Here is a 72089-nt window from a genome sequence, read left to right on the forward strand (position 1 = left end):
AGGTTCCCTAGAAACAGAAGTTTTCTCTTGTCTATTTCAGATTCCAAGGGGGTCCATCCAATTAGGGCATTACAAATATCAGTCCGTGTGCTTCAAAGGGAGACCTTGTGCAATTTTTAATGCAGCTCTCTGGGCACGCTCTACAGATAACAGTTCAGCTTTGCTTAAGCCACACCACAATTCACATCCATACAGGGCTCTTGGTACACAGACGCTCTTTAAGATGTTGGAACTCACCAGAGGGTTCAGTCCTCTTACGTGGACTCCTGTTCTTAACAACGCCATTGTGGTAGACCTCATCTTTGAGCAGGCATCTAATGTCCGTTCCCAGGAGCTGTATTCCGAGTCAAGTAAAATTCCAACATGTTTAATTTCTCTTGTAGTAGTGATTTCTTGACCATACAATGTTATATTGATGTTAGCGGCACTTGATGGGCCAAAGGTCAATAATTTGCTCTTTGACGGAGAAAATGTAAACCTCCATTGCCCACTGTATGTTTCACAAATAGACACCATTTCTTGAAGATGTGCTGGCACTGGAGAGATCAAAGTGATATCGTCAGCTTGGGTGGGAGCAGTAATGCTGACGTCCAGTACAACAGATCCCTTCTTACTCCTAACTAAGTTTCGCAAGAGCTCATCTATATACAGTAGGTATAGTTTTGCAGATAAAATGCTCCCTTGTCGAACACCTCTGTGAAGTTGAAACCAGTATGACTTCTCGTTGTTTGCTAAAACGCAACTTCTCATATCCGTGTAAATATGATCAAAAATTGTCCAGAGCGGATGTGGCACTTCCATATAGTAGAGTTTCAGGAGAAGGCCAGGCTGGTAGACAGTGTCGAAGGCCTTAGAGCTATCAAGGAATGCTACATGAACTACATCAGAACGCTCTGAGTAATGGTAAGCTGTTTCTTGTACCAGAAATGATGTGTGGATTGATGACATTCCTTTTTGGAAACCAAACTGTTGATTGCATGGGAAGGAGTCAGAATCTGTGATCTGTGGAAGTCTTTTAGATAGCACAAGTTCAAACACTTTAAATATAACTGGAAGGAGTGTCACGCCTCTATAAGAGTCTGGAGACATTTTAGATTTATCTCCGCCTTTAAATATGGGTACTATAACCCCATTCTTCCAATCTCTTGGGATATATCCTGATTGTAATATGAGATTGAATAGTAAAGCAAGACATCTTGATAAATATTTTCCCCCATACTTCAAGTGTTCATAGGTGATTTTGTCTGCACCTGCTGCCTTGTTGTTTTTAAGTGAGAGGCACAAGCGAAATACCTCCTCCTGTGAAGTAAATAGAAGTTCAGCCTTGTTACCTTCTGCTTGGATTGTTTGACGTATTTTCTCAACTTCTTTGTCAATGCCCCCTTTGAATTCATCATTATAATGTGGTTCAGATTTGTCCATAAATACATCTTTGAGATGGTCTGCAAGGGCATTGCATATCTGTCTGGGGTGTCGGACCTGTTTGTTTTTAATATTCAAACATGAGATCTGTTGTTTCCTTTTTCCTCGTCGTAGCAGGGCCCAGAAGAGCTTCTGGTCAACGTCACTTATCTCGTCGAGCTTGTTAAACTCTTCAGCCTCAAACTTCTGGGCAGCAGTCTTGAGTGCGTTTCTAAAGGAGTCTTTCGTTTCCTTATATTGTTTGAACTCTTCATGATCCATTCCCCTTGGACGTCCATTCTTAATCAATATATCTCTGCGCATCATCATAGCATGGTGATGTTCTCTCACTGCACCTTTCCAATATGGCTTTAAGTGCTTAGAGAATTTGGATTGTGGAATAAATTGATCTGATGATGTGATAATACAGCGAACTATATTGGCGTAAAATGTTTCAACAGTTTCTGAACTACACCCCTGCTTTGGAAGAGAGACTGACCACAGCAGGTTGGAGACGCTAGTGGTGTAATCCTTTAGGGTGCCATCCCTTATGACCTTTTCCCAGGACGGCTTGGAGAAGTGAGGTTGACTGTCTTCTTCTTCAATGATGCTGTTAATCAAGGAGCATATTACTGGGTGATGATCAGAGATATTATAGGGATTATCTCCCTTCACTTGCACAAATGTCGTCAGTTCAGATAACTCCTCAGGAATCAGAATATAATCAATTGCCGACTGTGGTCCACCATCATAAGCTTGGAATGTAAAGATTGGACCTCTGCAATCATTCCGCATATTGACAGGTACTAGACTATGTTGTTTGATAAAATCGGTGAGGGCTTTACCTCTCTGGTCAAGTTTCTTGCAATATCTTGGTCCACATAGTCCTGCATTGAAGTCACCAAGGAGGATAACTTGTCCCCTGAGAGCGTATGCTTCATAAATGTCCTGCAGTTGTTGGAGATAGTGCCGGAACACTTCTAGTGATCTGTTTGAGGGAGGTAAGTATACCGAGAACAAGTAAGTAAAGCTAGTATCTTGGTTGATGAGCTCTATCCCTGTTATCCGACCACTATCACAGTCCAGTGTCAGTTCAGATATATACTTATGGAGCCTTTTATGGCACAGTATGGCAGTGCCTCCACTTGAGCACGCACTGTAAGTGTGGTGTTGCTGCTCTGGAGCTGGGCTAGCAATATTAAAGTAGTTTTCATTAAGGACATCCATAAAAGACAAGTTGTACTGTCTAAGTTGGTGATCTGCAATGGCACATATGTCAATACAATGCTCAGATAAACACTTGTTGAGGTAAGGCACGCTCGACATGATTCCCCTTGCGTTCCAGCACATCATATTAAGTCTATTGCTTCTGTTCATAAGTTTGATGTTCATGTGTTCCTTCTCTGGTGTGGATCTTTTGCCAGAATTGTTCTCTAGAGAGCCATGGCTTGACGATAATGTCCACCGGCCAAAATGAAGAGTCTTCAAGTCTTTCTTTATCTCGCATCAGGACATTTACTTGTGCTGATGCAAATCTTCTCTCTGGGCGGTTGAAGAATCTCAAAAAGGTTATAGTAACTTGTCTTTGGTCCAAATATTGTTTCAAAGAGTCCACTGTATTGGATTTGTTAATGCCACCTATATAGAAGCGTGATGTCCTTACCCTTGGAGGAGCAGCACATAATTCCTGTGGAACATCACGTGTTGCTGCACATTGGTCTCTGCCTACGATGGTTTTGATGAGCGATGATGTCTCCTTTGTCTCTGTTAATAAAGGTCCAGCTTGTGCAGGTAGGGACGGGACAGGTCCAGTTGGCGTCTTGGTTCTGCCTGGTATTGATTGTAGGCGCTCACTGTATGTTGGGATATGTGCAGGTCCTGAGACTACCACAGGTATGAACGACGGTTGAGTCACAGGCTGTGTCTGTATATTGTTGCATTCTTGATTGTTCATTCCAGATGTGGGTGACACAGGTGGCTGTGCTGTGGTTTCAATCAGAGTGACGTCGCCTGTCTTCTTCGCAGCAATATCCTGGTTAGATTGTACGGCTTTGTCAACCCATTCCTTTTTAGTCATATACTTATAGTTTGAAGTTTGCTTCAACTGCTTTTCAAGGGCCACGAGTTTCTTCTTAAACTCGTCCATACTGTGTTTTGTTGATCTGTGAGACTTGTCGACTTCAGATAAATCGTTCTCCAGTGAGTTCATTCCATTTGTCAGCAAGGTAACTTTGGACTTTAAGTTGGCAATACCTAGACTTCTGTCGTCGGAGAACCGCGTTATTTCCAAACTTTTCTCTTCAAGTTTCATGTTTGCATCACTCACTGTCTTTCGCAGATCAGTTAATCGCTTGTCAATTTTTGTGTTTGCGTGTGATAGTTTTTCCATACACTTCTTACAGTCAGATATATCTAAGACAATTCTCTCTTGTAATGTAGCGCATTTCTCTCTATCTGCCTTAAGCGATGAGACTTCAATTTGAACTGATTGTAATTGTGATATGCATTCCTGTACTTCTGACCGTCTATCTGTATTTTCCTTGCGCATGCGCTCTATGGCCTTCACGGTGTTTTGTCTTAATTTCTCCATATGTTCTCGCGTTTTCTCAATTTCGTTCTTTGCATAATCACGATCACTTGCCAATTGTGTGTTGTCTTTTTGTAGTTGTGTAACGTTCCTGTTAAGGCAATCAATTTCCTGAATGAACTCGCCTCTCAAGTCAGCCAGGTCACGCTCGAACTTAGCCATTGTCTCTTTAATTGGTCCCACTGTCTCTGATTGCTGGGCTTCTCCAACACTCTCTCGTACACCTTTCTTCTTGTGTCCAGATAAAACTTCAAATAAATCGTCATTGTAATTTCCAAGGTAGCCTCTGAATAATACAAAGTTATCTCTTGCTAGTTTTCTCGACAAAGTTTCTCCAAATCTCGATCTTCTATCCATTCTTCTCTTCAAGGAGCCTGTGGGGTGAGGAAAATCTTCACGCTGTTTACACATATTCAGTAAGACATGGCGCAGAGCATCTAACTCAATGGTGCTATTGTTCGCCCTTTCTACCAGCTTTGACACAAAATCGTCTTTTGGAACCGAGGACAGGTCTGACATGAGATAATCAATAAGTTCTGAATATCCTCTCTGGTTGTGCAACTCCGGTGTGACAACATATTCACACTCACCACTAATGACTGTCCCGTCGCCCGAGAGGGGAATCCCAACATTGTAAGTTTCTTCAAAAACGTGTGCGTCAAAAGTTTGCAACGAATTATCAAGCACTTCTCTGTCATATAACTGACCTTTAAGCACACTTTGTGAACTTCCTTCATCCATATCGCCATTCAACACACGATTTGAATCAGAGAGCAGCGAGCTTAGGTCTGCACCCGACGCCATTTTTTTTTTTCAATTCACACGTACCACGTATACATTCGTGGCACAATCATAACCGGTTAGCTATTATTCTTACTATACTTCACTCATAAACACCTCTCGTCTCTTCTATGACTAGACTAGGTAGGTAAAATCAGCGAGCGGGAATTAGCTATTTGACAATCACTGAAAGATATCACATCACCGTTGAACATGAAGCTCTACTTAAACGTCTTGGACAAAATCCCTTGTTTCTATTTTGTGAATCAGTTATTCGTATGCATAAAGAAACAAATCACACCCCCCCCAAAAAAACCCATTATAGACGCAACATATATTTCTACATGACGTCATTTTGTAGACTAAATCAAGAGCATTGTGCCGGTGAAGATCCGGGTTAGACTGTCTTCAGCAACCCATGCTTGCCATAAGAGGCGACTATGCTTATTGTAAGAGGAGACTAACGGGATCATGTCGTCAGGCTCGATGACAATTTCGTAGATCGATGCTCATGATATCAATCACTGTATTGCCTGGTCCGGATTCGATTATTTACAGACCGCCATCGTATGGCTCGAATATCAAAAACAAACAAACAAACAAGCATTGGATGTAGTATTTTCATCATATCTTACATTAAAACTATAGCTTCTGATTGGTTACGGAGCGGGCAATTATTTTATATATAACTATATAACATAGACCGCTGAGAAATCAATCGGAGCAAATGTAAGGTGACTTGCTTACCTCTCATAAGTATTGTCGAGTCTCTGAAATGAACCGATGTTTATCCAAATGCATTGAGAAAAGGAAAGTAACTTGGTTTGTTTGTGTCGCCTGCCACGATGTTTTGCTAACTGAGTGTAACTGCGGACTCATATTTCGGACTAGAACATTAGAACTCGTCAACCGCTACCTCGGGGCATATGGTGTGATGTACCCTGACATATGGTGTGATGTACCCTGGCATATGGTGTGATGTACCCTGGCATATGGTGTGATTGACCTGACATATGGTGTGATGTACCCTGACATATGGTGTGATGTATCCTTGCATATGGTGTGATGTACCCTGGCATATGGTTGTGTGCTGGTCATCATCTGCTGGGTAGACGATTGTTTTTTGTGTGGTTCTTTTAAGATATTTTAAGAGGTTCGCAGCCATATGTTTCTTTGGTTTTCATATTTCGATACATCTTCTGCAACATGTGGAAGTGTGGTGTTGTTCTCTGTGTTGTGATGTTCATGTTGGTGATGTTGGAGACGGATGCTCAAAGGCCAAGACGGAGGATGAAGCCATAAAAAGCCGGAAACTGACAATGCGGGTATGTACAAATAAAACTGAACAACTACTTTAAAGGATGAGTTTGGCTAAAAAGTAAAAGCAGAATGTTTCTCGGGCCACTGTGCTCCACTTCTAATCCTGCGCACCGGCAAATTTCATTGCCCGTAAAAAACGTATTTCAAAATCCCTGCGTCATTTGAAGCATATATGTGTTATCCATAGAATGGCATGCTTGACAAATGACATCGATTGACAATAAAAACACCGATTTCAATGTTTGCCCAGCTGTGTTTGTTTATAGTCTTGGTGGAAAAACACACACACAAAAACTTTTGTTTTCAATAACAAAAATTAAAAGTACGTCCTCCTCTCTTTTGAGAAAGAAATGAAAGTGAAACATTGATATTTTTATGCCGTCTTATTTTTAGGAGACAAACATGCTGTGATCTCACTGAGTGCTAGGTTACCTATATCACAGAAAATTTGAAACCGTGCTTGTGACAGAAGTACTTTTCTATAATATTTGCTTCTGTGGTGAATCAAATCACAACTTTCAATCAGAAGTAGATATTGTGGTTTGATACCCGTAATTTTCATTCGATACTAAACTGAATATAGTTTAAAATAAACACGCAAGGTTTGCTTACATTTTAGCATAAAAAAGTGAGAAAATAAAGCAAAATAACGCTTTCGTGATTGCGAAAGTGATGATAAAATTGGTTAATTAGAAGTTTTAATAAATTGAATTACTGGGTTTACTGAAACCATAAATTTTACTATTTTACTTTACTGTGTTCAATTAGAGGCAATAAAACCCTCTAGCGCATATACATGTACCCTGTAAGCATTATTCTGCTGTGACGTCATAATGCTCTTCAGACAAGGATGACCAAGCCTTGTGACGCAGTAGATATGAAATCACAGGAAGAACCTGAGTAGCGCCAAATGTAAAGCTTTTAGCAACGATTTCTTGTGCCAATGGAGTGATTTATCACATCTGTTTACTGAATTGTCTACTACACTCCATTAATCGTTGTTCGTCTCGTTTTCTGTCTAAAATTTAAACAACAATAGCTTATAAAATTCGAGGACCCACAATAAAGACATTAAAGTCGGGTTTGTAAAAAAAGTTGAATTCAAAATAATTCGGATGAAATTCCAATGATTAAAAAATATCCTTGATTGTGACAGAGGTTTTCCTTTTTCCTAGATCGTAGTAAATATGAGATACATATAAAGTATATTAACCACTTATAAAAACCACTTATAAAAACAGTGAAACTCTGTAACTTTTCTTGTCAGATTTCCGTACAAATTCAGTATATATATTCACAAAATACATTTCATGAAAATAAACAAACTAAAGACAAATATGACTGAAAACAGTTTGTCCAACAACGAGGACGACTGTGACGAAGAGTATCACGAGAGTCATGAAGAAAGTGACGGAAAGGTCATGATAGCCACGAAGGTCAAGGTCAGCGTACACATCACGGGAACAAAAGATGTAGGGGAGAAAACACTGCCAGCACCTTGAATCGGGGTGGAATTCTATGTTATTATCTTTTCACACTTAGCAGTTTTGTTCCGGTTTATGAGTTTGGCCATTTTGAAGCATCTAAAATGAATGTATCGAAGAGGGGCCAGGATATCCAAGAGTTAAATCAGTGTTACTACTACTACTACTACTACTACTACTACTACTACTACTACTACTACTACTACTACTTTGGCACAAACACAGTATCTTAAGCGACATGATAGAGTGGCGCGATCCTTTTTTTTACCGCCTTCGCCATGTTTGTGGTTTTCACACAGAGGTCCATCCACGGTACGACCCAACATATGAAGAGCGGCCTGGTGGAATTTGATAAATACAAAATTCTTTGGAATAGGCCTGATCTTGTCCTTTTTTAGAAATCCAATGAATGCATTTATATCATTGAATGTTCTGTCCCTTGTGACACTAATGTGATTGACAAGATTCAGAAAAAACATGACAAATATGCAATCCTCGCTTTCGAAATGTCACACTTGCATCCAAGTACCAAGTTGCCCGACTCCCCATTGTTCTCGGTCTCAGGTTTGGTACCTCCCCATTGCAATCTGTTGACTGATATTGGGAGAGTACCCGGGTTTGCTGTCAGGAATACAATAAGACAATCTGGGTAATGCAGAAGGTTGCAGGATTCGACTTGGCAACGCTACCTGGGAGAAGTCTCATTCGCTGTCTGGGCTGCGTGTAGAGGGGGCAAGGGCCCTGAGCTGATGATGAGCCTAACCAGCCTGACTGTGCCAGGATCACCCCAACTGCTGCATTTATGTATTTTAATCTGTAAAATCTACTACTACTACTACTACTACTACTACTACTACTACTACTACTACTACTACTGCTGCTGCTGCTGCTGCTGCTGCTGCTGCTGCTACTAATACTACTGCTACTACCTTGTTCTGTGTTTGTATTACTCCTAGTTCTGTTTGTATAACTCCTAGTTCTGTGTTTCTATAACTCCTCAATGCGGGGTTAAACTTCATTCACTCAGTAAGACACTGTTGCGCAGATTCAGATTCAGAGGACGTTTTTACTAAACAATACTAGCTTCCATTTTTTTATTAGAAGTTGTGAAAAGGAAAACAAAACGAGTCGGTTGCTGTTATTTTTTAACGCACACAGCCACGTGTGAGAAATAGCGAATCTTTTTCTGGTTCAACCTTTCACAAAATGTATAGTCAATTGTAACAGTATGTGTACGAATATGTAAAACGTTTTTGGAACTTGATGGTATAACAAGTTTAACGACATTTCCTTATCTGTCTAGAATGGATTGTTGCCATGCTGTCGACCACTGTTTTTTCTTCTACAGGTTCACGAGCCACTAGAGATACTGATTCATCTGCATGGAATCTTCGTGCGAAGTATCTTCCGCGAAAAGACCCTGTATCTCCATGCATTCCAGGTGCACGAATTTGGTGACAGCAACAACTGCATAGCAGTCGGCGGCTACTTCAACCCCGACGGTGTTGATCACGGGGGTCCCTATCAAGAAATAAGGTAGGTGACCGTCCTCCGTTCCCAGTGTGCCATCCTTGTAAAAAGAAACTGAAAAAGTAACTTGTCTGAATCCGTGTCACATTGAACCGATTCCGTGTCATTGTATTCCGATTCCGTGCCATTGTGTTCCGATTCCGTGTCACAGTGCACCGATTCCGTGTCATTGTATTCCGATTCCGTGTCACAGTGCCCCGATTCCGTGTCATTGTATTCCGATTCCGTGTCATTGTATTCCGATTCCGTGTCATTGTATTCCGATTCCGTGTCGCAGTGCCCCGATTCCGTGCCATTGTGTTCCGATTCCGTGTCACAGTGCACTGATTCCGTGTCATTGTATTCCGATTCCGTGTCATTGTGTTCTGATTCCGTGTCACCGTGCCCCGATTCCGTGTCATTGTGTTCCGATTCAGCGGCACAGTACCCCGATTCCGTGTCATTGTATTCCGATTCCGTGTCACAGTGCCCCGATTCCGTGTCATTGTGTTCCGATTCCGTGTCACAGTGCCCCGATTCCGTGTCATTATGTTCCGATTCCGTGTCACAGTGCCCCGATTCCGTGTCATTGTGTTCCGATTCAGTATCACAGTGCCCAGATTCAGTATCACAGTGCCCCTTGTCACAGTGCCCCGATTCCGTGTCACAGTGCCCCTTGTCACAGTGCCCCGATTCTCTGTCACAGTGCCCCGATTCAGTATCACAGTGCCCCTTGTCACAGTGCCCCGATTCCGTGTCACAGTGCCCCTTGACACAGTGCCCAGATTCAGTATCACAGTGCCCCTTGTCACAGTGCCCCGATTCAGTATCACAGTGCCCCTTGTCACAGTACCCCGATTCAGTATCACAGTGCCCCTTGTCACAGTGCCCCGATTCAGTATCACAGTGCCCCTTGTCACAGTACCCCGATTCAGTATCACAGTGCCCCTTGTCACAGTGCCCCTTGTCACAGTGCCCAGATTCAGTATCACAGTGCCCCTTGTCACAGTGCCCCGATTCAGTATCACAGTGCCCCTTGTCACAGTACCCCGATTCAGTATCACAGTGCCCCTAGTCACAGTGCCCCGATTCTCTGTCACAGTGCCCCTTGTCACAGTGCCCCGATTCTCTGTCACAGTGCCCCGATTCAGTATCACAGTGCCCCGATTCCGTGTCACAGTGCCCCTTGTCACAGTGCCCCGATTCAGTATCACAGTGCCCCTTGTCACAGTGCCCCGATTCAGTATCACAGTGCCCCGATTCCGTGTCACAGTGCCCCTTGTCACATAGCACCGATTCTCTGTCACAGTGTCCTGACTTATTCACATTTTCTACAATTTTAACAAACGTGTTTGGACGAAGTGTTTTGCATTGATATTGTTTGAATTTCATTTTTAAAGTGGTAAAGTGTCTTTTGGCCGTAAGTTTACTATTATTATGCTTCAAACGATATACGGCAACTAAAGACAGCATAACTAATATTATTAACGGGTCCGCGGGCTAGTATTGAATAATGCAGACAGCATTCACTCTCATTTCTATTGAACACTTGTCCAGACGGTGCACGGGCGGCCCACTTGTCTAAGACGCAGCAATTCAATGTACAGTGTTGCGTCCCTGTGCGTGCAGGCACGTATGATGGTTGGTTCGAATCCCAAATTCGCCCTGATTGTCAGCAACATAATCGTGCATGTGGGTTTTAACAAGTGGAAAAATCTGAAACTTACACCACTTCGGGCTTTCCTCCAAGGTAAAGCTGACACGCTGTGATACACCTTAAATAATGTTCAAAGCGGCGTTAAAGCAACTTCTGGTATCAACGACAGGTTTGTCTGGTCCAGACTCGATTATTTGACATCCGTGAATAGCTAGATTATTGAAGATTTGCAACGTCAACTGACTCACTCACTCATTCACTTCTATTGGAGGGGGCACGGGTGGCCCAGTCGTCTAAGGCGCCGCGATTCGCTGTGCAGAGTTGCGTCCCTTGGGCACGCCAGAAACCTATGATTGTGGGTTCGAATCCCGGTTCGACTCGATTATGTTTCTAGATTTATCAGCACCATACCCGTGCTCGTTGGTTTCACCGAAGTGATAAACGTCCGAGATTTGCATCACTTCGGGCTTTCCTCCCATATTAAGCTGGAATAATGTTAAATGCGGCGTTAAACCCAACTCACTCACTCACTTCTATTGGATGCTTCTACAGACATGCCGGTGATTGAGGAAACATTTCTTGTGACGACGCAGGGGAAGTACACATGAACATGACAGATAAGTACTGCGACCTCCACGGACCCCGCTCCATCATCGGCAGAGGCCTTGTGGTAGGTATAGCTCTCCAGTGCATAAAATACCTTTCCTAGAGGCAGCGTTGGTCCCCGTGCCCGTGCCTTACTTCGCGTAAGAAACACGCGAGGTTCTGGTGGCCACAACATGTGACCTGTTAGACAGCATCATCGTGTCGCGATGGCCTGGAGCGTTGCCCATGCTATCTTCCATTGGTTTACTTTCTTCAGACTTTGGTAGTAACAGCACTTTGTGGCACAGACGTAAGATATCTGATGATGGTGCTTAATGATTTTGATGTATAATAGTACTAATACCATATGATAAATGAAGAAGGTCAAAGGTACCATTCGGGGCAATGGGGAAGCCAAGTGGTTGAACTCGATTGGGAAACCCTGCTTCCACATGACCCCTTACAATGCATTGGGGTAGAGTCATCTAGACGTTTTGGTACGGTTGAAAAATGGAACACATAACGATATCGCAGTTACAGCGTTACCACTCAAACTTTGAATTTGGAAAACTTGGAAAACTTTTGTACGAAGTTATCCGATGCCACACGGCGTTCATCCAGTGCGGTTATAAGCATGCATGCAGAGAAGCACGTCTGTTCAGATTATATTCTATTTAAAGGCCTCGAGACCCAGAATACACTGAATGCAATTATTTTTTCATATCATACATGGTGCAAATTTCAGTTAAACGGACACATGTCATTTCAGTTCCCATCAAAATGATGCATCATTGCAATTAAAAGGCTTGATGAATATACATTTGGAAAACGGACCGAACAAACCTTTTCAACGTTCATCGTGGACTAACCTATTGATATGACACTCATGCAATGTAACTACAGCGGCGACTCGTGTTTAAGCGTGGAACATTGAAGGTCATGCTCACTGTACCTTTGGGCAGATATATTTGCAAGTTATGTGCTTTTCTATCAAATACGATTGGTCAAAAGACATTTGTCAACCAACCTGAGGGTATATCTGTTGCGATCCGGCTGCCTCTGCATGTTAGCAATATTTACCATTATGGTGAAGAAATAAAGCATGGAATTGGTTATGGTTATGTGTGTGTGTGTGTGCGTGTGTGTGTGTGTGTGTGTGTGTGTGTGTGTGTGTGTGTGTGTGCGCTTGTACTAGCGCGGACTAATGCCGATTTGATAGTGCGATACCACTGAGATACCATGCCACAATGGCACACGAATACTCACACATACACAGTATACTGAATCCGAGCTGATCAGTCCTTGTTTTAGCCCCTTAATGCACTAGGCACTAGGCATGGTAACAATAAATACCATATTTTAACGTCGTTTGCCCGGGGATCGAACCCCAGACCTTCCGCTCTCTAGGTGGACGCTCTACCACTAGACCACGGAGGCGGTTCACCAGCAATTAGACCATGATATTACCATGATATATATATATATATATATATATATATAGATACAGAGAGCGAGAGAGAGAGAGAGAGAGAGAGAGAGAGAGAGAGAGAGAGAGAGAGAGAGATAGAGAGAGAGAGCCGACGATAGAGAACACTTATCTACTGACGTGTGGGAGAAAGAACGGCTCCTTGTTGAAATCAGGAGACTGTTCCGTTTCGCGGTGGCAGTGTGATGGTTTGGGGTGGGATATGTGTCCGACAGAGGACACACCTGCAGCTGCTTACATCGACATCGTGTCCCGTCTCGTCGTGTTACCGTTCTTGCAGCGCAACCGCGGGATCTTGTTTCAACGGGACACTGTGCTGTGTGGGATATGTAGTGGCGACACATGATGGTCAATAGTGTGTTTATCAGAGTTTAAAACACGTCATTTGATTATAATGAACATTATGACCTGTATTGCCTTAAAAGGTTTATGTAAGGTCTGGGTTGAAAATAATACTAGAATTTGTTGTCGGTGAATTAGCTTAGGACGTACAACTTAAAATAACCAAGAGAAGCATCTATTAGTGGCCTGTCTGTATTCGGTGTATCTCATCAGTGACATTTCACCACCCATGATAATTGCGACTTAAAAAGTAGTTCCAGTAGCACTAAAATAATTTGAGGTCACTTAATTTTTTTATCATACATATGATAATATACAAACTTAACTTAAAGCATCTTTCTATTTTTGGAAAATAATAACTCAACTCCAAAACACTAAAGAAAGATGCTGATATCAAACTTCAATTTAAAGATGCATGTGCTTTTAAACTCGATGAATTGTTATTAAGCTGAGTTGGTGTTGGGAGCTTAAACGGCAGAAAAAAGCGGATATTAGAAGACGGAAAAATATATTCTTCGATATGAAGCATACTGCGAGGACATTTCTGGAAATTCGTTCATTTTTATCAAAGAGATTATATATACATTCAGCTGGGCGAGTTGTTGGCTATAAAAGGACATTAAAAAAAAAAATCTGCACGGGACGGTAACGATAAACACACACAATTATACAGATGACCATATCAGGTCAAAACAACAAGCGCAGTACATTACGAACAATGGCAAGACCATTTTATCATTTCTAATTGGCTGTAATCAATAGGGGCTTTATCTTAACAGCTGATAACAAGTATATAGGCATGATATATTAGTTACAGTCACCAGACTCGGTGGTGGACGTTTGCTGACACGGGGTGTTTTGTTCTTCATTTGACCTGACCATAAAGCCTAGCTAGTCAGTGTCATAGGACAGTGTGGTGTGCTGACCAACGCTTCTGGCACATAAACAACAGCTTGGAGACATTCTTGATCGAGCTTTGGGTTTTGATTTTGGAAAATATTGTCTTGTGCAATATGTGGAAGTTGTTTGTTATTCTCAGTGTAGTGGTGTTCCTAGGGGTGATGATGGAGACTGATGCAAAGAAAACAAAAAGAAGGAAGTTCCAGAAACCGGAATCTGGTGGTGCAGGTATGTACAAATGAAACTGAACAAGCATATTTAGGATTGGTCATGACGGGGAGGTACACGTGCTGTTTGTTTCAATGTAGAGCTAGATAACTCTGGTCTGTCATGTTTTACACACATTATATCATTGTTGGGAAACGTTAAATCTCTGTTCTTACCTCGAAGACTCTAAATTGATCCCACAGTGGGTTATTTCCATTCAACCACGACAAAATGAGAAAATAATGTGTTATAACGGAATTGATGAGTAAATTGCATCGATTGAGGCATATGAATTTAGGGATCAATGATGATCGGTTTTATTCAGCATAGTTTCGCTTTCATATTCTCAAACCATGATGGGGGCGGTCGGGTAGCCTAGTTGTTAAAGCGTTTGCTCGTCACGCCGAAGACCCGGGTTCGATTCCCCACATGGGTACAATGTGTGAAGCCCATTTCTGGTGTCCCCCGCCGCGATATTGCTGGAATATTGCTAAAAGCGGCGTAAAAACATACTCACTCACTCAAACCATTATGACATCTTTTTACCACAATACTTATCTTTGGTTTATGTGGGGCAATACAATTCCCCAGCGCGGATAACCTGTAAGCATTTTTCAAATGATACACCCCAGAGAACAATACGCTCCCCTTGCAAAATTTTGTTCAAAAGTACGCTTAACTGTTACAAGAAAACTTTGATGCGAGGCATCAACACGGCGGCAAACTCTTTGTTCAAATTAAATTTACAATAAAATAATTTCCCCAAATGTTTAATCAAACAGGCATTTTAAATACAATATGAACAATATGTTTTTTTATTATTTCACTGTTTTACATCTTACGCCATGTTTTGACTACTAAGCGATTACTTCCCTCATATATATGTACCAAATTTGATTAACAATGGCTTTCAGCGGTAAATGATCGCAGTGTAGCCTATTCAGGCTGCAACCAGTTCAAGCCGCATTTCGCTTGTGATGAACCGGCGCGTAGGCACTGTCTCCCTCTTTACCGTGTAAAATATGTGCAGGCGTTTTGAACAATAGAATCAGGAACAGGCTTGAGAAGAACAAAATATTGTCTCAGGAACAAAATGGTTGAAACAGAAACTGTATCGACTATTTGTATACTTTATAAAATGATAGGAAATCTGCTGGACTATCAACCTATTTGTGTTTTATAGACAGAAAGAAAGTATTTGACATTGTAGACCGCAATTGTCTATTGTATAAACTTGTCTGTTGGAGTACAAGGGAAGATGTTGAAAGCTGTTCAAGTCCTATATCAAGATGTGAGATGTGCAGTACGCGTGAATGACTATATCACAGATTATTTTAATGTTTCCAAGGGTGTTAAGCAAGGTTGCAAATTGTCACCAACTCTATTTTCTATATATAAATGATTTAGCCACAGAGATAACGAACCTCAGATGGGGTGTACCATTGGATAACGAAATGTTATCCATTTTGTTATACGCTGAGGATATTGCGTTGTTAGCTCCAAATGACACATATCTCCAAAATATGTTAGATATTGCAAGTACTTGGTGTTTAAAATGGCGTATTAGCATTAATGATGACAAAACCCAAATTGTCCATTTTCGAAAGAAATCTGTTGTAAGATTTTGTTATCAGTTTTCGTGTGGCAATACTCACATTTCTTATGACAGCGCTTACCGTTATCTAGGATTGTGTTTAAACGAATACATGTACTTAGACATGCACAAGACCGTGATCTATGCTGGTGGAATGTCGTATGATGTTTTTACGAAGTTGTATAAATCGCTGGTTGAACCAGTTTTGTTTTATGGTGCCAGTATATGGGGCTTACATAGTGTTAAAGAAGTTGCGGTTGTGCAAAATAAGGCTGCCAGGATGCTTCTTGGTTTAAATATACATGCTCCTGTTCTTGCAAGTAGAGGGGGTATGGGCTGGTGCTCAGTTTGGGTTACTCAGAATGTTTCAGATATCTTTTCAGCCTTAAATCTATGCAGCAAGAGCGCCTGCCTAATATTATTCACCGATGGTCAGGATGTTTTACCACATCTTGGTATAGTAAAATAATGAACCTTTTGAACGAGTATAATTGTTTTCACTTACTGGAAATCACTTTGGAATGATACGGGTAATGTGAATGGAAATAAGTTACGTACCTGCAGGAAATATAAGTGTACACCTTCTGTTGATTTCTATGTTAAAAATATTTTGTATAGAGACCACCGCCGTATTTTAGCCAAGTTAAGATGTGGAATTTTACCTTTGTTTGTGGAGAAAGGCAGATATTCCAAGCCTCTTATATCGCTATCGGAGAGGTTTTATAAATATTGGAATTGTGATTTGGTGGAAGACGAATCATTATGTCATATTTTACTACAATGCAGTTTTTATGAAGATTTACGGCATGATTTATATTGTGCAGCTGAAGAAAACAACCGAAATTTAATGTGATATGCGAAGAAGAGAAATTTATTTACTCAATGAATTCAAACGTTTTACAAAATTTCTTGCCGCACCGATTTTTAAAATGTTTAAGAGACGACAGTCGTCACCATGATTATAAAATTACCTCTCTCTCTACCTATCCTTTCTTTTTCTTCGTTGTTGAATCGAGGAGTTTGTTATTGTTTCGCGTGAGACTTCTGATTCGTAGCTAAATTTCCCACCTCTCACATTATATATATATAATTATTATGAATATACTTTGTTTATATTGTGTATAGTGTCTCATAAGCCAATGTCTGGCTGGACGCACTCCATGCACCTTTTATCTTATGTGCATCGATTTTATATTGTACATGTTGTGCGTGTGACACTTTTACAAACATTTTACTACTACTACTACTACTACTACTACTACTACTACTACTATTCATTGACCACGACTGCCGTGGAATGACGTCATAAGTTTCTTCAGGCAAAAATGTCAATCATTGTGACGCAGTAGATATGACGTAACAGTTCGTGATTGAGCAAAGCCAAACAGAAAATTGTATTCCTGCGATCTCTTTGAAATCAATTCTTTTACTCCGATACGACAACTCTCTGCGCAACATCTGGCGACACCTCTATAGAAGGATGGCCTATCTGAATGAATATGCGTGGGTATTTCAGTCAATTAGTTGTCATTTCTGTACCACCTTGATTCGACAATTTTAATCCCAACAAAAGATCAAATATGCCCTCGATATGCTAGTACACCATGATATGGCGCTCAGAAACGAGAGGGTGTGTAAAATATAATTGAAAATATGCATTTGTAATTTTAGCAGCACTTCAGTCACTAAAGAAGAACATCTCCAGTCTGTGGACAGAAATGCACAAGAAACTGGAATCACGTGTAATGGTCCACGTGCACGGAATGGGGGATGACCATGCAGAAACGCATGCAGGTCAGGATGGGACGCACGTGCATATACATATGCATATGGACGACCATCATGGTGGTCATGACGACCATTACGAGGACGACTGTGACGAGGAGTATCACCATGGTAGCCACGAAAGTCATGAAGAAAGCGACGAAAGTCATGCTCATAACGACAGCCACGAAGGTCATGATCACCATGGTAGCCACGAAGGTCATGGTCATCGTGACCATCACAGGGGATGTCGGGGAAGAAAACGAAACGGTAAGTTTTTATCATTTTGAATGGTTCATCTATAGCCATCCTACTAAACGTCATCAGGTCTCGACAATGTAATACGTTAGAGTGTACCTTTTGACATCCTAACAATATGTTATGGTTTGGGGGTCGCCTCCGTGTTCTAGTGGCAGAGCATCCACACGGAGGGCGGAAGGTCTTGGGTTCGATTCCAGGCCGCATAATAGGACTTTAAAAGATGGTACTTGTTGTTACCCTGTCTGGTGCTCGGCTAAAAGGGTCTAAAACAAGGACTGGTCGGCTCGGAGTCACTATACTGTGTCTGAGTGGGGTATTCATGTTAAACTGCAGCATGTTATCTCAATGGGCTAGCAATATAAATCGGCATCAGACTAGTACAAGCAGCCACACACACATGTAATCATGCATGTCGCTATATAAGTGCAATAATCTTGGACGCGACGTTAAACACCATTTCACCTCACCTAAGCTTTGGGTTCATGGTATATTAGTTTTAAATCAATGATGCTTAAAACGTTCGTAAAATCCACAATAACTCACACGCTGGCCGACGATCGGACATAGGAAAAGAGACCTCTGAGGTGACGCGAACCGTCAGTCAACCGGGACATTCGTTACCACTCGCCTCGTTCCGTTACCTGCCGGAATATCACGAGTTGGTGTGAATGTGAACCGGGATTATATTTGACCCGTTGACATCAGAGTGACGTGATGTAAACATCCGAACTTGCAGCCGACAGCCATTAACAATTTTTTGAGACGAAAATGCCGCATAAAAAAACTATTCTGGAAGTGGTAATTGATAATGAATAGCAATATATCACTACATTGCATGGTGTAAGTATGTGACAAAAGCAGCCGTTTGCATAAAAAAGAGATCACACAAGTACAGGTACCCACAGTCATTTTGTCGGAACTATATTTTCAAAACATTGTTGTTTTATACCACTTGAAATATATTTTGATCATATTTAGGATAAAAAAACCTTTTAAATAAGTAACCATCATTTTATAAAACAGATGAAAATTGAACACAGTTTACATGCAACAAAAGTGCATTCTCACTTGTTTAGGCGGAGGCCTGTTTTCTGTTTGGGGACAAGTTGCCATTTCGCAGCCGAGTCTTCCTTGCTGTTCTTTTCGGGGCGAGATGGCCGATTGAACAACTAACCGTTGACAGTTATGACTGATATCTTCATTAACATATTTATCTGTAGGAAGTCCCGCACGTGTGTCTTATGACGCCTTTGTATTTCAGCCTATATATATGGTCGATGTAACATGGCTATGGGCAATGAACCTTCTAAATCCGGGCCACGCAACAATATTACTGGCGCAGTCTACTTAAGGCAAAAGGTAAGTTAACTTTATTATTCGGAGTAATACAGACACTTCATGGTCGTAGACAATTGTTACGTCAGAAGTAATACTATTGCTCTATTATGGCAGCCTGTGAAATAAAGTGAGCTATTTTTACTATTTTGTAAGTAAGCGCATAAGTGAATATTGTTAAACGCCGCATCATCAATATTCGAGGCATTCGTGGCGATTTCTTTTCCACGTGTGATAAATTTTGACTTAGTCGTGTTTACCGGTTCATAACGTTTATGAAAATGCATTTTAAATGGGCGTAGTTGTAGGTAAATGATTTGACATTAAAGGTGTAAAAACATTTATTAATTTGCACTCTTGGTGGGACTTGTAAAGGCCTGTACTAAAATCAGCATCGGTCTCTGTCGGATCGTTACTGTGGGAGTGAGTGAGTTGGACTTATCGCCGCTTCAGACTGTATACCAATTATATCACGTCGTGTCAGCTAAATGTGGGACGAAATCCCAAAGTGATGCAGGCCTCAGACGTTTACTGCATTGATGAAGACCGTAGCTGTATGAAGGATACGAGTTATCTATCACATAGCAGTAGATTGTAAAAGCGGCGTAGTACTTACGTAGCTACTTTTCGCATCTACAGTATCTCGACCATGTCGCGTGCTTGTCGTACGAACCAGTTGGTTATAGTTTGTTTTTGTTGTTTAGCGCACTTAACAATATTCTAGCTCTATGACAGTATCTGTAAATAATCCTGCTTGACCAGACAATCCAGTGATTGACATCATAAGCATCGATCCACGCATTAGGGGTAGGATGACATGCATCAACCAAGTCAGCGAGCCTGACCACCCGATCCCCTTAGTTGCCTCTTACGACAACATAGTCGCCTTTTACGCTAAGCATGATTGCTGAAGACCTATTCTAACCCGAATATTCATGGCTAAGTTGGTTACAGTGCGTGTCGTCTATATGTCGTCAGCGTGGATCGTTGTCATGCTGTCAACCACTGGTTTGGCTGTCACAAATAGAAAAATGAAAAAGTCGTATTACTGAAAAACTTTTCAATGCGGCGTTAAACTTCATCAAATCGATAACACTCTGAAGCACAAGGTAAAGGACGTTTCATACATATAACAATCCAAGTTGTGAACCGGAAAACACGATCGTCTCTGTTACTATTTTAAGAACGTGTTAGAAATCGATCGTGTTTTCTGGTTTAGAACTTTTGACAAAACGCATTTTCACCCATACTACTTTTAGGTAAATGGTTTGGGCCCTGGGTGTTATAAGTATGTTTCTTGTGTCCATATAATGTGTTTATCAGTCTAGCTTATATTGTTGCAATGCTTGTTTGTTTTCTCCTGCAGGTTCGCGGGCCACTGGAGATACTGCTTGAACTGCGGGGATTCTACGTACCAAGCGGCCATTCTGACCATTCTGTTCATATGCATGGATTCCACGTGCATGAATTTGGCGACTTTAGCGCCGGCTGTACGTCATCCGGCGGCCACTACAACCCCGACGGTGGCGATCACGGGGGTCACGATTCAGAAAAAAGGTAGGTGGCCGTTCTGCAGAATCTGCAGATGAGGGTGACCCTAGGTTTGGAACTTTAGGGCATATACAATAACGAACACACCATTTTCAAGAATGTTCATGCAGGAATGTGCCTAAGTTAGCTTTGTGTTAGGGCAATGTTTTGTGAAAGCGATCTTGTTTAAATTCGAATTCATTATTCACCTCCTGTGGTCACAGAACAACCGAACTATTAATAATTTTGTTATACGGATCCGCCCATTCAGTATTTCACAGATGTGGAGTGAAAATGAAACGTTATGTATCAAGGAAGCTTCGAGTATGGATCGAAAACGAGAAATACTCAAATATATACTGAACCGCAAAAGAAACGTCACCCCAAGTAACATTGCATGAAAAGTTGTCATTTAAATATCTAGGTAATTTTTGTCAAAGTTTCTAAAATTTAACATTACCTTGTCCGGAGAAATGAAATTTGATGATAAAAAACAAAGCAGATGACAATAAAACCGATCGCCCAAACCCGATGCACATGAGTTCCGTGCATATTTAAAAGCACATGTGTTCCCAACTCTTGCCCTATAAAAATCCACCCAGATCGGATAACATTCATTCGTTATTGAATTGCCATCACATGCCAAGATTGACAAGAACTCAGCGACACCAAGCCCTTGGGCGATTGCAAGCTGGACAAACCGTCCGGCAAGTAGCCAACGCATTTCATGTCACATAAGGACCATATACAGGCTCCAGCAACGGTACCAGACCACCAGCATTACAGATGACCGACTACGTAGTGGAAGACCAAGGGTCACCACCGTCAGGATCGTCAGATTGTGCGAAAGCATCTTCAAGATCGCTTTGTTACGCCTGCGGAAACTGCTCGACAGACCATGGGGACACACCAGCGACACATAAGTGCGGACACCGTGCGTCGACGATTGACGAGCAGACACCTCCACTGTCACAGGGCGCAACGAGGACCAATTCCGACACCACGTCGTCGCCGGGACCGTCTTCAGTGGGCAACACAGCACCAGCATTGGCGCCACCAGCCGTGGAGAAGAGTCCTCTTCTCAGACGATAGCCGTTACTGTATCTCAACAGCAGATGGCAGAGGGAGAGTCTGGCGACGCCGTGGGAAACGTTATTCGGATGCTTGTGTTGTTGAGAGAGACTCCTGGGGTGGTCCGAGCATGATGGTGTGGGGTGGAATGGGCCTTGCACAGGGGGTCGGCCCTGTGGTTTTCCAGAACATCGGTCCAGGGAGAGGCAATGTTGTCACAGCAGCCTGGTATATTGATCAAGTCTTGAGACCACACGCCATACCTCATTTGGCACGTCGCCGCAACCATGAGTTTCAGCATGATAACGCCCGTACCCACACTGCGAGAGCAACAAGAGACTTCCTCCAACAGAATGGCATCAGAACCATGCAGTGGCCTGCCCTCAGTGCCGATTTAAATGCCATTGAGCACCTGCGGGACGAGATTCAAAGACGGCTGAATGACGTCCGACCAGGGCCGACAACTGCAGCTGAACTGCATCAGGCGTATCTCAGAGTGTGGGCTCAAGTGCCTATGGCCTTCATCAACCGCCTCATTCATTCCATGTATCGACGTTGCATGGCAGTCATCAATGCACATGGCGGACATACGAGATACTGACTTGTGATGCCATTTTCTCAGAGATTAGTGGTGTGTTTCACTTTAAGAACATTTGACACTTTCATTTCAACCATGAAGATCAGTTTTGCCAAGTTTCATCTTTTTAATATGTCTCAGAGTATGTTTTCCCATATATCTTTCCATGGGGACGTTTCTTTTGCGGTTCAGTATATTCTTGGAATTAAGTTCAGCACCATCCCTTCTTTGTTTTCAACATTTGCGACCAACCATGAGATAAAGGACCTTGATGGGGAAAAATCACATCTTATTATATTTTAAAGCTACAGTATCTTAGGAACACAAAAACAGATTTTTTACGACAGGTTTGCCTCTTAGTCAGGCTCGATTATTTGACACCCGTGATTAACTAGATTATTGGAAATTGACCTTACCATATGTTAACTCAATCACTCACTCATTCACTTCTATTGGATGCTTTTACAGACATGCCGGTGATTGGGGAAACATTTCTTGTAATGACGCAGGGGAGGTACACATGAACATGACAGATAAGTACTGCGACCTCTACGGACCCCACTCCATCATCGGCAGAGGCCTTGTGGTAGGTATAGCTCTCTGGTTAGAATATCATTGAATAATAATCAATAGGTGTAATTCCTAGGTAGAAATATCGCCAGTACCCTATCCTCAGTGTAAAAAATCTAAAGTGAAGATCGGGTGATGGACTGCATCATCGTTTCCCGAAAGCGTGGGTCGTTGCTCATGCTATCCTCCATTGGTTTACATGTCCCAGATTTGAGCTTGATCACTTTTATCTGTATAATATTGATGTAGAGGGAGTAAAACATTATTGCCTCACCCACGCCTTAAATTATGATTCGTGAAATTGTGCATGTTTAAACTTATCTCACTTTTCATGCATAGAGTGAGTGAGTATGGTTTTACGCCGCTTTTAGCAATATTCCAGCAATATTGTGGGGACACCACAAGTGGGGTTCACACATTGTACCCATGTCGGGAATCGAACCCGGGTCTTCGGCGTGACGAACGAACGCTTTAACCACTAGGCTTCCTGACCGCCCCTTCATGCATAAAAACACATCATACGTGCCCCATGTTTATATTTTTGCTCGGAGTCGCGAGTGGCCCAGTCGTCTAAGGTTCTACAATTCGCTCTGCATAGTGGCGTCCCTTAGGCTGCCAGAATCTAATGATCGGGGTTCGAATTCCGCCTTGGTGATGGTTCTTGTTTTGTTATCAAAGTGGTAACGTTCCATTTGAAGCTGAAACCTCGTGATATGACTTATTTTAATTATATACAGTAATCTACGGTTATAACGAACTTAAAGTGGCTGCTTGTTTTAGTTCGTTATAACCGTAGTTCGTTATAAGCATATATACAGCATAACTACAGCAAATAGTCGGGACCAAAAACGTAAGTTCGTTATATCCGTCAGTTCGTTATAAGTGTGTTCGATATAACCGAAGTTTACTGTAATTAAATTTCAACTGATTCACCTGTCTCTCAGATCCATGAGACCGCAGACCACCTTGGGCGAGCACCAATGGGCACCAAAAAGATGAGCGGACAGACTGGATATGGAAACGCATGCTGTACAATCGCGAGGACTGGCACGCTGGACTGGGAAATGCTGCTTAAACATAAGCACTAGGAGTAGAAGACCAAGGTCCACGTTTGACAGGCCTTGGACCTAGAATAACATCCCTGAAGACATATTTGCAGCGTCTGTAGTCGTGTGTCGATGCTAATGGTAGATGTGCCAGACGGTCATTTTCGTTTATTAACTTGTAACCCTAATTCTGTTCTATACCATCTATTGAATAAATAGCTTGCTTTCCAAACATTTCCAAACTTTGCAAATAAGCCTTTTCAAAACTAAAATACCATATTTCAAAACCTTGGAATGACGATATTACCAAGTATTGAATTGTTTGGAAAGTTATTGAATTGTCTGAAGGGTTGTGGAAAGGCTTGAAGAGGCGAGCTATTTCTTGGACACAGAGCGTAAAGGTTTTCAGACCTGTAAGCTATTTCTGGACAGTTTTTCCACCTTCCCTCTAAGCTTGGAAATGTTGCTTTTCTTCCAGGGGCTTGTGAATGTATGCCTGTTTACCTTATATATACTAGTAATTAGCATGACCAACTGCGATGACCTCTGTCAAATTCCCTTCTTCCCGAGGCAAGGGAGTTAACTGACAATAAAAGTCCAGTTGCAACATGGAAACTGTTCAGTTAACGCCCTTGCCTCGGGAAGATGTCAAATTCCTTGGCTGGTGTTACATTACATTTATTACCAGAAGTACACTCGTGAATAGTTACAATGAACACACGAGGTGTTAGATCTATGGAAGAGCTCTCGATTCTTGTTTCCAGTGTATTTCGTGAAGGTTACGGCCTAGGTCAGCGACATTCTTTATTTCGCTTTCTATATAGTGTGCGCTTGTATGAAATCTATGAAATAAAATTGTTTTGAAGAGCCTAAGATATGTTTACCTATCAGACAACTCTCAAGACCTACAAATGTATGTGGCAGGAGGAGGAGTCACCCCACAGATGACTTACCGTGTCGGCTAACAGAGGGTATCAACCTCTTTGGTCATGTGCACAAGCTTTTGTTTGTTGTTTAACACCGCACTCAACAATATTCAAGCTATATGATGGTGGTTTCTAAATAATCGAGTCTGGACCAGACAATCCAGTGATTGATATCATGAGCATCGATCCACGCAATTGGGATACGATGACATGCCTCTTGTGACAAGCATGTTGCTTTTTACGACAAACATGGGTTGCTGAAGACCTATTCTACCCCGGTTTTTCACGGGTCATGTGCACAAGGTGTCCGTCCACGGATGTGAAAGACATATTGGATGATTTGTGGCTTAATGCTGCATTGAGACAATATTTACAACTGTTGGTATCAACCATGAGAAGGAATATGGTGCTCTCAAACCAAGGGTAATAATAGGGACCAATCTGGGATTCGAACTCACCGCCTTGGAAGGTAAGGGGCATAGCTAAATGAATTGTGGCGTTTTAGGTACCCATAGTTAGTCGCATTCTGTTTTTGTAAAGTGGTTTCCATTCAAACAGTTGACATTGGACGTAAACAAGAACAGGACTATATATTTCTGTGGTACCCCGTACCCACATATATATTACAGGTATTGAAATGCCCTGGGATAGAATAGCTCCCCAACAACCTATGCTGGTCGTATGAGGCGACTAAATGGATCGGAAGGTCAGGTGACTTGGTTGATTGTGCGTCATTGTACCTTGACGTCATGGATCGCTGCTCATAATATCAATCACTAGTTTATCTGATTCAGACTCGATTATTTATAGACCTGCGTCACATAGCTGGAATGTTGCCTAGAGTGGCATGAAACAAAATTTAAAAAATAAATATTAAAGAAACTCTAGAAAAAGCCTTCAAAAGCATTACGTATCTCTCAGAAACATAACATGCATCCTATATATATGACATATAAGTGAAGATTAAATCTCTCTATTCTCATGTATTCTCGCATCAGGTCGAACTATGCCACGAGCATTGTGAATAATTGATCCAGTGAAGATTCAGGGTTAGAACTTGTCTTCAGCAACCCATGCTTGTTGCAAGGGGTGACACGTAGGGTTGAGGTGTAATTGGGTTTAGCGTCGCGTCCAAGATTAGTGCGCTTATATAGCGACGTGAATGCTTGTGTGTGTATGTGTGGTTGCTTGTACTTGTCCGGACTAATGCTAGTGCTAGCTCACTACCATGCCGCAGTTTTACATGAATACCCCGCTCAGACACAGTATACTGACTCCGATCCGACCAGTCCTTGTTTTAGCCCTTTAATGCCGTGCGCCAGACAGGGTAACAACCAGTACCATCTTTTAACATCTTTTTGTACGACGAACCCGGGGATCGAACCACGGACCTTCCGCTCTCGGGGCGGACACTCTACCACAAGACCACGGAGCAAGGGGTGACAAACGGGATCGGATGGTCAGGCTTGCTTGGTTGATGCATGTCATCGTATCCCAATTGCGTTGATTGATGCACATGATGTCAATCACTGGATTGTCTGGTCCAGACTCGATTATTTACAGACCGCCGCCATATAGCTGGGATATTGCGCTGTGTGCAACAACCAAACAAAAATTGTGAATATTTGCTGGTCCAACTGATAATTACATTCAGAAGTAAGCCAATGGGGCTTATTCTTGAGCTGTTGATAAATGAAACAGGCTCAACGAAAATCTCGGTAACAGTTGAGAGCATCTTCCCGAAGCAAGGGAATTAATTGAGTTGAAAATTGACTTTTACAGTCAGTTAACTCCCTTGCCCCGGGAATATGCCTTAAGAGAATGGTATTCACTAATATTCCAGCAATATCACGGCGGGGGACACCAGACACTTGAGTCTCAGGTTCAACGTCAGTAAAGGCCAGGCTCTTTCAAGGGAGCGTGTCCTTTGTTGATCCACTTCACTTAACGTTTATTTTAATTGATAAAAAAATGTTTTCCTATTGAAACAATAAATCTAATTATCTTCAAATGGTAAGACACATACATTGTATACAATTACTGCAATTATTTTGGAACTACATATTATTTTAAATAAACAATGCCTGGACAGCCATTGATCGAAACCCAACAAATCATTTGCATTACCTCGCACCATCTAACCTTTAACCCCAACTTAAGAAATGGTAATATTCAACGTTATTTACCAGCTTAATAAAATGAAATTGAATTGCTCAAATAAAAAATACATAAAAGAATAAAAATAACTTGTGTTGCCATTAAACGATATAGTAAAGGATATGGGACTTTGATCGTGGTATCACTGGCGTGTCTGATCCAGACTAGATTCCTTCCGGGCCACCTTGTGCCGAGAATATTGCTGACTGCGGCGTTAAACAACATTCACTCATTGTGATTCGTTCATGGTCCAGTTCACAAAAAAGGTCACATGACATTTTTGGATTGAAACTTGGAGTATATAATTATATATTAGAACGAGTAACCAAGCTGTTGTACACTATCTGACTTTATCTACAATTGGTTGACGTTAAAACTCACAACTGGAAACCTCGAAGAATACCAATATCATATCGATTTAGTAAAGATAACGTGTCCTGTCGATGACGTGTAACAATATCCTGCTTACTCCCACTACACGCGTCTAGGGTCTGTTACAGGAGCAACATCTCCAGTTAATGGAATTGACTGGTTTTTGACACTTCCGTTTATTGTGTTCACAAGACCAACATTTGTCTCGAACTCTTTGATAGTGTTCGGCAGCAAATGGGTTGATCTGAACTGGTCTCTTCGATTTTGTGGAATATGTTTACAAAGATAAACTTCACTGACGTGTTGCGACCGTGGGTTCGAATCCCAGATTCGCCCTGTAACCATTGTAACTTTCCGTGGATTGTCACTGTTAGCCTTTTTGTCCGAGTTTCGCTACGATTATGATCCTCGGATCCTCCTTGCTTTCATCAGAATGGTCATCATCTGCGTCCTGCCACATGTCAGACATTCCTCCTGCTGCCCAAATAATCGGGTGTGGACCAGACAATGCAGTGATTGACGTCATGAGCGTCTACGCAATTGGGATAAGATGACATGCATCAACCAAGTCATCGAGCCTGAGCACCCGATCTCGTTAGTCGCCTCTTCACGCCTGGCAATACGTTGACTCAAGAAGAAGGGGAAATATATTCAGGTAGAATACTGTAAAGACCATTCTCGCGTTCTCGCATTCTCTCGCGATCTCAATCTTTGGAAATAAGCTAAATATGACAAAAATGCGAGAATGCAAGATTACGGAAAGGCACGGTTTGGCCCAAATCCTGCATTCGCGAACTGGTTATAAGGGGTAACGATCGACGTCACTTCGCGCTTTCCTTCCACATGTAGCTGACATGCCGGGATTAACAGGAGAGCTGTTCTGGCGTTAAACACAACTCACTCACTCACTAACTGCAGCACTAAACTACAACCATGTGATTAAAAGAGAATCTGTCCAACAGCAGCGTTAACACTACTCACTCATCACACAGTAACAGATTTCTTATATGAAATGGGATGAAAGTGAAAGACATATTCTGTTCAACATAACTTTAAGCAATATGTCTCCAACATTGTCTTTTTGATTAATACCCGCGCAACAAATTCTTCCTCAAACGCGATATATCAAATATGTTATGAACATCAATCATAATTACTTTAAAACCCAATTCCTTGTGGACGGTAATATGCTGTCTTCATTCGGATCTCTTACACGTGACGTCACGTCGTTTTATTATTGGCCTAGTTACATACACACCTCTCGCCTCCTGTCACTGATGAGATGGAGTATGGTTCTCATTGTCGCGGATTTTGACAAATATAGCTTTATCCGACAATCTTTACCTGATGAAGGTTGTGTAACTGATAATTATAAGTGACTTATGGTGCCCATGCATTGTCACATCAGCGTGGGTGGTAATAGCAACATACCTATTAGAATAAACATACCTCAGATATTGTTGTGCTACATCGATAATCGTTGCATAACTGGTTAATTTGCTCGTCAAATTTTGTTAGGCGGTTATATAATTGGTTGGAAATATGGTTTTGTATCTTTGACGGAAACGACGTTTGTGTTGCGGGTATGTCAAGGTGTATTTGTCTGTGGTCAAATTAGCCGTGACAATCTTTCCAGTGAGTGAGTGAGTTGGGTTTAACGCCGCTTTTAACAGAAATACTGCTGGAACATTGCGGCGTAAAACAACAAACACTCATTGAAGATGACATATGTCAGAAATCTGACAATGGTTTCTGTGGTTTCATGGAATCGATTCCATCGTTTCAAAGGAAATTACGTATTTGACCTTGACCTTTCAGAAAGTTCGTACGTCGGATGGCGGAAATTACATCGTATCCCAATCGATGCTAACGATGTCAAGCACTGGTGTGTCTGGTCTGGCCCTTAGTCGGGCTAAAAGCCTTTGATCGAGGATTATGTGGACTTATTTACAAACCGCTTTCACATAGTTGGAATTGTTGAGTGTGCTTCGTTAAACAACAAACCAAACACAAACAAACATATATAAAAATAAAATCCAATCCTTCTGTGTCATTTCTGACGTTACCGGTACACAGGGGCGGTTGGGTAGCAAAGTGGATAAAGCGTTCGCTAGTCACGCCGAAGACCCGGATTCAAATCCCCACATGGGTACAATGTGTGAAGCCCATTTCTGGTGTCAAACGCCGTAATATGCTGGAATAGTGCTAAAAGCGGCGTAACACCATACTCGCTCATTCCCTCCCGGCTCACGTGGATCTTAAGAACAGACATAATTATTTATCCGCGTTATACCTTGATGCCTGTCTCTATTACAGGCTGGGCCAGGTGAGTCCTTTCACGTCTTGTTTGGGAAATATTAAACGTCAACGCCAGAGAATAGTCGGCTTCGATTATCTGCCGAAACGGATTCCACTGGGAGTGAAATAGTAGTGAAAGTTATATGAATGGATCACTGTAAGTCAGTGATGACACCAAGTGGTCGCGAAAGGGGTACCGGTAGCACCCTCCACTCACACCATTTGCATTAAAAAGTAAGTGTTTGTTTGTTGCCTAAAGCCACACAGCGGTACCCCTGCCATAAGTGAGTGAGTGAGTGAGTGAGTATGGTTTTACGCCGCTTTTAGCAATATTCCAGCAATATCACGGCGGGGGACACAAGAAATGGGCTTCACACATGGTACCCATGCCGGGAATCGAACCCGGGTCTTCGGCGTGACGAGCGAACGCTTTAACCACTAGGCTACCCGACCGCCCCTCCCTGCCATAAGACCGCAGTCTGTGAACCATGCCTACCAAAACCGGATAGGTCTTGCACTCGTCCTGCATCCTACCCACAACCGGTGAATAACAGATTGGAACTTCTGGAGCCGTCTTGCAACTAAGTTGTTTTGCAAGCAGCGAAAGACTGATTCAACCTTTTATAGCCATGTGTATTGATTCACGGAAATCAAGAAAAGTGTGTTTTGTCGCATTGGGTGAACAATGTTAATACTTTGCATATCGGAAACAAATATATTCATATGTTCCCGTTTTAAGTGAACAATTGACTTGCCTTTGCATGTGTTTGTGACGAGTGCAACCGATGAAATACTATTTTCGACATCGCACATTTCGTCTTGTCGGGAATGAACTGAACTGTTTGAACTGCACGTACAGAAAGTGCCGGGCAAAAGAAGGTAATTAAGTTTGTAATCATTTACTGTTTTAGTCAAATCCATTTTTCAAGTGTATACTTTCTTTGGCCCTGTTTATATATCAATCCTCTTTTCTAAATCGTCTTCGTCTCCTGAATCGAAAGTAAGGATTTTCTGTAAATCATTCATATAACTTTCACCATTATTTTGTATTTTAGCCCAATGGAATCTGTTTCGGCGAAAAATTGAGACTTGTTTTTCTCTGGCGTTGACTTTTAAAATTAGTATATAACATTCAACGAACAAAAAACATTATTTTGGGAACAACATTGATATGGTAGGAATGCTTGGATTTGAGGCCACACAAATCAATTTCTTGTGCCACCGGTGAGGCAGGATACGATTACTTTTTCGTGAACACCTGGTGTCATCACTATTTTATAATGAGTCATAAACACATGCTCTTAATTATGATATTGCTTATGGTTATGAAAAGGGTTTTGTCGCTGTTATATTTTACACTTGAATATTTTTTTAAAATCTATTAGTATAAAGAAAAACAAAACAAACTTGCAATGAGCATCGTTTTAATATATCTGGCGATATGATATGATATTCTGTTTGTATTTTGGAAAAATTAAAGTAAGGTACAGACAATTACATGCTTTCATTTTCATTTCATTTCTTATCAATATGCACCGGAAGTCTAGCCACGAACATGTACGTAACGTTCGTCCAATAAATAATTGCTAAATACCATAAGGTTTCACCCGTCTTTGCCTATTGGTAGAATACTGGAATGTTCACAAATACCACATCGTATTCTGGCTCTTGACGTCAATAAATTAGCTGCTTCTTTAAAACTATATACACCATTGCAGAAAATACATACCACGATTGTCACGAATCTGTAACGACGGGTATGTTTGTAAGTAATGTTCCATAAGGAATACATATCTCACGCTGATCAGCCACTTTCAAACTCAGGGAGAGAGTGAGGTTTTTTTTACGCCGCATGAAACAGTATTCCAGTTATATCACGGCGTGTCAGCTTAAGGTATGAGGAAAACCCGAAGTGATGCAGGTCATGCCGTTTACCACTTCGGTGAAACCCACGAGCACAGGTATGATGCTGACAAACCTAGAAACATAATCAGGGCGAACCGGGATTCGAACCCACGATCATAGGTTCCTGGCGTGCCTCAGGGAGGCAACTGTACACAGCGGTCCCCCGTGCACAATTCAAATTTACAATGTTTCATAGCATAACTCCGAAAATGACAAACAAGATAACCTTGGTTAATATTTGTGTATAAACAATCTTGAACATAATAATATAATCTAAATATGTATAATTTCCTTGGTCATCAAATATTACATTATCCCCTTGTTAGCATGACGCGATTTTCTAATGAGCCCAGTTGATTTTTGAACAGGAACCAAAAATATATACAAAATTATCATTTGTATAACCGTCTATATCCCCTGAAAAAAAACATACTTCAGGAAGAGGAGAAAAACATACTTCAAGTAGAGGGTAAGTTTATATTGATCAAATTTACTTTTTTAATACATATTGTTTATTTTATACTGCTCCATTTGATGACGAATGTCCTAATCAGAATAAACCGACGTTTCGTGAATAATGTTTATTTGAAAGCGAATCATCGGTTATTGTGAGGAATACATGGTGAGCTGGCAAAAGGCATATACCTCATACCTTAGATATCGTAGCATAAAGAAAACCAAATAAAGCTATCTATGAGATCTTATACAAATCATTTCAAAGATTTTAACGTCTTTAAAATTGTCGTAGAAACAGTTGTATCCTTCGCATATATACTGAACAAAACGTTAGGGATCCTAAATCTTTTTGAGGATATGTTCATGAAATTGTATGATCAGTCTTCACTACTGAAATCCACCAAAATAATTCATGATCCCTAACAGTTTTTGTTCTGTATATATCACAAAGATAACGAACATATTACATGAATATATCGCCCATGCATTATCAGCTTTGAAGCATTGTCAGGTACAGTTCCAACTCAGTCATATCCGATCATCGTACATGGGTATGCATTTCTATGTTTTTTAATATCATACGATAACAAAACCAGTTAACACAAAGTATAGTTTTATACTTATAGACGTGTTGAACTTTAGCAAACATGTATTATGCTCATGTCACTTAAAAATAATTAAAAATTGAAAAATATAACGGCATTGCCAAATTAAACTCTCCCATCTGGCACTGAACTCAAGTATTCTGTCAAGTGATTTCCACGACAGTCCTACGTTTATATAATTTATATATATTTCGTTTGTAAAAATATTTTAACTCTGTGATGTTATTTTGCTGTAATGTGACTTTGTGTCCCATAGATGCCAACGAATCATTTGTAGAATATCCCAAACTCAAGCCGTTCTGAATTCTTCACGGAGACTTTCTTCAGTATCTATGGTGTGGTCTCCATGGACGGTGACACCGATGGCATTGGTGTCTTTCACCCACTGTTTTCTTCCATGACATTCTGGATCCAGTCGTGGTAGGCATTGATACGCGTGAAGACGCTGGGGTAACCGCTGACGTCAGTTCTGCGTCCCCCAGGAGACGACCCCGGTCAGGTAGAACTTGCCATGGTACCGACAGGACAGAGGACCGCCAGAATCACCCTGTGAAACGGACATAATTCTAAACTGATATCGCCCTCGCATAAATCGATATGATTTGAGCATATGTTTTATTCCCTTTCAAATGACCTTTGAGACTAAAAGAAACGGATTATCCTTCGGCATAATCGTGCTGCCAACATTCACAGCGTTTGTTGATGTTTGCGATCATTCTCAATGGCTTAACGAAAAGAGTAGCATAAGCTGTTAAAAAAAGACATTTTATCCTTTAATCATTAAAGTGATTCATGTTTGCTTCATCACTTTGACTTCTATAAATATATTTTTCTTTTCATAGGATTCATACACTCCGGCGAAGTGGTTTAACAAGGACACAAAGGGCAGAGAAATAATTCTCTATTTTGGAAAGTAAAGGCGTTTGAAACGAACGGTTGCAACACAAATGACATGAATGGATGGAGAAGCGGTTAAGGTGAGAAGCAGTAGTCTTGTAAGTGTCACAGAGAAACGCTGCAGCTCATTTCCAGATCCAGCGACATGGTCTAAACGGCCCCAAAAGATCATCTATCAGGAACAGTTTCATGTTGAAATACTGAAAACTGCTACCAACGAGTACGCGACACGATCAATAAACGGCTCTCTTTCATTGAGAGCCGCTTTAAGGTCATCATTCATTTACTAAGCCTACGGGGCAGTTTTAACGCTTCCTTCAAAATACAGTTAGAAATATTTCTAAGATCTCAGGGTATTTTTTCATCCCATTGAATAATTGAGTTATATACTTCAATCACATGTTCTTCATGACAACAACCGAGATATTTACCACTCAGAGAGAGAGAGAGAGAGAAGAGAGAGAGAGAGAGAGAGAGAGAGAGAGAGAGAGAGAGAGAGAGAGAGAGAGAGAGATAGGGAAGGAGAGGGAATGTTGATTGCTGAGACCCCTAAGCGGCAAGTATTTGGGAATACGTGGTTGGGTGCAGATCCTACCCTTAACACTGGCGAGAGAGAGAGAGAGAGAGAGAGAGAGAGAGAGAGAGAGAGAGAGAGAGAGAGAGAGAGAGAGAGAGAGAGAGAGAGAGAGAGAGAGCCGACGATAGAGAACACTTATCTACTGACGTGTGGGAGAAAGAACGGCTCCTTGTTGAAATCAGGAGTCTGTTCCGTTTCGCGGTGGCAGTGTGATGGTTTGGGGTGGGATATGTGTCCGACAGAGGACACACCTGCAGCTGCTTACATCGACATCGTGTCCCGTCTCGTCGTGTTACCGTTCTTGCAGCGCAACCGCGGGATCTTGTTTCAACGGGACACTGTGCTGTGTGGGATATGTAGTGGCGACACATGATGGTCAATAGTGTGTTTTTCAGAGTTTAAAACACGTCATTTGATTATAATGAACATTATGACCTGTATTGCCTTAAAAGGTTTATGTAAGGTCTGGGTTGAAAATAATACTAGAATTTGTTGTCGGTGAATTAGCTTAGGACGTACAACTTAAAATAACCAAGAGAAGCATCTATTAGTAGCCTGTCTGTATTCGGTGTATCTCATCAGTGACATTTCACCACCCATGATAATTGCGACTTAAAAAGTAGTTCCGCGTTTGAAAAATCTTAAAAAATAAAAAGCACTAAAATAATTTGAGGTCACTTAATTTTTTTATCATATATATGATAATATACAATCTTAACTTAAAAAAGATATTCTTGAAAGCTACGAGATCGCTGTTGGAAGCTAAGGAATACACGCTGGTCAAGTAACCAAAATGGCGCTTTGCGAAACGACCAGTCTCGATTGACGTGTTAAATGAGAAATTTACAGTTTATAACGAAACATTTTCAAGAGAATAACAAACGGTAAGAAGCGATATTAACTCCAAATATAACCATCAGTTTGCCCTGTCAGTGTGAAACTAACGTAAAAAGGAAGTCAACAGTTTGTGTACATTATGATATGGTCGCATGTTCAATTGTCACTTATCTAAACAATGATTACCATGTTGCTAATCTACCGTGCTAACTATCTGAATTTAGAGATTACAGCGCAGTTTTGAAAGACATGAGTATGGAGAAATGACTAAGATTACATAACAGTTTTCTCGGAGAACTTGTTATCATAGAGTAATATTTACTTGCCTCTCCGGACATGTAGTCTAAACGATTAGCAAATAACGCTAATCAAGTAAGACTTGGGAATGAAGACAGGCGGATATCAACACTGACTGATATAGACTTAGGACGGAAGATGCATGTAGTCTTAACGCTTAACACTTAGCGCGTATTAACATAAAACCTGGGAATTAATGCAGGCGTATATATATCAACTTCGACTGAGATATACTTTTAGTTCACAAATTATTAAGTAATATTCACAAAATAGGTTATTTAGCACTATCATCTAAAGCCAAAATTATTAAAATAAATAGAATAAAATGATGAGGTATTTTGGAACGATGATATAATTATACTTTCGTAATACCAGAATTCAATGAACATGTGCTTTTTTATTATTTTGAAAAACTGGTCGGTATATTTTTTTATGATCTTCAGTTTATTTTAAAAAAAATAATTTAAAAATAAATGAGCATCTTTCTATTTTGGAAAAAAATAACTCAACTCCAAAACACTAAAGAAAGATGCTGATATCAAACTTCAATTTAAAGATGCATGTGCTTTTAAACTCGATGAATTGTTATTAAGCTGAGTTGGTGTTGGGAGCTTAAACGGCAGAAAAAAGCGGATATTAGAAGACGGAAAAATATATTCTTCGATATGAAGCATACTGCGAGGACATTTCTGGAAATTCGTTCATTTTTATCAAAGAGATTATATATACATTCAGCTGGGCGAGTTGTTGGCTATAAAAGGACATTAAAAAAAAAAATCTGCACGGGACGGTAACGATAAACACACACAATTATACAGATGACCATATCAGGTGAAAACAACAAGCGCAGTACATTACGAACAATGGCAAGACCATTTTATCATTTCTAATTGGCTGTAATCAACAGGGGCTTTATCTTAACAGCTGATAACAAGTATATAGGCATGATATATTAGTTACAGTCACCAGACTCGGTGGTGGACGTTTGCTGACACGGGGTGTTTTGTTCTTCATTTGACCTGACCATAAAGGCTAGCTAGTCAGTGTCATAGGACAGTGTGGTGTGCTGACCAACGCATCTGGCACATAAACAACTGCTTGGAGACATTCTTGATCGAGCTTTGGGTTTTGATTTTGGAAAATATTGTCTTGTGCAATATGTGGAAGTTGTTTGTTATTCTCAGTGTAGTGGTGTTCCTAGGGGTGATGATGGAGACTGATGCAAAGAACACAAAAAGAAGGATGCTCCAGAAACCGGAATCTGGTGATGCAGGTATGTACAAATGAAACTGAACAAGCATATTTAGGATTGGTCATGACGGGGAGGTACACGTGCTGTTTGTTTTAATGTAGAGCTAGATAACTCTGGTCTGTCATGTTTTACACACATTATATCATTGTTGGGAAACGTTAAATCTCTGTTCTTACCTCGAAGACTCTAAATTGATCCCACAGTGGGTTATTTCCATTCAACCACGACAAAATGAGAAAATAATGTGTTATAACGGAATTGATGAGTAAATTGCATCGAGTGAGGCATATGAATTTAGGGATCAATGATGATCGGTTTTATTCAGCATAGTTTCGCTTTCATATTCTCAAACCATGATGGGGGCGGTCGGGTAGCCTAGTTGTTAAAGCGTTTGCTCGTCACGCCGAAGACCCGGGTTCGATTCCCCACATGGGTACAATGTGTGAAGCCCATTTCTGGTGTCCCCCGCCGCGATATTGCTGGAATATTGCTAAAAGCGGCGTAAAAACATACTCACTCACTCAAACCATTATGACATCTTTTTACCACAATACTTATCTTTGGTTTATGTGGGGCAATACAATTCCCCAGCGCGGATAACCTGTAAGCATTTTTCAAATGATACACCCCAGAGAATAATACGCTCCCCTTGCAAAATTTTGTTCAAAAGTACGCTTAACTGTTACAAGAAAACTTTGATGCGAGGCATCAACACGGCGGCAAACTCTTTGTTCAAATTAAATTTACAATAAAACAATTTCCCCAAATGTTTAATCAAACAGGCATTTTAAATACAATATGAACAATATGTTTTTTTATTATTTCACTGTTTTACATCTTACGCCATGTTTTGACTACTAAGCGATTACTTCCCTCATATATATGTACCGAATTTGATTAACAATGGCTTTCAGCGGTAAATGATCGCAGTGTAGCCTATTCAGGCTGCAACCAGTTCAAGCCGCATTTCGCTTGTGATGAACCGGCGCGTAGGCACTGTCTCCCTCTTTACCGTGTAAAATATGTGCAGGCGTTTTGAACAATAATATCAGGAACAGGCTTCAGAAGAACAAAATATTGTCTCAGGAACAAAATGGTTGAAACAGAAACTGTATCGACTATTTGTGTACTTTATAAAATGATAGGAAATCTGCTGGACTATATATCAACCTATTTTTGTTTTATAGACAGAAAGAAAGTATTTGACATTGTAGACCGCAATTGTCTATGGTATAAACTTGTCTGTTGGAGTACAAGGGAAGATGTTGAAAGCTGTTCAAGTCCTATATCAAGATGTGAGATGTGCAGTACGCGTGAATGACTATATCACAGATTATTTTAATGTTTCCAAGGGTGTTAAGCAAGGTTGCAAATTGTCACCAACTCTATTTTCTATATATAAATGATCTAGCCACAGAGATAACGAACCTCAGATGGGGTGTACCATTGGATAACGAAATGTTATCCATTTTGTTATACGCTGAGGATATTGCGTTGTTAGCTCCAAATGACACATATCTCCAAAATATGTTAGATATTGCAAGTACTTGGTGTTTAAAATGGCGTATTAGCATTAATGATGACAAAACCCAAATAGTCCATTTTCGAAAGAAATCTGTTGTAAGATTTTGTTATCAGTTTTCGTGTGGCAATACTCACATTTCTTATGACAGCGCTTATCGTTATCTAGGATTGTGTTTAAACGAATACATGTACTTAGACATGCACAAGACCGTGATCTATGCTGGTGGAATGTCGAATGATGTTTTTACAAAGTTGTATAAATCGCTGGTTGAACCAGTTTTGTTTTATGGTGCCAGTATATGGGGCTTACATAGTGTTAAAGAAGTTGCGGTTGTGCAAAATAAGGCTGCCAGGATGCTTCTTGGTTTAAATATACATGCTCCTGTTCTTGCAAGTAGAGGGGGTATGGGCTGGTGCTCAGTTTGGGTTACTCAGAATGTTTCAGATATCTTTTCAGCCTTAAATCTATGCAGCAAGAGCGCCTGCCTAATATTATTCACCGATGGTCAGGATGTTTTACCACATCTTGGTATAGTAAAATAATGAACCTTTTGAACGAGTATAATTGTTTTCACTTACTTGAAATCACTTTGGAATGATACGGGTAATGTGAATGGAAATAAGTTACGTACCTGCAGGAAATATAAGTGTACACCTTCTGTTGATTTCTATGTTAAAAATATTTTGTATAGAGACCACCGCCGTATTTTAGCCAAGTTAAGACGTGGAATTTTACCTTTGTTTGTGGAGAAAGGCAGATATTCCAAGCCTCTTATATCGCTATCGGAGAGGTTATATAAATATTGGAATTGTGATTTGGTGGAAGACGAATCATTATGTCATATTTTACTACAATGCAGTTTTTATGAAGATTTACGGCATGATTTATATTGTGCAGCTGAAGAAAACAACCGAAATTTAATGTGATATGCGAAGAAGAGAAATTTATTTACTCAATGAATTCAAACGTTTTACAAAATTTCTTGCCGCACCGATTTTTAAAATGTTTAAGAGACGACAGTCGTCACCATGATTATAAAATTACCTCTCTCTCTACCTATCCTTTCTTTTTCTTCGTTGTTGAATCGAGGAGTTTGTTATTGTTTCCCGTGAGACTTCTGATTCGTAGCTAAATTTCCCACCTCTCACATTATATATATATAATTATTATGAATATACTTTGTTTATATTGTGTATAGTGTCTCATAAGCCAATGTCTGGCTGGACGCACTCCATGCACCTTTTATCTTATGTGCATCGATTTTATATTGTACATGTTGTGCGTGTGACACTTTTATAAACATTTTACTACTACTACTACTACTACTACTACTACTACTACTACTACTACTACTATTCATTGACCACGAATGCCGTGGAATGACGTCATAAGTTTCTTCAGGCAAAAATGTCAATCATTGTGACGCAGTAGATATGACGTAACAGTTCGTGATTGAGCAAAGCCAAACAGAAAATTGTATTCCTGCGATCTCTTTGAAATCAATTCTTTTACTCCGATACGACAACTCTCTGCGCAACATCTGGCGACACCTCTATAGAAGGATGGCCTATCTGAATGAATATGCGTGGGTATTTCAGTCAATTAGTTGTCATTTCTGTACCACCTTGATTCGACAATTTTAATCCCAACAAAAGATCAAATATGCCCTCGATATGCTAGTACACCATGATATGGCGCTCAGAAACGAGAGGGTGTGTAAAATATAATTAAAAATATGCATTTGTAATTTTAGCAGCACTTCAGTCACTAAAGAAGAACATCTCCAGTCTGTGGACAGAAATGCACAAGAAACTGGAATCACGTGTAATGGTCCACGTGCACGGAATGGGGGATGACCATGCAGAAACGCATGCAGGTCAGGATGGGACGCACGTGCATATACATCTGCATATGGACGACCATCATGGTGGTCATGACGACCATTACGAGGACGACTGTGACGAGGAGTATCACCATGGTAGCCACGAAAGTCATGAAGAAAGCGACGAAAGTCATGCTCATAACGACAGCCACGAAGGTCATGATCACCATGGTAGCCACGAAGGTCATGAAGGTCATGGTCATCATGGTAGCCACGAAGGTCATGGTCATCGTGACCATCACAGGGGATGTCGGGGAAGAAAACGAAACGGTAAGTTTTTATCATTTTGAATGGTTCATCTATAGCCATACTACTAAACGTCATCAGGTCTCGACAATGTAATACGTTAGAGTGTACCTTTTGACATCCTAACAATATGTTATGGTTTGGGGGTCGCCTCCGTGTTCTAGTGGCAGAGCATCCACTCGGAGAGCGGAAGGTCTTGGGTTCGATTCCAGGCCGCGTCATAGGACTTTAAAAGATGGTACTTGTTGTTACCCTGTCTGGTGCTCGGCTAAAAGGGTCTAAAACAAGGACTGGTCGACTCGGAGTCAGTATACTGTGTCTGAGTGGGGTATTCATGTTAAACTGCGGCATGATATCACAGTGAGCTAGCACTGTTAATCGGCATAAGTCCGGACTAGTACAAGCAGCCACACACACATGTAATCATGCATGTCGCTATATAAGTGCAATAATCTTGGACGCGACGTTAAACACCATTTCACCTCACCTAAGCTTTGGGTTCATGGTATATTAGTTTTAAATCAATGATGCTTAAAACGTTCGTAGAATCCACAATAACTCACACGCTGGCCGACGATCGGACATAGGAAAAGAGACCTCTGAGGTGACGCGAAGCCGTCAGTCAACCGGGACATTCGTTACCACTCGCCTCGTTCCGTTACCTGCCGGAATATCACGAGTTGGTGTGAATGTAAACCGGGATTATATTTGACCCGTTGACATCAGAGTGACGTGATGTAAACATCCGAACTTGCAGCCGACAGCCATTAACAATTTTTTGAGACGAAAATGCCGCATAAAAAAACTATTCTGGAAGTGGTAATTGATAATGAATAGCAATATATCACTACATTGCATGGTGTAAGTATGTGACAAAAGCAGCCGTTTGCATAAAAAAGAGATCACACAAGTACAGGTACCCACAGTCATTTTGTCGGAACTATGTTTTCAAAACATTGTTGTTTTATACCACTTGAAATATATTTTGATTATATTTAGGATAAAAACCCTTTTAAATAAGTAACCATCATTTTATAAAACAGATGAAAATTGAACACAGTTTACATGCAACTAAAGTGCATTCTCACTTGTTCAGGCGGAGGCCTGTTTTCTGTTTGGGGACAAGTTGCCATTTCGCAGCCGAGTCTTCCTTGCCGTTCTTTTCGGGGCAAGATGGCCGATTGAACAACTAACCGTTGACAGTTATGACTGATATCTTCATTAACATATTTATCTGTAGGAAGTCCCGCACGTGTGTCTTATGACGCCTTTGTGTTTCAGCCTATATATATGGTCGATGTAACATGGCTATGGGCAATGAACCTTCTAAATCCGGGCCACGCAACAATATTACTGGCGCAGTCTACTTAAGGCAAAAGGTAAGTTAACTTTATTATTCGGAGTATCATATTACAGACACTTCATGGTCGTAGATAATTGTTACGTCAGAAGTAATACTATTGCTCTATTATGACAACCTGTGAAATAAAGTGAGCTATTTTTACTATTTTGTAAGTAAGCGCATAAGTGAATATTGTTAAACGCCGCATCATCAATATTCGAGGTATTCGTGGCGATTTCTTTTCCACGTGTGATAAATTTTGACTTAGTCGTGTTTACCGGTTCATAACGTTTATGAAAATGCATTTTCAATGGGCGTAGTTGTAGGTAAATGATTTGACATTAAGGGTGTAAAAACATTTATTAATTTGCACTCTTGGTGAGACTTATAAAGGCCTGTACTAAAATCAGCATCGGTCCCTGTCGGATCGTTACTGTGGGAGTGAGTGAGTTGGACTTATCGCCGCTTCAGACTGTATGCCAATTATATCACGTCGTGTCAGCTAAATGTGGGACGAAATCCCAAAGTGATGCAGGCCTCAGACGTTTACTGCATTGATGAAGACCGTAGCTGTATGAAGGATACGAGTTATCTATCACATAGCAGTAGATTGTAAAAGCGGCGTAGTACTTACGTAGCTACTTTTCGCATCTACAGTATCTCGACCATGTCGCGTGCTTGTCGTACGAACCAGTTGGTTATAGTTTGTTTTTGTTGTTTAGCGCACTTAACAATATTCTAGCTCTATGACAGTATCTGTAAATAATCCTGCTTGACCAGACAATCCAGTGATTGACATCATAAGCATCGATCCACGCATTAGGGGTAGGATGACATGCATCAACCAAGTCAGCGAGCCTGACCACCCGATCCCCTTAGTTGCCTCTTACGACAACATAGTCGCCTTTTACGCTAAGCATGATTGCTGAAGACCTATTCTAACCCGAATATTCATGGCTAAGTTGGTTACAGTGCGTGTCGTCTATATGTCGTCAGCGTGGATCGTTGTCATGCTGTCAACCACTGGTTTGGCTGTCACAAATAGAAAAATGAAAAAGTCGTATTACTGAAAAACTTTTCAATGCGGCGTTAAACTTCATCAAATCGATAACACTCTGAAGCACAAGGTAAAGGACGTTTCACACATATAACAATCCAAGTTGTGAACCGGAAAACACGATCGTCTCTGTTACTATTTTAAGAACGTGTTAGAAATCGATCGTGTTTTCTGGTTTAGAACTTTTGACAAAACGCATTTTCACCCATACTACTTTTAGGTAAATGGTTTGGGCCCTGGGTGTTATAAGTATGTTTCTTGTGTCCATATAATGTGTTTATCAGTCTAGCTTATATTGTTGCAATGCTTGTTTGTTTTCTCCTGCAGGTTCGCGGGCCACTGGAGATACTGCTTGAACTGCGGGGATTCTACGTACCAAGCGGCCATTCTGACCATTCTGTTCATATGCATGGATTCCACGTGCATGAATTTGGCGACTTTAGCGCCGGCTGTACGTCATCCGGCGGCCACTACAACCCCGACGGTGGCGATCACGGGGGTCACGATTCAGAAAAAAGGTAGGTGGCCGTTCTGCAGAATCTGCAGATGAGGGTGACCCTAGGTTTGGAACTTTAGGGCATATACAATAACGAACACACCATTTTCAAGAATTTTTATGCAGGAATGTGCCTAAGTTAGCTTTGTGTTAGGGCAATGTTTTGTGAAAGCGATCTTGTTTAAATTCGAATTCATTATTCACCTCCTGTGGTCACAGAACAACCGAACTATTAATAATTTTGTTATACGGATCCGCCCATTCAGTATTTCACAGATGTGGAGTGAAAATGAAACGTTATGTATCAAGGAAGCTTCGAGTATGGATCGAAAACGAGAAATACTCAAATATATACTGAACCGCAAAAGAAACGTCACCCCAAGTAACATTGCATGACAAGTTGTCATTTAAATATCTAGGTAATTTTTGTCAAAGTTTCTAAAATTTAACATTACCTTGTCCGGAGAAATGAAATTTGATGATAAAAAACAAAGCAGATGACAATAAAACCGATCGCCCAAACCCGATGCACATGAGTTCCGTGCATATTGAAAAGCACATGTGTTCCCAACTCTTGCCCTATAAAAATCCACCCAGATCGGATAACATTCATTCGTTATTGAATTGCCATCACATGCCAAGATTGACTAGAACTCAGCGACACCAAGCCCTTGGGCGATTGCAAGCTGGACAAACCGTCCGGCAAGTAGCCAACGCATTTCATGTCACATAAGGACCATATACAGGCTCCAGCAACGGTACCAGACCACCAGCATTACAGATGACCGACTACGTAGTGGAAGACCAAGGGTCACCACCGTCAGGATCGTCAGATTGTGCGAAAGCATCTTCAAGATCGCTTTGTTACGCCTGCGGAAACTGCTCGACAGACCATGGGGACACACCAGCGACACATAAGTGCGGACACCGTGCGTCGACGATTGACGAGCAGACACCTCCACTGTCACAGGGCGCAACGAGGACCAATTCCGACACCACGTCGTCGCCGGGACCGTCTTCAGTGGGCAACACAGCACCAGCATTGGCGCCACCAGCCGTGGAGAAGAGTCCTCTTCTCAGACGATAGCCGTTACTGTATCTCAACAGCAGATGGCAGAGGGAGAGTCTGGCGACGCCGTGGGAAACGTTATTCGGATGCTTGTGTTGTTGAGAGAGACTCCTGGGGTGGTCCGAGCATGATGGTGTGGGGTGGAATGGGCCTTGCACAGGGGGTCGGCCCTGTGGTTTTCCAGAACATCGGTCCAGGGAGAGGCAATGTTGTCACAGCAGCCTGGTATATTGATCAAGTCTTGAGACCACACGCCATACTTCATTTGGCACGTCGCCGCAACCATGAGTTTCAGCATGATAACGCCCGTACCCACACTGCGAGAGCAACAAGAGACTTCCTCCAACAGAATGGCATCAGAACCATGCAGTGGCCTGCCCTCAGTGCCGATTTAAATGCCATTGAGCACCTGCGGGACGAGATACAAAGACGGCTGAATGACGTCCGACCAGGGCCGACAACTGCAGCTGAACTGCGTCAGGCGTATCTCAGAGTGTGGGCTCAAGTGCCTATGGCCTTCATCAACCGCCTCATTCATTCCATGTATCGACGTTGCATGGCAGTCATCAATGCACATGGCGGACATACGAGATACTGACTTGTGATGCCATTTTCTCAGAGATTAGTGGTGTGTTTCACTTTAAGAACATTTGACACTTTCATTTCAACCATGAAGATCAGTTTTGCCAAGTTTCATCTTTTTAATATGTCTCAGAGTATGTTTTCCCATATATCTTTCCATGGGGACGTTTCTTTTGTGGTTCAGTATATTCTTGGAATTAAGTTCAGCACCGTCCCTTCTTTGTTTTCAACATTTGCGACCAACCATGAAATAAAGGACCTTGATGGTGAAAAATCACATCTTATTATATTTTAAAGCTACAGTATCTTAGGAACACAAAAACAGATTTTTTACGACAGGTTTGCCTCTTAGTCAGGCTCGATTATTTGACACCCGTGATTAACTAGATTACTGGAAATTGACCTTACCCAATGTTAAGTCAATCACTCACTCATTCACTTCTATTGGATGCTTTTACAGACATGCCGGTGATTGGGGAAACATTTCTTGTAATGACGCAGGGGAGGTACACATGAACATGACAGATAAGTACTGCGACCTCTACGGACCCCACTCCATCATCGGCAGAGGCCTTGTGGTAGGTATAGCTCTCTGGTTAGAATATCATTGAATAATAATCAATAGGTGTAATTCCTAGGTAGAAATATCGCCAGTACCCTATCCTCAGTGTAAAAAATCTAAAGTGAAGATCGGGTGATGGACTGCATCATCGTTTCCCGAAAGCGTGGGTCGTTGCTCATGCTATCCTCCATTGGTTTACCTGTCCCAGATTTGAGCTTGATCACTTTTATCTGCATAATATTGATGTAGAGGGAGTAAAACATTATTGCCTCACCCACGCCTTAAATTATGATTCGTGATGTTGTGCATGTTTAACATTATCTCACCTTTCATGCATAGAGTGAGTGAGTATGGTTGTACGCCGCTTTTAGCAATATTCCAGCAATATTACGGCGGGGGACACCAGAAATGGGCTTCACACATTGTACCCATGTCGGGAATCAAACCCGGGTCTTCGGCGTGACGAGCGAACGCTTTAACCACTAGGCTACCCGACCGCCCCTTCATGTATAGAAACACATCATACGTGCCCCATGTTTATATTTTTGCTCGGAGGCACGAGTGGCCCAGTCGTCTAAGGTTCTACAATTCGCTCTGCATAGTGGCGTCCCTTAGGCCTGCCAGAATCTAATGATCCTGGTTTGATTTCCGCCTTGGTAATGGTTCTTGTTTTGTTACCAAAGTGGTAACGTTCCATTTGAAGCTGAAACGTCGTGATATAACTTATTTTAATTATATACAGTATATACAGTAAACTACGGTTATAACGAACTTAAAGGGGCTGCTTATTTTAGTTCGTTATAACCGTAGTTCGTTATAAGCATATATACAGCATAACTACAGCAAATAATCGGGACCAAAAATGTAAGTTCGTTATATCCGTCAGTTCGTTATAAGTGTGTTCGATATAACCGTAGTTTACTGTAATTAAATTTCAACTGATTCACCTGTCTCTCAGATCCATGAGACCGCAGACCACCTTGGGCGAGCACCAATGGGCACCAAAAAGAAGGGCGGACAGACTGGATATGGAAACGCATGCTGTACAATCGCGAGGACTGGCACGCTGGACTGGGAAATGCTGCTTAAACATAAGCACTAGGAGTAGAAGACCAAGGTCCACGTTTGACAGGCCTTGGACCTAGAATAACATCCCTGAAGACATATTTGCAGCGTCAGTAGTCGTGTGTCGATGCTAATGGTAGATGTGCCAGACGGTCATTTTCGTTTATTAACTTGTAACCCTAATTCTGTTCTAATTCTGTTTGGAAAGTTATTGAATTGTCTGAAGGGTTGTGGAAAGGCTTGAAGAGGCGAGCTATTTCTTGGACACAGAGCGTAAAGGTTTTCAGACCTGTAAGCTATTTCTGGACAGTTTTTCCACCTTCCCTCTAAGCTTGGAAATGTTGCTTTTCTTCCAGGGGCTTGTGAATGTATGCCTGTTTACCTTATATATACTAGTAAGTAGCATGACCAACTGCGATGACCTCTGTCAAATTCTCTTCTTCCCGAGGCAAGGGAGTTAACTGACAATAAAAGTCCAGTTGCAACGTGGAAATTGTTCAGTTAACGCCCTTGCCTCGGGAAGATGTCAAATTCCTTGGCTGGTGTTACATTACATTTATTACCAGAAGTACACTCGTGAATAGTTACAATAAACACACGAGGTGTTAGATCTATGGAAGAGCTCTCGATTCTTGTTTCCAGTGTATTTCGTGAAGGTTACGGCCTAGGTCAGCGACATTCTTTATTTCGCTTTCTATATAGTGTGCGCTTGTATGAAATCTATGAAATAAAATTGTTTTGAAGAGCCTAAGATATTTTTACCTATCAGACAACTCTCAAGACCTACAAATGTATGTGGCAGGAGGAGGAGTCACCCCACAGATGACTTACCGTGTCGGCAAACAGAGGGTATCAACCTCTTTGGTCATGTGCACAAGCTTTTGTTTGTTGTTTAACACCGCACTCAACAATATTCAAGCTATATGATGGTGGTTTCTAAATAATCGAGTCTGGACCAGACAATCCAGTGATTGATATCATGAGCATCGATCCACGCAATTGGGATACGATGACATGCCTCTTGTGACAAGCATGTTGCTTTTTACGACAAACATGGGTTGCTGAAGACCTATTCTACCCCGGTTTTTCACGGGTCATGTGCACAAGGTGTCCGTCCACGGATGTGAAAGACATATTGGATGATTTGTGGCTTAATGCTGCATTGAGACAATATTTACAACTGTTGGTATCAACCATGAGAAGGAATATGGTGCTCTCAAACCAAGGGTAATAATAGGGACCAATCTGGGATTCGAACTCACCGCCTTGGAAGGTAAGGGGCATAGCTAAATGAATTGTGGTGTTTTAGGTACCCATAGTTAGTCGCATTCTGTTTTTGTAAAGTGGTTTCCATTCAAACAGTTGACATTGGACGTAATCAAGAACAGGACTATATATTTCTGTGGTACCCCGTACCCACATATATATTACAGGTATTGAAATGCCCTGGGATAGAATAGCTCCCCAACAACCTATGCTGGTCGTATGAGGCGACTAAATGGATCGGAAGGTCAGGTGACTTGGTTGATTGTGCGTCATTGTACCTTGACGTCATGGATCGCTGCTCATAATATCAATCACTAGTTTATCTGATTCAGACTCGATTATTTATAGACCTGCGTCACATAGCTGGAATGTTGCCTAGAGTGGCATGAAACAAAATTTAAAAAAATAAATATTAAAGAAACTCTAGAAAAAGCCTTCAAAAGCATTACGTATCTCTCAGAAACATAACATGCATCCTGTATATATGACATATAAGTGAAGATTAAATCTCTCTATTCTCATGTATTCTCGCATCAGGTCGAACTATGCCACGAGCATTGTGAATAATTGATCCAGTGAAGATTCAGGGTTAGAACTTGTCTTCAGCAACCCATGCTTGTTGCAAGGGGTGACACGTAGGGTTGAGGTGTAATTGGGTTTAGCGTCGCGTCCAAGATTAGTGCGCTTATATAGCGACGTGAATGCTTGTGTGTGTATGTGTGGTTGCTTGTACTTGTCCGGACTAATGCTAGTGCTAGCTCACTACCATGCCGCAGTTTTACATGAATACCCCGCTCAGACACAGTATACTGACTCCGATCCGACCAGCCCTTGTTCTGGCCCTTTAATGCCGTGCGCCAGACAGGGTAACAACCAGTACCATCTTTTAACATCACTGGATTGTCTGGTCCAGACTCGATTATTTACAGACCGCCGCCATATAGCTGGGATATTGCGCTGTGTGCAACAACCAAACAAAAATTGTGAATATTTGCTGGTCCAACTGATAATTACATTCAGAAGTAAGCCAATGGGGCTTATTCTTGAGCTGTTGATAAATGAAACAGGCTCAACGAAAATCTCGGTAACAGTTGAGAGCATCTTCCCGAAGCAAGGGAATTAATTGAGTTGAAAATTGACTTTTACAGTCAGTTAACTCCCTTGCCCCGGGAATATGCCTTAAGAGAATGGTATTCACTAATATTCCAGCAATATCACGGCGGGGGACACCAGACACTTGAGTCTCAGGTTCAACGTCAGTAAAGGCCAGGCTCTTTCAAGGGAGCGTGTCCTTTGTTGATCCACTTCACTTAACGTTTATTTTAATTGATAAAAAAATGTTTTCCTATTGAAACAATAAATCTAATTATCTTCAAATGGTAAGACACATACATTATATACAATTACTGCAATTATTTTGGAACTACATATTATTTTAAATAAACAATGCCTGGACAGCCATTGATCGAAACCCAACAAATCATTTGCATTACCTCGCACCATCTAACCTTTAACCCCAACTTAAGAAATGGTAATATTCAACGTTATTTACCAGCTTAATAAAATGAAATTGAATTGCTCAAATAAAAAATACATAAAAGAATAAAAATAACTTGTGTTGCCATTAAACGATATAGTTAAGGATATGGGACTTTGATCGTGGTATCACTGGCGTGTCTGATCCAGACTAGATTCCTTCCGGGCCACCTTGTGCCGAGAATATTGCTGACTGCGGCGTTAAACAACATTCACTCATTCTGATTCGTTCATGGTCCAGTTCACAAAAAAGGTCACATGACATTTTTGGATTGAAATTTGGAGTATATATTAGAACGAGTAACCAAGCTGTTGTACACTATCTGACTTTATCTACATTGGTTGACGATAAAACTCACAACTGGAAACCTCGAAGAATACCAATATCATATCGATTTAGTAAAGATAACGTGTCCTGTCGATGACGTGTAACAATATCCTGCTTACTCCCACTACACGCGTCTAGGGTCTGTTACAGGAGCAACATCTCCAGTTAATGGAATTGACTGGTTTTTGACACTTCCGTTTATTGTGTTCACAAGACCAACATTTGTCTCGAACTCTTTGATAGTGTTCGGCAGCAAATGGGTGGATCTGAACTGGTCTCTCCGATTTTGTGGAATATGTTTACAAAGATAAACTTCCCTGACGTGTTGCGACCGTGGGTCGAATACCAAATTCGCCCTGTAACTATTGTAACTTTCCGTGGATTGTCACTGTAAGCCTTTTTGTCCGAGTTTCGCTACGATTATGATCCTCGGAACCTCCTTGCTTTCATCAGAATGGTCAACATCTGCGTCCTGCCACATGTCAGACATTCCTCCTGCTGCCAAAAATAATCGAGTGGGGACCAGACAATGCAGTGATTGACGTCATGAGCGTCTACGCAATTGGGAGAAGATGACATACATCAACCAAGTGATCATCGAGCCTGAGCACCCGATCTCGTTAGTCGCCTCTTTAGAAGAAGAAGGTGAAATATATTCAGGTAGAATACTGTAAAGACCATTCTCGCGTTCTCGCATTCTCTCGCGATCTCCATCTTTGGAAATAAGCTAAATATGACAAAAAAGCGAGAATGCAAGATCACGAAAAGGCACGGTTTGGCCAAAATCCTGCATTCGCGAACTGGTTATACCTGGTAACGATAGACGTCACTTCGCGCTTTCCTTCCACATTAAGCTGACATGCCGGGATATAACAGGAGAGCTGTTCTGGCGTTAAACACAACTCACTCACTCACTCACTGCAGCACTAAACTACAACCATGTGATTAAAAGAGAATCTGTCCAACAGCAGCGTTAAAACTACTCACTCATCACACAGTAACGGAATGAAAGTTAAACACATATTGTGTTCAACATAACTTAAAGCAATATGTCTCCAACATTGTCTTTATGATTGATACCCGCCCAACAAATTCTTCCTCAAACGCGATATATCAAATATGTTATGAACATCAATCATAATTACTTTAAAACCCAATTCCTTATGGACGGTAATATGTTGTCTTCATTCGGATCTCTTACACGTGACGTCACGTCGTTTTATTATTGGCCTAGTTACTTACACACCTCCCGCCTCCTGTCACTGATGAGATGGAGTGTGGTTCTCATTTGTCGCGGATTTTGACGAATATAGCTTTATCCGACAATCTTTACCTGATGAAGGTTGTGTAACTGATAATTATAAGTGACTTATGGGGCCCATGCATTGTCACATCAGCGTTGATGGTAATAGCAACATACCTATTAGAATAAACATACCTCAGATATTGTTGTGCTACATCGATAGTCGTTGCATAACTGGTTAATTTGCTCGTCAAATATTGTTATGCGGTTATATAATTGGTTGGAAATAAGACAATTATGGTTTTGTATCTTTGACAGAAACGACGTTTGTGTTGCGGGTGTGACAAGGTGTATTTGTCTGTGGTCAAATTAGCCGTGACAACCTTTAGTGAGTGAGTGAGGGAGTGAGTTGGGTTTAACGCCGCTTTTAACAAAAATACTGCTGGAATATTGCGGCGTAAAACAACAAACACTCATTGCAGATGACATATGTCAGAAATCTGACAATGGTTTCTGTGGTTTCATGGAATCGATTCCATCGTTTCAAAGGAAACTACGTATTTGACCTTTGCCTTTGAGAAAGTTCTTACGTCGGATGGCGGAAATTACATCGTATCCCAATCGATGCTAACGATGTCAAGCACTGGATTGTCTGGTCTGGCCCTTAGTCGGGCTAAAAACTATGATCTAGGATTATGTGGACTTATTTATAAACCGCTTTCATATAGTTGGAATTGTTGAGTGTGCTTCGTTAAACAACAAACCAAACACAAACAAACATATATAAAATTGAAATCCAATCCTTCTGTGTCATTTCTGACGTTACCGGTTCACAGGGGCGGTGGGGTAGTCAAGTGGTTTAAGCGTTCGCTCGTCACGCCGAAGACCCGGATTCAAATCCCCACATGGGTACAATGTGTGAAGCCCATTTCTGGTGTCCAACGCCGTAATATGCTGGAATATTGCTAAAAACGGCGTAAAACCACTCTCGCTCATTCCCTCCCGGCTCACGTGGATCTTAAAAACAGACATAATTATTTATCCGCGTTATACCTTGATGCCTCTCTCTATTACAGGCTGGGTCAGGTGAGTCCTTTCATTCACGTCTTGTTTTGGAAAAATTAAACGTCAACGCCAGAGAATAATCGGCTTCGATTATCTGCCGAAACGGGAGTGAAAATAGTTGTGAAAATAATATGAATGGATCACTGAAAGTCAGTGATGACACCAAGTGTTCGCGAAAGGGGTAAGCATGTCCTGCTGTACCGGTAGCACCCTCCACTCACACCATTTGCATGAAAAAGTAAGTGTTTGTTTGTTGCCTGAAGCCACACAGCCGTACCCCTGCCATAAGTGAGTGAATGAGTATGGTTTTACGCCGCTTTTAGCAATATTCCAGCAATATCACGGCGGGGGACACCAGAAATGGGCTTCACACATTGAACCCATGTCAGGAATTGAACCCGGGTCTCGGGCCTGCCGAGCGAACGCTTTAACCACTAGGCTACCCGACCGCCCCTCCCTGCCATAAGACCGCAGTCTGTGAAACATGCCTACCAAAACCGGATAGGTCTCGCACTCGTCCTGCATCTTACCCACAACCGGTGAATAACAGATTGGAACTTCTGGAGCCGTCTTGCAACTAAGTTGTTTTGCAAGCAGCGAAAGACTGATTCAACCTTTTATAGCGATGTGTATTGATTCACGGAAATCAAGAAAAGTGTGCATTGTTAAATTGGGTGAACAATGTTAATACTTTGCATATCGGAAACAAATATATTCATATGTCCCCGTTTTAAGTGAACAATTGACTTGCCTTTGCATGTGTTTGTGACGGGTGCAACCGATGGAATACTATTTTCGACATAGCACATTTCGTCTACTCGGGAATGAACTGAACTGTTTGAACTGCACGTACAGAAAGTGCCGGGCAAAAGAAGGTAATTACGTTTGTAATCTTTTACTGTTTTAGTCAAATCCATTTTTCAAGTGTATACTTTCTTTTGCCCAGTTTATATATCAATCCTCTTTTCTCAATCATCTTCGTCTCCTGAATCGAAAGTAAGGATTTTCTGTAAATCATTCGTATAACTTTCACCATTATTTTGTATTTTAGCCCAATGGAATCTGTTTCGGCGAAAAATAGAGACTTGTTTTTCTCTTGCGTTGACGTTTAAAATTAATATATAACATTCAACGAACAAAGACCTTTACTTTGGGAACAACATTGATATGTTAGGAATGCTTGGATTTGAGGCCACACAAATCAATTTCTTGTGCCACCGGTGAGGCAGGATACGCTTACTTTTCCGTGAACACCTGGTGTCATCACTATTTTATAATGAGTCATAAACACATGCTTTTAATTATGATATTGCTTATGGTTATGAAAAGGGTTTTGTCGCTGTTATATTTTACACTTGAATATTTTTTAAAAATCTATTAGATAAAGAAAAACAAAACAAAGTTGCAATGAGCATCGTTTTAATATATCTGGCGATATGATATTCTGTTTGTATTTTGGAAAAATTAAAGTAAGGTACAGACAATTACATGCTTTCATTTTCATTTCATTTCTTATCAATATGCACCGGAAGTCTAGCCACGAACATGTACGTAACATTCGTCCAATAAATAATTGCTAAATACCATAAGGTTTCACCCGTCTTTGCCTATTGGTAGAATACTGGAATGTTCACAAATACCACATCGTATTCTGGCTCTTGACGTCAATAAATTAGCTGCTTCTTTAAAACTATATACACCATTGCAGAAAATACATACCACGATTGTCACGAATCTGTAACGACGGGTATGTTTGTAAGTAATGTTCCATAAGGAATACATATCTCACGCTGATCAGCCACTTTCAAACTCAGGGAGAGAGTGAGGGTTTTTTTTACGCCGCATGAAACAGTATTCCAGTTATATCACGGCGTGTCAGCTTAATGTGGGAGGAAAACCCGAAGTGATGCAGGTCATGCCGTTTACCACTTCGGTGAAACCCACGAGCACAGGTATGATGCTGACAAACCTAGAACTATAATCAGGGCGAACCGGGATTCGAACCCACGATCATAGGTTCCTGGCGTGCCTAAGGGAGGCAACTGTACACAGCGGTCCCCCGTGCACAATTCAAATTTACAATGTTTCAAAGCATAACTCCGAAAATGACAAACAAGATAACCTTGGTTAATATTTGTGTATAAACAATCTTGAACATAATAATATAATCTAAATATGTATAATTTCCTTGGTCATCAAATATTACATTATCCCCTTGTTAGCATGACGCGATTTTCTAATGAGCCCAGTTGATTTTTGAACAGGAACCAAAAATATATACAAAATTATCATTTGTATAACCGTCTATATCCCCTGAAAAAAAACATACTTCAGGAAGAGGAGAAAAACATACTTCAAGTAGAGGGTAAGTTTATATTGATCAAATTTACTTTTTTAATACATATTGTTTATTTTATACTGCTCCATTTGATGACGAATGTCCTAATCAGAATAAACCGACGTTTCGTGAATAATGTTTATTTGAAAGCGAATCATCGGTTATTGTGAGGAATACATGGTGAGCTGGCAAAAGGCATATACCTCATACCTTAGATATCGTAGCATAAAGAAAACCAAATAAAGCTATCTATGAGATCTTATACAAATCATTTCAAAGATTTTAACGTCTTTAAAATTGTCGTAGAAACAGTTGTATCCTTCGCATATATACTGAACAAAACGTTAGGGATCCTAAATCTTTTTGAGGATATGTTCATGAAATTGTATGATCAGTCTTCACTACTGAAATCCCCCAAAATAATTCATGATCCCTAACAGTTTTTGTTCTGTATATATCACAAAGATAACGAACATATTACATGAATATATCGCCCATGCATTATCAGCTTTGAAGCATTGTCAGGTACAGTTCCAACTCAGTCATATCCGATCATCGTACATGGGTATGCATTTCTATGTTTTTTAATATCATACGATAACAAAACCAGTTAACACAAAGTATAGTTTTATACTTATAGACGTGTTGAACTTTAGCAAACATGTATTATGCTCATGTCACTTAAAAATAATTAAAAATTGAAAAATATAACGGCATTGCCAAATTAAACTCTCCCATCTGGCACTGAACTCAAGTATTCTGTCAAGTGATTTCCACGACAGTCCTACGTTTATATAATTTATATATATTTCGTTTGTAAAAATATTTTAACTCTGTGATGTTATTTTGCTGTAATGTGACTTTGTGTCCCATAGATGCCAACGAATCATTTGTAGAATATCCCAAACTCAAGCCGTTCTGAATTCTTCACGGAGACTTTCTTCAGTATCTATGGTGTGGTCTCCATGGACGCTGACACCGATGGCATTGGTGTCTTTCACCCACTGTTTTCTTCCATGACATTCTGGATCCAGTCGTGGTAGGCATTGATACGCGTGAAGACGCTGGGGTAACCGCTGACGTCACAGTTCTGCGTCCCCCAGGAGACGACCCCGGTCAGGTAGAACTTGCCATGGTACCGACAGGACAGAGGACCGCCAGAATCACCCTGTAAAACGGACATAATTCTAAACTGATATCGCCCTCGCATAAATCGATATGATTTGAGCATATGTTTTATTCCCTTTCAAATGACCTTTGAGACTAAAAGAAACGGATTATCCTTCGGCATAATCGTGCTGCCAACATTCACAGCGTTTGTTGATGTTTGCGATCATTCTCAATGGCTTAACGAAAAGAGTAGCATAAGCTGTTAAAAAAAGACATTTTATCCTTTAATCATTAAAGTGATTCATGTTTGCTTCATCACTTTGATTTCTATAAATATATTTTTCTTTTCATAGGATTCATACACTCCGGCGAAGTGGTTTAACAAGGACACAAAGGGCAGAGAAATAATTCTCTATTTTGGAAAGTAAAGGCGTTTGAAACGAACGGTTGCAACACAAATGACATGAATGGATGGAGAAGCGGTTAAGGTGAGAAGCAGTAGTCTTGTAAGTGTCACAGAGAAACGCTGCAGCTCATTTCCAGATCCAGCGACATGGTCTAAACGGCCCCAAAAGATCATCTATCAGGAACAGTTTCATGTTGAAATACTGAAAACTGCTACCAACGAGTACGCGACACGATCAATAAACGGCTCTCTTTCATTGAGAGCCGCTTTAAGGTCATCATTCATTTACTAAGCCTACGGGGCAGTTTTAACGCTTCCTTCAAAATACAGTTAGAAATATTTCTAAGATCTCAGGGTATTTTTTCATCCCATTGAATAATTGAGTTATATACTTCAATCACATGTTCTTCATGACAACAACCGAGATATTTACCACTCAGAGAGAGAGAGAGAGAGAAGAGAGAGAGAGAGAGAGAGAGAGAGAGAGAAAGAGAGAGAGAGAGAGAGAGAGAGAGAGAGAGAGAGAGATAGGGAAGGAGAGGGAATGTTGATTGCTGAGACCCCTAAGCGGCAAGTATTTGGGAATACGTGGTTGGGTGCAGATCCTACCCTTAACACTGGCGAGAGAGAGAGAGAGAGAGAGAGAGAGAGAGAGAGAGAGAGAGAGAGAGAGAGAGAGAGAGAGAGAGAGAGAGAGAGAGAGAGAGAGAGAGAGAGAGAGAGAGAGCCGACGATAGAGAACACTTATCTACTGACGTGTGGGAGAAAGAACGGCTCCTTGTTGAAATCAGGAGACTGTTCCGTTTCGCGGTGGCAGTGTGATGGTTTGGGGTGGGATATGTGTCCGACAGAGGACACACCTGCAGCTGCTTACATCGACATCGTGTCCCGTCTCGTCGTGTTACCGTTCTTGCAGCGCAACCGCGGGATCTTGTTTCAACGGGACACTGTGCTGTGTGGGATATGTAGTGGCGACACATGATGGTCAATAGTGTGTTTATCAGAGTTTAAAACACGTCATTTGATTATAATGAACATTATGACCTGTATTGCCTTAAAAGGTTTATGTAAGGTCTGGGTTGAAAATAATACTAGAATTTGTTGTCGGTGAATTAGCTTAGGACGTACAACTTAAAATAACCAAGAGAAGCATCTATAAGTAGCCTGTCTGTATTCGGTGTATCTCATCAGTGACATTTCACCACCCATGATAATTGCGACTTAAAAAGTAGTTCCGCGTTTGAAAAATCTTAAAAAATAAAAAGCACTAAAATAATTTGAGGTCACTTAATTTTTTTATCATATATATGATAATATACAATCTTAACTTAAAAAAGATATTCTTGAAAGCTACGAGATCGCTGTTGGAAGCTAAGGAATACACGCTGGTCAAGTAACCAAAATGGCGCTTTGCGAAACGACCAGTCTCGATTGACGTGTTAAATGAGAAATTTACAGTTTATAACGAAACATTTTCAAGAGAATAACAAACGGTAAGAAGCGATATTAACTCCAAATATAACCATCAGTTTGCCCTGTCAGTGTGAAACTAACGTAAAAAGGAAGTCAACAGTTTGTGTACATTATGATATGGTCGCATGTTCAATTGTCACTTATCTAAACAATGATTACCATGTTGCTAATCTACCGTGCTAACTATCTGAATTTAGAGATTACAGCGCAGTTTTGAAAGACATGAGTATGGAGAAATGACTAAGATTACATAACAGTTTTCTCGGAGAACTTGTTATCATAGAGTAATATTTACTTGCCTCTCCGGACATGTAGTCTAAACGATTAGCAAATAACGCTTATCAAGTAAGACTTGGGAATGAAGACAGGCGGATATCAACACTGACTGATATAGACTTATGACGGAAGATGCATGTAGTCTTAACGCTTAACACTTAGCGCGTATTAACATAAAACCTGGGAATTAATGCAGGCGTATATATATCAACTTCGACTGAGATATACTTTTAGTTCACAAATTATTAAGTAATATTCACAAAATAGGTTATTTAGCACTATCATCTAAAGCCAAAATTATTAAAATAAATAGAATAAAATGATGAGGTATTTTGGAACGATGATATAATTATACTTTCGTAATACCAGAATTCAATGAACATGTGCTTTTTTATTATTTTGAAAAACTGGTCGGTATATTTTTTTATGATCTTCAGTTTATTTAAAAAAAAATAATTTAAAAATAAATGAGCATCTTTCTATTTTGGAAAATAATAACTCAACTCCAAAACACTAAAGAAAGATGCTGATATCAAACTTCAATTTAAAGATGCATGTGCTTTTAAACTCGATGAATTGTTATTAAGCTGAGTTGGTGTTGGGAGCTTAAACGGCAGAAAAAAAAGCGGATATTAGAAGACGGAAAAATATATTCTTCGATATGAAGCATACTGCGAGGACATTTCTGGAAATTCGTTCATTTTTATCAAAGAGATTATATATACATTCAGCTGGGCGAGTTGTTGGCTATAAAAGGACATTAAAAAAAAAATCTGCACGGGACGGTAACGATAAACACACACAATTATACAGATGACCATATCAGGTCAAAACAACAAGCGCAGTACATTACGAACAATGGCAAGACCATTTTATCATTTCTAATTGGCTGTAATCAACAGGGGCTTTATCTTAACAGCTGATAACAAGTATATAGGCATGATATATTAGTTACAGTCACCAGACTCGGTGGTGGACGTTTGCTGACACGGGGTGTTTTGTTCTTCATTTGACCTGACCATAAAGGCTAGCTAGTCAGTGTCATAGGACAGTGTGGTGTGCTGACCAACGCATCTGGCACATAAACAACTGCTTGGAGACATTCTTGATCGAGCTTTGGGTTTTGATTTTGGAAAATATTGTCTTGTGCAATATGTGGAAGTTGTTTGTTATTCTCAGTGTAGTGGTGTTCCTAGGGGTGATGATGGAGACTGATGCAAAGAACACAAAAAGAAGGAAGCTCCAGAAACCGGAATCTGGTGATGCAGGTATGTACAAATGAAACTGAACAAGCATATTTAGGATTGGTCATGACGGGGAGGTACACGTGCTGTTTGTTTCAATGTAGAGCTAGATAACTCTGGTCTGTCATGTTTTACACACATTATATCATTGTTGGGAAACGTTAAATCTCTGTTCTTACCTCGAAGACTCTAAATTGATCCCACAGTGGGTTATTTCCATTCAACCACGACAAAATGAGAAAATAATGTGTTATAACGGAATTGATGAGTAAATTGCATCGATTGAGGCATATGAATTTAGGGATCAATGATGATCGGTTTTATTCAGCATAGTTTCGCTTCATATTCTCAAACCATGATGGGGGCGGTCGGGTAGCCTAGTTGTTAAAGCGTTTGCTCGTCACGCCGAAGACCCGGGTTCGATTCCCCACATGGGTACAATGTGTGAAGCCCATTTCTGGTGTCCCCCGCCGCGATATTGCTGGAATATTGCTAAAAGCGGCGTAAAAACATACTCACTCACTCAAACCATTATGACATCTTTTTACCACAATACTTATCTTTGGTTTATATGGGGCAATACAATTCCCCAGCGCGGATAACCTGTAAGCATTTTTCAAATGATACACCCCAGAGAATAATACGCTCCCCTTGCAAAATTTTGTTCAAAAGTACGCTTAACTGTTACAAGAAAACTTTGATGCGAGGCATCAACACGGCGGCAAACTCTTTGTTCAAATTAAATTTACAATAAAATAATTTCCCCAAATGTTTAATCAAACAGGCATTTTAAATACAATATGAACAATATGTTTTTTTATTATTTCACTGTTTTACATCTTACGCCATGTTTTGACTACTAAGTGATTACTTCCCTCATATATATGTACCGAATTTGATTAACAATGGCTTTCAGCGGTAAATGATCGCAGTGTAGCCTATTCAGGCTGCAACCAGTTCAAGCCGCATTTCGCTTGTGATGAACCGGCGCGTAGGCACTGTCTCCCTCTTTACCGTGTAAAATATGTGCAGGCGTTTTGAACAATAGAATCAGGAACAGGCTTGAGATGAACAAAATATTGTCTCAGGAACAAAATGGTTGAAACAGAAACTGTATCGACTATTTGTATACTTTATAAAATGATAGGAAATCTGCTGGACTATCAACCTATTTGTGTTTTATAGACAGAAAGAAAGTATTTGACATTGTAGACCGCAATTGTCTATGGTATAAACTTGTCTGTTGGAGTACAAGGGAAGATGTTGAAAGCTGTTCAAGTCCTATATCAAGATGTGAGATGTGCAGTACGCGTGAATGACTATATCACAGATTATTTTAATGTTTCCAAGGGTGTTAAGCAAGGTTGCAAATTGTCACCAACTCTATTTTCTATATATAAATGATCTAGCCACAGAGATAACGAACCTCAGATGGGGTGTACCATTGGATAACGAAATGTTATTCATTTTGTTATACGCTGAGGATATTGCGTTGTTAGCTCCAAATGACACATATCTCCAAAATATGTTAGATATTGCAAGTACTTGGTGTTTAAAATGGCGTATTAGCATGAATGATGACAAAACCCAAATTGTCCATTTTCGAAAGAAATCTGTTGTAAGATTTTGTTATCAGTTTTCGTGTGGCAATACTCACATTTCTTATGACAGCGCTTACCGTTATCTAGGATTGTGTTTAAACGAATACATGTACTTAGACATGCACAAGACCGTGATCTATGCTGGTGGAATGTCGAATGATGTTTTTACGAAGTTGTATAAATCGCTGGTTGAACCAGTTTTGTTTTATGGTGCCAGTATATGGGGCTTACATAGTGTTAAAGAAGTTGCGGTTGTGCAAAATAAGGCTGCCAGGATGCTTCTTGGTTTAAATATACATGCTCCTGTTCTTGCAAGTAGAGGGGGTATGGGCTGGTGCTCAGTTTGAGTTACTCAGAATGTTTCAGATATCTTTTCAGCCTTAAATCTATGCAGCAAGAGCGCCTGCCTAATATTATTCACCGATGGTCAGGATGTTTTACCACATCTTGGTATAGTAAAATAATGAACCTTTTGAACGAGTATAATTGTTTTCACTTAATGGAAATCACTTTGGAATGATACGGGTAATGTGAATGGAAATAAGTTACGTACCTGCAGGAAATATAAGTGTACACCTTCTGTTGATTTCTATGTTAAAAATATTTTGTATAGAGACCACCGCCGTATTTTAGCCAAGTTAAGATGTGGAATTTTACCTTTGTTTGTGGAGAAAGGCAGATATTCCAAGCCTCTTATATCGCTATCGGAGAGGTTATATAAATATTGGAATTGTGATTTGGTGGAAGACGAATCATTATGTCATATTTTACTACAATGCAGTTTTTATGAAGATTTACGGCATGATTTATATTGTGCAGCTGAAGAAAACAACCGAAATTTAATGTGATATGCGAAGAAGAGAAATTTATTTACTCAATGAATTCAAACGTTTTACAAAATTTCTTGCCGCACCGATTTTTAAAATGTTTAAGAGACGACAGTCGTCACCATGATTATAAAATTATATCTCTCTCTACCTATCCTTTCTTTTTCTTTGTTGTTGAATCGAGGAGTTTGTTATTGTTTCCCGTGAGACTTCTGATTCGTAGCTAAATTTCCAAACCTCTCACATTATATATATATAATTATTATGAATATACTTTGTTTATATTGTGTATAGTGTCTCATAAGCCAATGTCTGGCTGGACGCACTCCATGCACCTTTTATTGTATGTGCATCGATTTTATATTGTACATGTTCTGCGTGTGACACTTTTATAAACATTTTACTACTACTACTACTACTACTACTACTACTACTACTACTACTACTACTACTACTATTCATTGACCACGACTGCCGTGGAATGACGTCATAAGTTTCTTCAGGCAAAAATGTCAATCATTGTGACGCAGTAGATATGACGTAACAGTTCGTGATTGAGCAAAGCCAAACAGAAAATTGTATTCCTGCGATCTCTTTGAAATCAATTCTTTTACTCCGATACGACAACTCTCTGCGCAACATCTGGCGACACCTCTATAGAAGGATGGCCTATCTGAATGAATATGCGTGGGTATTTCAGTCAATTAGTTGTCATTTCTGTACCACCTTGATTCGACAATTTTAATCCCAACAAAAGATCAAATATGCCCTCGATATGCTAGTACACCATGATATGGCGCTCAGAAACGAGAGGGTGTGTAAAATATAATTAAATATGTGCATTTGTAATTTTAGCAGCACTTCAGTCACTAAAGAAGAACATCTCCAGTCTGTGGACAGAAATGCACAAGAAACTGGAATCACGTGTAATGGTCCACGTGCACGGAATGGGGGATGACCATGCAGAAACGCATGCAGGTCAGGATGGGACGCACGTGCATATACATCTGCATATGGACGACCATCATGGTGGTCATGACGACCATTACGAGGACGACTGTGACGAGGAGTATCACCATGGTAGCCACGAAAGTCATGAAGAAAGCGACGAAAGTCATGCTCATAACGACAGCCACGAAGGTCATGATCACCGTGGTAGCCACGAAGGTCATGAAGGTCATGGTCATCATGGTAGCCACGAAGGTCATGGTCATCGTGACCATCACAGGGGATGTCGGGGAAGAAAACGAAACGGTAAGTTTTTATCATTTTGAATGGTTCATCTATAGCCATACTACAAAACGTCATCAGGTCTCGACAATGTAATACGTTAGAGTGTACCTTTTGACATCCTAACAATATGTTATGGTTTGGGGGTCGCCTCCGTGTTCTAGTGGCAGAGCATCCACTCGGAGGGCGGAAGGTCTTGGGTTCGATTCCAGGCCGCGTCATAGGACTTTAAAAGATGGTACTTGTTGTTACCCTGTCTGGTGCTCGGCTAAAAGGGTCTAAAACAAGGACTGGTCGGCTCGGAGTCACTATACTGTGTCTGAGTGGGGTATTCATGTTAAACTGCAGCATGGTATCTCAATGGGCTAGCAATATAAATCGGCATCAGACTAGTACAAGCAGCCACACACACATGTAATCATGCATGTCGCTATATAAGTGCAATAATCTTAGACGCGACGTTAAACCCCATTTCACCTCACCTAAGCTTTGGGTTCATGGTATATTAGTTTTAAATCAATGATGCTTAAAACGTTCGTAAAATCCACAATAACTCACACGCTGGCCGACGATCGGACATAGGAAAAGAGACCTATGAGGTGACGCGAACCGTCAGTCAACCGGGACATTCGTTACCACTCGCCTCGTTCCGTTACCTGCCGGAATATCACGAGTTGGTGTGAATGTGAACCGGGATTATATTTGACCCGTTGACATCAGAGTGACGTGATGTAAACATCCGAACTTGCAGCCGACAGCCATTAACAATTTTTTGAGACGAAAATGCCGCATAAAAAAACTATTCTGGAAGTGGTAATTGATAATGAATAGCAATATATCACTACATTGCATGGTGTAAGTATGTGACAAAAGCAGCCGTTTGCATAAAAAAGAGATCACACAAGTACAGGTACCCACAGTCATTTTGTCGGAACTATATTTTCAAAACATTGTTGTTTTATACCACTTGAAATATATTTTGATCATATTTGGATAAAAAAACCTTTTAAATAAGTAACCATCATTTTATAAAACAGATGAAAATTGAACACAGTTTACATGCAACAAAAGTGCATTCTCACTTGTTTAGGCGGAGGCCTGTTTTCTGTTTGGGGACAAGTTGCCATTTCGCAGCCGAGTCTTCCTTGCAGTTCTTTTCGGGGCGAGATGGCCGATTGAACAACTAACCGTTGACAGTTATGACTGATATCTTCATTAACATATTTATCTGTAGGAAGTCCCGCACGTGTGTCTTATGACGCCTTTGTATTTCAGCCTATATATATGGTCGATGTAACATGGCTATGGGCAATGAACCTTCTAAATCCGGGCCACGCAACAATATTACTGGCGCAGTCTACTTAAGGCAAAAGGTAAGTTAACTTTATTATTCGGAGTAATACAGACACTTCATGGTCGTAGACAATTGTTACGTCAGAAGTAATACTATTGCTCTATTATGGCAGCCTGTGAAATAAAGTGAGCTATTTTTACTATTTTGTAAGTAAGCGCATAAGTGAATATTGTGAAACGCCGCATCATCAATATTCGAGGCATTCGTGGCGATTTCTTTTCCACGTGTGATAAATTTTGACTTAGTCGTGTTTACCGGTTCATAACGTTTATGAAAATGCATTTTAAATGGGCGTAGTTGTAGGTAAATGATTTGACATTAAGGGTGTAAAAACATTTATTAATTTGCACTCTTGGTGGGACTTGTAAAGGCCTGTACTAAAATGAGCATCGGTCTCTGTCGGATCGTTACTGTGGGAGTGAGTGAGTTGGACTTATCGCCGCTTCAGACTGTATACCAATTATATCACGTCGTGTCAGCTAAATGTGGGACGAAATCCCAAAGTGATGCAGGCCTCAGACGTTTACTGCATTGATGAAGACCGTAGCTGTATGAAGGATACGAGTTATCTATCACATAGCAGTATATTGTAAAAGCGGCGTAGTACTTACGTAGCTACTTTTCGCATCTACAGTATCTCGACCATGTCGCGTGCTTGTCGTACGAACCAGTTGGTTATAGTTTGTTTTTGTTGTTTAGCGCACTTAACAATATTCTAGCTCTATGACAGTATCTGTAAATAATCCTGCTTGACCAGACAATCCAGTGATTGTCATCATAAGCATCGATCCATGCATTAGGGATAGGATGACATGCATCAACCAAGTCAGCGAGCCTGACCACCCGATCCCCTTAGTTGCTTCTTACGACAACATAGTCGCCTTTTACGGTAAGCATGATTGCTGAAGACCTATTCTAACCCGAATATTCATGGCTAAGTTGGTTACAGTGCGTGTCGTCTATATGTCGTCAGCGTGGATCGTTGTCATGCTGTCAACCACTGGTTTGGCTGTCACAAATAGAAAAATGAAAAAGTCGTATTACTGAAAAACTTTTCAATGCGGCGTTAAACTTCATCAAATCGATAACACTCTGAAGCACAAGGTAAAGGACGTTTCACACATATAACAATCCAAGTTGTGAACCGGAAAACACGATCGTCTCTGTTACTATTTTAAGAACGTGTTAGAAATCGATCGTGTTTTCTGGTTTAGAACCTTTGACAAAACGCATTTTCACCCATACTACTTTTAGGTAAATGGTTTGGGCCCTGGGTGTTATAACTATGTTTCTTGTGTCCATATAATGTGTTTATCAGTCTAGCTTATATTGTTGCAATGCTTGTTTGTTTTCTCCTGCAGGTTCGCGGGCCACTGGAGATACTGCTTGAACTGCGGGGATTCTACGTACCAAGCGGCCATTCTGACCATTCTGTTCATATGCATGGATTCCACGTGCATGAATTTGGCGACTTTAGCGCCGGCTGTACGTCATCCGGCGGCCACTACAACCCCGACGGTGGCGATCACGGGGGTCACGATTCAGAAAAAAGGTAGGTGGCCGTTCTGCAGAATCTGCAGATGAGGGTGACCCTAGGTTTGGAACTTTAGGGCATATACAATAACGAACACACCATTTTCAAGAATGTTCATGCAGGAATGTGCCTAAGTTAGCTTTGTGTTAGGGCAATGTTTTGTGAAAGCGATCTTGTTTAAATTCGAATTCATTATTCACCTCCTGTGGTCACAGAACAACCGAACTATTAATTATTTTGTTATACGGATCCGCCCATTCAGTATTTCACAGATGTGGAGTGAAAATGACACGTTATGTATCAAGGAAGCTTCGAGTATGGATCGAAAACGAGAAATACTCAAATATATACTGAACCGCAAAAGAAACGTCACCCCAAGTAACATTGCATGAAAAGTTGTCATTTAAATATCTAGGTAATTTTTGTCAAAGTTTCTAAAATTTAACATTACCTTGTCCGAAAAAATGAAATTTGATGATAAAAAACAAAGCAGATGACAATAAAACCGATCGCCCAAACCCGATGCACATGAGTTCCGTGCATATTGAAAAGCACATATGTTCCCAACTCTTGCCCTATAAAAATCCACCCAGATCGGATAACATTCATTCGTTATTGAATTGCCATCACATGCCAAGATTGACAAGAACTCAGCGACACCAAGCCCTTGGGCGATTGCAAGCTGGACAAACCGTCCGGCAAGTAGCCAACGCATTTCATGTCACATAAGGACCATATACAGGCTCCAGCAACGGTACCAGACCACCAGCATTACAGATGACCGACTACGTAGTGGAAGACCAAGGGTCACCATCGTCAGGATCGTCAGATTGTGCGAAAGCATCTTCAAGATCGCTTTGTTACGCCTGCGGAAACTGCTCGACAGACCATGGGGACACACCAGCGACACATAAGTGCGGACACCGTGCGTCGACGATTGACGAGCAGACACCTCCACTGTCACAGGGCGCAACGAGGACCAATTCCGACACCACGTCGTCGCCGGGACCGTCTTCAGTGGGCAACACAGCACCAGAATTGGCGCCACCAGCCGTGGAGAAGAGTCCTCTTCTCAGACGATAGACGTTACTGTATCTCAACAGCAGATGGCAGAGGGAGAGTCTGGCGACGCCGTGGGAAACGTTATTCGGATGCTTGTGTTGTTGAGAGAGACTCCTGGGGTGGTCCGAGCATCATGGTGTGGGGTGGAATGGGCCTTGCACAGGGGGTCGGCCCTGTGGTTTTCCAGAACATCGGTCCAGGGAGAGGCAATGTTGTCACAGCAGCCTGGTACATTGATCAAGTCTTGAGACCACACGCCATACCTCATTTGGCACGTCGCCGCAACCATGAGTTTCAGCATGATAACGCCCGTACCCACACTGCGAGAGCAACAAGAGACTTCCTCCAGCAGAATGGCATCAGAACAGTGCAGTGGCCTGCCCTCAGTGCCGATTTAAATGCCATTGAGCACCTGCGGGACGAGATTCAAAGACGGCTGAATGACGTCCGACCAGGGCCGACAACTGCAGCTGAACTGCGTCAGGCGTATCTCAGAGTGTGGGCTCAAGTGCCTATGGCCTTCATCAACCGCCTCATTCGTTCCATGTATCGACGTTGCATGGCAGTCATCAATGCACATGGCGGACATACGAGATACTGACTTGTGATGCCATTTTCTCAGAGATTAGTGGTGTGTTTCACTTTAAGAACATTTGACACTTTCATTTCAACCATGAAGATCAGTTTTGCCAAGTTTCATCTTTTTAATATGTCTCAGAGTATGTTTTCCCATATATCGTTCCATGGTGACGTTTCTTTTGCGGTTCAGTATATTCTTGGAATTAAGTTCAGCACCATCCCTTCTTTGTTTTCAACATTTGCGACCAACCATGAGATAAAGGACCTTGATGGTGAAAAATCACATTTTGACTTCTTATTATATTTTAAAGCTACAGTATCTTAGGAACACAAAAACATATTTTTTACGACAGGTTTGCCTCTTAGTCAGGCTCGATTATTTGACACCCGTGATTAACTAGATTATTGGAAATTGACCTTACCCAATGTTAACTCAATCACTCACTCATTCACTTCTATTGGATGCTTTTACAGACATGCCGGTGATTGGGGAAACATTTCTTGTGATGACGCAGGGGAGGTACACATGAACATGACAGATAAGTACTGCGACCTCTACGGACCCCACTCCATCATCGGCAGAGGCCTTGTGGTAGGTATAGCTCTCTGGTTAGAATATCATTGAATAATAATCAATAGGTGTAATTCCTAGGTAGAAATATCGCCAGTACCCTATCCTCAGTGTAAAAAATCTAAAGTGAAGATCGGGTGATGGACTGCATCATCGTTTCCCGAAAGCGTGGGTCGTTGCTCATGCTATCCTCCATTGGTTTACCTGTCCCAGATTTGAGCTTGATCACATTTATCTGTATAATATTGATGTAGAGGGAGTAAAACATTATTGCCTCACCCACGCCTAAAATTATGATTCGTGATATTGTGCATGTTTAACATTATCTCACTTTTCATGCATAGAGTGAGTGAGTATGGTTTTACGCCGCTTTTAGCAATATTCCAGCAATATTGTGGGGACACCACAAGTGGGCTTCACACATTGTACCCATGTCGGGAATCGAACCCGGGTCTTCGGCGTGACGAACGAACGCTTTAACCACTAGGCTTCCTGACCGCCCCTTCATGCATAGAAACACATCATACGTGCCCCATGTTTATAGTTTTGCTCGGAGGCGCGAGTGGCCCAGTCGTCTAAGGTTCTACAATTCGCTCTGCATAGTGGCGTCCCTTAGGCCTGCCAGAATCTAATGATCGGGGTTCGAATTCCGCCTTGGTGATGGTTCTTGTTTTGTTATCAAAGTGGTAACGTTCCATTTGAAGCTGAAACCTCGTGATATAACTTATTTTATAACGAACTTAAAGTGGCTGCTTGTTTTAGTTCGTTATAACCGTAGTTCGTTATAAGCATATATACAGCATAACTACAGCAAATAGTCGGGACCAAAAACGTAAGTTCGTTATATCCGTCAGTTCGTTATAAGTGTGTTTTCGATATAACCGAAGTATACTGTAATTAAATTTCAACTGATTCACCTGTCTCTCAGGTCCATGAGACCGCAGACCACCTTGGGCGAGCACCAATGGGCACCAAAAAGATGAGCGGACAGACTGGATATGGAAACGCATGCTGTACAATCGCGAGGACTGGCACGCTGGACTGGGAAATGCTGCTTAAACATAAGCACTAGGAGTAGAAGACCAAGGTCCACGTTTGACAGGCCTTGGACCTAGAATAACATCCCTGAAGACATATTTGCAGCGTCAGTAGTCGTGTGTCGATGCTAATGGTAGATGTGCCAGACGGTCATTTTCGTTTATTAACTTGTAACCCTAATTCTGTTCAATACCATCTATTGAATAAATAGCTTGCTTTCCAAACATTTCCAAACTTTGCAAATAAGCCTTTTCAAAACTAAAATACCATATTTCAAAACCTTGGAATGACGATATTACCAAGTATTGAATTGTTTGGAAAGTTATTGAATTGTCTGAAGGGTTGTGGAAAGGCTTGAAGAGGCGAGCTATTTCTTGGACAATGAGCGTAAAGGTTTTCAGACCTGTAAGCTATTTCTGGACAGTTTTTCCACCTTCCCTCTAAGCTTGGAAAAGTTGCTTTTCTTCCAGGGGCTTGTGAATGTATGCCTGTTTACCTTATATATACTAGTAAGTAGCATGACCAACTGCGATGACCTCTGTCAAATTCCCTTCTTCCCGAGGCAAGGGAGTTAACTGACAATAAAAGTCCAGTTGCAACGTGGAAACTGTTCAGTTAACGCCCTTGCCTCGGGAAGATGTCAAATTCCTTGGCTGGTGTTACATTACATTTATTACCAGAAGTACACTCGTGAATAGTTACAATGAACACACGAGGTGTTAGATCTATGGAAGAGCTCTCGATTCTTGTTTCCAGTGTATTTCGTGAAGGTTACGGCCTAGGTCAGCGACATTCTTTATTTCGCTTTCTATATAGTGTGCGCTTGTATGAAATCTATGAAATAAAATTGTTTTGAAGAGCCTAAGATATTTTTACCTATCAGACAACTCTCAAGACCTACAAATGTATGTGGCAGGAGGAGGAGTCACCCCACAGATGACTTACCGTGTCGGCTAACAGAGGGTATCAACCTCTTTGGTCATGTGCACAAGCTTTTGTTTGTTGTTTAACACCGCACTCAACAATATTCAAGCTATATGACGGTGGTTTCTAAATAATCGAGTCTGGACCAGACAATCCAGTGATTGATATCATGAGCATCGATCCACGCAATTGGGATACGATGACATGCCTCTTGTGACAAGCATGTTGCTTCTTAAGACAAACATGGGTTGCTGAAGACCTATTCTACCCCGGTTTTTCACGGGTCATGTGCACAAGGTGTCCGTCCACGGATGTGAAAGACATATTGGATGATTTGTGGCTTAATGCTGCATTGAGACAATATTTACAACTGTTGGTATCAACCATGAGAAGGAATATGGTGCTCTCAAACCAAGGGTAATAATAGGGACCAATCTGGGATTCGAACTCACCGCCTTGGAAGGTAAGGGGCATAGCTAAATGAATTGTGGTGTTTTAGGTACCTGTAGTTAGTCGCATTCTGTTTTAGTAAAGTGGTTTCCATTCAAACAGTTGACATTGGACGTAAACAAGAACAGGACTATATATTTCTGTGGTACCCCGTACCCACATATATATTACAGGTATTGAAATGCCCTGGGATAGAATAGCTCCCCAACAACCTATGCTGGTCGTATGAGGCGACTAAATGGATCGGAAGGTCAGGTGACTTGGTTGATTGTGCGTCATTGTACCTTGACGTCATGGATCGCTGCTCATAATATCAATCACTAGTTTATCTGATTCAGACTCGATTATTTATAGACCTGCGTCACATAGCTGGAATGTTGCCTAGAGTGGCATGAAACAAAATTTAAAAAAATAAATATTAAAGAAACTCTAGAAAAAGCCTTCAAAAGCATTACGTATCTCTCAGAAACATAACATGCATCCTATATATATGACATATAAGTGAAGATTAAATCTCTCTATTCTCATGTATTCTCGCATCAGGTCGAACTATGCCAAGAGCATTGTGAATAATTGATCCAGTGAAGATTCAGGGTTAGAACTTGTCTTCAGCAACCCATGCTTGTTGCAAGGGGTGACACGTAGGGTTGAGGTGTAATTGGGTTTAGCGTCGCGTCCAAGATTAGTGCGCTTATATAGCGACGTGAATGCACGTGTTTGTGTGTGTATGTGTGGTTGCTTGTACTTGTCCGGACTGATGCTAGTGCTAGCTCACTACCATGCCGCAGTTTTACATGAATACCCCGCTCAGACACAGTATACTGACTCCGATCCGACCAGTCCTTGTTTTAGCCCTTTAATGCCGTGCGCCAGACAGGGTAACAACCAGTACCATCTTTTAACATCTTTTTGTACGACGAACCCGGGGATCGAACCACGGACCTTCCGCTCTCGGGGCGGACACTCTACCACAAGACCACGGAGCAAGGGGTGACAAACGGGATCGGATGGTCAGGCTTGCTTGGTTGATGCATGTCATCGTATCCCAATTGCGTTGATCGATGCACATGATGACAATCACTGGATTGTCTGGTCCAGACTCGATTATTTACAGACCGCCGCCATATAGCTGGGATATTGCGCTGTGTGCAACAACCAAACAAAAATTGTGAATATTTGCTGGTCCAACTGATAATTACATTCAAAAGTAAGCCAATGGGGCTTATTCTTGAGCTGTTGATAAATGAAACAGGCTCAACGAAAATCTCGGTAACAGTTGAGAGCATCTTCCCGAAGCAAGGGAATTAATTGAGTTGAAAATTGACTTTTACAGTCAGTTAACTCCCTCGCCCCGGGAATATGCCTTAAGAGAATGGTATTCACTAATATTCCAGCAATATCACGGCGGGGGACACCAGACACTTGAGTCTCAGGTTCAACGTCAGTAAAGGCCAGGCTCTTTCAAGGGAGCGTGTCCTTTGTTGATCCACTTCACTTAACGTTTATTTTAATTGATAAAAAAATGTTTTCCTATCGAAACAATAAATCTAATTATCTTCAAATGGTAAGACACATACATTGTATACAATTACTGCAATTATTTCGGAACTACATATTATTTTAAATAAACATGGCTGGACAGCCATTGATCGAAACCCAACAAATCATTTGCATTACCTCGCACCATCTAACCTTTAACCCCAACTTAAGAAATGATAATATTCAACGTTATTTACCAGCTTAATAAAATGAAATTGAATTGCTCAAATAAAAAATACATAAAAGAATAAAAATAACATGTGTTGCCATTAAACGATATAGTAAAGGATATGGGACTTTGATCGTGGTATCACTGGCGTGTCTGATCCAGACTTGATTCCTTCCGGGCCACCTTGTGCCGAGAATATTGCTGACTGCGGCGTTAAACAACATTCACTCATTCTGATTCGTTCATGGTCCAGTTCACAAAAAAGGTCACATGACATTTTTGGATTGAAACTTGGAGAATATATTAGAACGAGTAACCAAGCTGTTGTACACTATCTGACTTTATCTACAATTGGTTGACGTTAAAACTCACAACTGGAAACCTCGAAGAATACCAATATCATATCGATTTAGTAAAGATAACGTGTCCTGTCGATGACGTGTAACAATATCCTGTTACTCCCACTACACGCGTCTAGGGTCTGTTACAGGAGCAACATCTCCAGTTAATGGAAT

The 72089-nt window shown here is 41.0% G+C and overlaps 3 protein-coding genes across 4 annotated transcripts; all 3 read left to right on the forward strand.

Moving 5' to 3' along the window:
* The first annotated feature begins 13968 nt into the window (after positions 1-13968).
* On the forward strand, positions 13969-24876 carry LOC124133071 (extracellular superoxide dismutase [Cu-Zn]-like). The gene is made up of 6 exons (XM_046497296.2): positions 13969-14279; positions 17524-17886; positions 19139-19236; positions 20579-20769; positions 22859-22976; positions 23905-24876. Exons 1-6 carry the CDS (start codon positions 14165-14167, stop codon positions 24046-24048), a joined length of 1029 nt encoding a protein of 342 aa, XP_046353252.2. The 5' UTR covers positions 13969-14164; the 3' UTR covers positions 24049-24876.
* An 11424-nt stretch (positions 24877-36300) lies between these two features.
* On the forward strand, positions 36301-46571 carry LOC125383486 (extracellular superoxide dismutase [Cu-Zn]-like). 2 transcript variants are annotated; one of them, XM_048401784.1, is made up of 7 exons: positions 36301-36606; positions 39864-40175; positions 40212-40262; positions 41520-41617; positions 42965-43155; positions 45245-45362; positions 46305-46571. In XM_048401784.1, exons 1-7 carry the CDS (start codon positions 36492-36494, stop codon positions 46446-46448), a joined length of 1029 nt encoding a protein of 342 aa, XP_048257741.1. In that variant the 5' UTR covers positions 36301-36491; the 3' UTR covers positions 46449-46571. The 2 variants fall into 2 exon arrangements, with proteins under 2 accessions (XP_048257741.1, XP_048257740.1); XM_048401783.1 differs by having other exon boundaries at positions 39864-40262.
* An 11841-nt stretch (positions 46572-58412) lies between these two features.
* LOC124133126 (cation channel sperm-associated protein 1-like) lies at positions 58413-69354 on the forward strand. The gene is made up of 6 exons (XM_048401785.1): positions 58413-58720; positions 61980-62378; positions 63630-63727; positions 65070-65260; positions 67358-67475; positions 68383-69354. The coding sequence occupies exons 1-6, from the start codon at positions 58606-58608 to the stop codon at positions 68524-68526; spliced, it is 1065 nt and encodes a 354-aa protein (XP_048257742.1). The 5' UTR covers positions 58413-58605; the 3' UTR covers positions 68527-69354.
* The last annotated feature ends 2735 nt before the right edge of the window (positions 69355-72089 follow it).

The sequence above is a fragment of the Haliotis rufescens genome, unplaced genomic scaffold, assembly GCF_023055435.1.
Source record: "Haliotis rufescens isolate VD_foot unplaced genomic scaffold, xgHalRufe1.0.p SCAF_23, whole genome shotgun sequence".
Classification (NCBI taxonomy): domain Eukaryota; kingdom Metazoa; phylum Mollusca; class Gastropoda; order Lepetellida; family Haliotidae; genus Haliotis; species Haliotis rufescens.

Coding starts and splice junctions, on each gene's coding strand:
- LOC124133071 (XM_046497296.2), top strand. CDS start 14,165: ATGTGGAAGTTGTTTGTTATTCTCAGTGTAGTGGTGTTCCTAGGGGTG. Junction 14,280..17,523: donor ACCGGAATCTGGTGGTGCAG/GTATGTACAAAT, acceptor TTGTAATTTTAG/CAGCACTTCAGTCACTAAAG. Junction 22,977..23,904: donor TCATCGGCAGAGGCCTTGTG/GTAGGTATAGCT, acceptor CCTGTCTCTCAG/ATCCATGAGACCGCAGACCA.
- LOC125383486 (XM_048401783.1), top strand. CDS start 36,492: ATGTGGAAGTTGTTTGTTATTCTCAGTGTAGTGGTGTTCCTAGGGGTG. Junction 36,607..39,863: donor ACCGGAATCTGGTGATGCAG/GTATGTACAAAT, acceptor TTGTAATTTTAG/CAGCACTTCAGTCACTAAAG. Junction 40,263..41,519: donor TCGGGGAAGAAAACGAAACG/GTAAGTTTTTAT, acceptor TTTGTGTTTCAG/CCTATATATATGGTCGATGT.
- LOC124133126 (XM_048401785.1), top strand. CDS start 58,606: ATGTGGAAGTTGTTTGTTATTCTCAGTGTAGTGGTGTTCCTAGGGGTG. Junction 63,728..65,069: donor CAGTCTACTTAAGGCAAAAG/GTAAGTTAACTT, acceptor TTTCTCCTGCAG/GTTCGCGGGCCACTGGAGAT. Junction 65,261..67,357: donor GGTCACGATTCAGAAAAAAG/GTAGGTGGCCGT, acceptor ATGCTTTTACAG/ACATGCCGGTGATTGGGGAA.